Genomic DNA, 72,089 nt, shown 5'->3' on the forward strand with positions numbered 1-72,089 from the left:
CCATAACCAGAGATATCCCCACCAGCTGTGCCTCCGACGTTGCAGACTTTCTTTTGCATGACGTCATCTTGCTTCATGGTGCTCCTCGTCAACTGCTCACCGATCACGGTCGCTGCTTCCTTTCTAAAGTTCTTAATGACCTTCAGCGCTCATGCGCTACGCGCCACAACTTCACAACGGCCTACCATCCACAAACGAACGGTCTTACTGAGCGCCCTTATCGTACCCTGACCGATATGATGTCAATGTATGCTTCTAACCATCACCGTGACTGGGACATCTCTTTACCTTTCATAGCATTCGCTTATAACTCCTCACGACATGATACCGCCGGATACTCTCCCTTTTATCTACTCTTCGGCCGCGACCCTCTACTTCCCTTCGACACCTTACTGCCTCTTGACGATTCCTCCTGCAGTTACGCTTCTGATGCCATCGCCCGCGCTGATGCCGCCCGTCATATTGCTCGAGACCGACTTCGTGCGTCCCAGCGTTCTCAAAAGCACCGTTACGATCTCCAGCACCGTGACGCCTACTACCCTCCTGGCTCCCTCGTACTCCTCTGGCTCCCTGCTCGACTTGTAGGCATGTGCGAGAAACTTCTGCCCCGTTACGTGGGCCCTTACCAGGTCTTGTGGCAACTTACCGACGTGACGTACGAGATTATCCCTGTGAACCGCTACTCTCCGGCAAACCATCATCCAGAAGTCGTGCATGTCGCCCGTCTCAAACCTTATATCTCGCGTTCACCTGTGTAGTCTACGCACCGGCACTGTGCTTCTTCCGCGGGGGGGGTATTGTTACGGTACGCAGTGAAAGAGACGATGACGAAGTGCTGGGCTAGTAGAGAAAGACGACGCTGTTGCTACGTCTGGTTTTCCTGTGAGTGTGTCCCTGACGGTGAACTGTTGCTGCTGCGACGTGCCATCGCCTCCTAATATCTCGACGTGCCTCGTAACAATATAAGCAGACGTGTAAGAATTGGTGCTCATTTCGTAGGCACATTTTAGTTGATGATGTTAAACCTGGAAAGCGCATAAAAAACACTCGGACAACAGCAAGAGATAGACACACGAGCGCTTAGTGGTGCGTCGATTTTGCTGTCCAAGAAAAGAATTGCATATCTTTCATCTTTTACATATGCAGCCAGATAATATTTTTTGCTGTTTCAGTTTTTTCCTTCGCATGCGCATATGGTCTCGAGTGTACATATATTCTGCTTCTCGCATGAAATTAAAATCAGTGGGAAGTAAGCGCTCTTGTGTCTGTCTTTTGCTGTTGTCCGTGTGTTTTTTATGCGCTTTCCAGGTTTAACATGTCGAACCAACTCGCCCAAACGGAGCCATTAGTTGATGAATAGCAGAAATACATATTCAATGCATATTTTTACCGCGGCTGGCTTTATACATGGTGAAATATTCCTTCTCAGCCTAGTTTATTGCAGTGAACTACGATCTCTTGAACTTCTACTGTGCTTATTTTGGGTGGGGTATCATTGCGGTGGTGTGGATGCAGGTTTAATGCTATGGATTCTTTATTGAGGTAAACACTTTCCTGACTCTATTCTATTTTCCCACAGTTCGTAAGATTTCCAGTTTAACAAAAGTTGAGGAAAGTACCATGCTGGCACGAAGAGTTGATCTTGTCCACTGCGCTTGCTTCTGACCGGCACTTTCTTTTTCAGGCTGTGAGCATGTAACCAGCACAGATGCGGACACGTAGTAAGTGCAATGTCAGTGTATTCACACAATGTATTGGACGTGAGCAAGGGTTTCAGCTTTAAGATATTTCATTTGCAAATTGTACGAGGTTCCCGCGCCACCCGCGCGGAGGCTAGCTGAAATCTGTCGCAGCAAAAACGCTTCAAATTTAGACCATCGTGCAGTAAGCCCTATGATTTGTTTAGTATCCAAATGTTGAAACATGACTTTCTGAAAATACAGATGTTCAGACGGTTGACAGATAATTGCTCTCACCAAAAATTTTTGAGCATCAAATCTTTCAGCTACCTTGTCACAAGTAATCAAGAATGCCTATAATCTTCGGTACTTGACCAAGCATATCCGTTTATATTTTCAATGAAATACAGAAGTGTCCGTGTAATAAATTTCCTGAAGTTGTCTGGATTATGGCTAGGACATGGTTCACTGAAATGCTATGGGTCAAATGGCATGTTTAACTATTCTGTACATTGCAGTTGCATTTTTAGGGAGCTTGACTTCTCTGAAAAGTTAATTTTTTCAAAGGCAATGCTTGCTGCTGCATTTGAGTAATTTTAAGGCAACATGAAAATGTCCCAAAATATTTCACACTGTATAGTTGGGGCTTTTTGAAAGACTAAAATAATTACAAGGATGAAAGTTGCCAAGCTTATCAAATAACATTTTCACGAATTATGTATTCTGTCTTGGGCGAAGGTATAATCTTCATTGCTGTGTTTGGACAGGCAGACCATTTCACCACGTAAGAAACCAGTAACATTTCACAACTTCAGCTTCTTTAGGAATTACTGATCAGTTGTGTATAGTTCCCGGTTTCTAGTAAAGAGGGTTGCTAGCCAATAGTGCATCTCTTGCGTGGCTTGGTTTTGCTGTATTTCCCCTTAAAACTAGAGTATTGGACTTCTTGTAGCTGCCCTTAAAACTGCCAAGGAAGTACTCTAGCATTTGCAGTTGACTATGTGCTGTGCATTGCTTAGTAACAATGAGATTTTATCGCCTAAGTGCCCAGCTTGGGCTTGTTTAGGCCACTTGTTGTTGTGGCACCTTAAATAAATATATATCAGATATAAATATAATATCAAATATATACCTGATGGTAGAATGCAACAGCGAAGAAATATGATGGCAGCTTGATACAGAGTGTCCAACGAGTAATGGCAACGTATAGCCGGTCAGTCCAATAGCTTTTTTCCAATAAATATTATTGAAAGATTTTAATAGCAGTATATATGCACTAACCTTTTTCCTTTTCAGACCCGTTCACAGTGGTAGTGCTAAATGTTTTTGGCACAAAGTGTCTAGGAAATTCCTTTTTGTGTAGAATTTGAAAATGCTCATCGATTCGCAGCAGTGTTCACTTTGTCTGTATCAACCATGAGAACGTTTGGATGCAATGCTGGCTTGTGTCATTACAATTCGATTTTAGTAAGCATGAATTATCATATAAGAGGTCAAAAGCAACTTATTTATGTTTTCTTAGTTCTCGTTTTTTTTGTGTCTGTGGCATTTGGAGCCTTTAAATATAAATTAATCAGCTACCAAAGAGCTCAACAAGAGGTTCTTTTAAGCTATTGTTCATAGTGTGATAGGGCTTAGAGATGCCATGTTCGGTAAGCTCTCGTGTCTTGATTAAAAAGGGAACAGCATGCAAGTCATTACATGTTGTTACTTAACTGTACTAGCTGTTAGTGCTGAGGGTGATGAAGTGCAACAGACTCCCAGAAGACGACGACACTGAGGGTTGTGAAATTGGTGCTGTAATTAACGTTATTTGCGTGGACAGCTTTCGGACTGTAGATCTTCCCCGTAACATCGCTTGGTGGAGGTGAATCCATACGATCCCCTGTCATAAGCAGGATCATCGCAGCGGCCGCCAAGTCGGTATCATTACAATGACTACAGACGCCGCTACCTCTACAGCCGCCGCACCTGCTGTCGTCATGACCCAACCCCGTGACTCCGGACCCTTCTGCGGCATCAACGATGTTGATGTAGAAGACTGGCTAGCCCTGTACGAAAGCGTGAGCAAGCACAACAGGTGGGATCCCACACTCGTGCTCGCGAATGTAATCTTTTACTTGGCTCGGACCGCACTGGTGTGGTTTGAAACCCACGAAGAAGACCTAACATCTTGGGATATCTTCAAACAGAAGCTCCACGACCTCTTCGGAAAGCCTATTGGCCGCTAAATTACCGGCAAGAACGTGCTCGCCTCTCATACCCAAACTTCTACGGAGTCTTATCTCACTTACATCCAAGACGTCCTATCAGCAGCAGCAGCAGCAGCCTGATTATACCCACTGCAGGGCGAAGACCTCTCCCATATTTCTCCACTTAACCCGGTTCTGTGCAAGCTGCATCCACTTGACCCCTGCGAACTTCTTAATTTCATCCGCCCACCCAAATTTCTGCCGCCCCCTTCTACGCATTCCTTCCTTTGGAATCCAGTTTGTTACCCTCAGCGACCATCGGTTATCCTCTCTTGGCACTACATGTCCTGCCCATGTCCATTTCTTCTTCTTAATTTCTGCTAGAATGTCGGTAACTTGAGTTATTTCTCTGACCCACTCTGCACGCTTTCTATCTCTTAATGTTACACCTACCATTTTTCGTTCCATAGCCCTCTGGGTTGTCCTCAACTTAAGTAGAACTCTCTTGGTTAGCCTCCACGTTTCAGCCCCATAGGTGAGTACAGGCAAGATGTAACTGTTGTATACTTTCAGCGATACCGCTAAGCCGCTAGTCATAATCTGCGAGCGCTTGCCAAATGCGCTCCATCCCAATTGTATTCTTCTTGTTATTTCCTTTTCGTGGTCCGGATCTGCGGTTACTACCTGTCATAAGTAGACATATTCACCTACTACTTCCAGTATTTCGCTACCTAATTTAAACTGCTGTTCCTTCCCGAGGCGGTCGAACATTACCTTAGTCTTCTGCATATTGATTCTCAAGCCTACCTTTCTACTTTTTCTGTCTAGGTCATCAATCATTATTTGCAGTTCATCCCCCGAGTTGCTTAGCAAGGCAATGTCATCAGCAAATCGCAGATTACTGAGGTATTCTCCATCTAACCTTATCCCTAACTTCTCCCATTCCAAGTCTCTGAATACTTCCTCTAAACAAGCTGTGAATAGTACTGGGGAGATTGTGTCTCCTTGCCTAACACCTTTCTTTATGGGAATTTTGTTACTTTCTTTATGCAGAACTATGGTTGCTGTGAAGCCACTATATATATCTTCCAGCACTTTCACGTACGGCTCGTCTACCCCCTGATTTCGCAACCCCTGCATCACCGCCGAGGTTTCAACTGAGTCAAATGCTTTTTCGTAATTAATGAATGTTATGTATAAGGGCTGGTTATATTCCGAGCATTTTTCTATCACCTGATTGATGGTATGGATATGATCGATAGTAGAGTACCGTTTCCGAAACCCTGCTTGATCCTTTGCTTGATTGCAGTCTAAGGTTGTCGTGATTCTATTAGCGATTACCTTAGTAAATACCTTATACGTAACAGACAGTAAGTTGATTGGTCTGTAATTTTTAAGGTCCTTAGAGTCCCCTTTCTTGTGAATGAGGATAATGTTTGTATTCTTCCATGGTTCCGGTACCGTCGATGACACCAGGCACTGCGTATACCGGGTGGCCAGTTTTTCTAGCACTATATCCCCCCCGTCCTTCAGCAAATCTGTAGTTATCTGATCCTCTCCAGCTGATTTCTCTCTTTTCATAGTTTCTAGTGCTTTCTTGACCTTGTCCTTCGTCACTGGTGGAACGTCTGACTGTTTTTCCCTACCGCCAATCTCATTACGGTCCTGACTACTTTGGCTACTGTAGAGATCTGTATAGAACTCCTCGGCTACTTTGACTATCTTGTCCCTATTAGTGATGACGTTGCCCGCCTTGTCCCTTATCGCATACATCTGGTTTTTGCCTATGCCCAATTTCTTCTTTACCGCTTTAAGGCGTCCCCCGTTCTTTACAGCATGCTCAATTTTCTCCATGTTATACTTCCTATCTCTATGCCGTAAAGTAGACCAAGGCGTGCCTGAGCAGGTTAAACTCGGCCATATAGTAAAAGACATTGTCGACGGTGCCTTCAATCTCCTTGTTGTGCACGGATTGTTCCACCGTGGACTCTGTGCTGCAGGTGTGCCGACATTTCGAGCAGGCGAAACAGACGCGCATATCTCACCGTTTCGACCGGCTGCCGAACCCGGATGCTAGCTCCTCCTTTATCGATCTCCCGGCTCCTTGACCACCTGCAAACGACTGCACTTTCACACGCAATCTCCGCCAAGAGCTTGAGGCAATTACTCCCGCGGCCTCACTGTAGCATACGCCCGACAACACCCTTGCTGCTATATCACTTATTCAGGCTGTTGTTCGCCAAGAGGTTGCGAATATGGGCCTTCCTGCTGCCAGCACCACCGACACTGTGGATTCAGAACCTGCCCCTCCAGTGATTGCTGCTGCCTCATCCAACGCCAGTTTCTCGCCCCGATATAGGTGCCGCAAACCAAGTGAATGGCGTACCCATGACACTGGCGCCATCGGCTTTACTTCTCGCGTTGGTAACATTTCCCGTCACTGCCGTAGCCGCTGATATACGCCATCGCGTCAGTTCACCTAGGGTGACTGCCTCGGAGACTATGCCCCTCGCTTTTCCTCCCCTCGCCCCAACCAGACCCATTTTGACCCCGGTTCCACTGTTCGTGCTGCCAAACGTTGCCCATCCCCGCAAACCCGACGCTAGCGTTCTCTTCCTCGCCGCAGTTCGTCACCGTCCTATTCTGGCCACGTAACGAAAAACTAGCCATTGCAGCTCCCGGAGGTGACGCTGCATTTATGACCCGGACCGAAAAACTTCTGCTGACCCCTGCCCTGCAAAATACCCGTATTGACACGTTGGGGGTGACAAGGTCAAATACACAAATGAAGAGTCGGTGACTGCACTGAAGAAACTCTTTAATAGGCTGACCTGCGCCCGCAAAAGCACTAAGCAACTCGGCGGCGTCATAGCTACAAATGTGCTCGACGATCTTCGAGCAAAGGATGCCCGCCGCGCTCGTCAACGCTCAATTTAAAGGCTGCTCAGAACAACCTAGATAACGTCGCCAACTGCTACTAGCACAAACCGGAACATTGTAGAAACATATGTGAGTGATCTGAATCTTGGAGACAGACCTTGGCGCATCTTGCGCGACACCGAAATTGATGAAGGTGCGTCTCGAGACATCAAGCATTTAAAAAAATACAGAACTGATACGCGAGGCAGAATCAGTGATAAGGCCGCATGCCTCCGGGTGCCGAAAAACAACAAATGCACTTCTGTATGTTTCGCGGCATTCATCATCATCATCATTATCAGCCTGATTATACCCACTGCAGGGCGAAGGCCTTTCCCATATTTCTCCACTTAACCCGGTTCTGTGCTAGTTGCATCCACTTGACCCCTGCGAACTTCTTAATCTCATCCGCCCACCTAACTTTCTGCCGCCCCCTGCTACGCTTTCCTTCCCTTGGAATCCAGTTCGTTACCCTCAGCGACCATCGGTTATCCTCTCTTCGCACTACATGTCCTGCCCATGTCCATTTCTTCTGCTTAATTTCAACTAGAATGTCGGTAACTTGAGTTATTTCTCTGACCCACTCTGCACGCTTTCTATCTCTTAATGTTACCCCTACCATTTTTCGTTCCATAGCCCTCTGGGTTGTCCTCAACTTAAGTAGCATTCTCTTGGTTAGCCTCCACGTTTCACGGCATTGCTCCCCTCTTAAAAAACATCTCCTCGATGTTCAAAAACAAAGCCACTAAAAGTCACTACAAGGTTTAAACTCCACAGATTCTTTAACGCGCGTAATATGGCTTCAGTCGTACATGTAAAATGTCTGGGCGTTCGCGCCGCGGTTGTGATGCTGACATTCCGTCGGGAATGACTTCATAGTCCAGTGGCCCGACGCGGCGAATGATTTTTTACGGCGAATTGGTGTCTAAACAAACACTTGGTCTCCTGGATTGTACTCTGCGTGGCATCGTCGTACACTGTATCGTCGGCTGTCGGTGCGCTGTTTGTTTTTAATACGCGGCCGTACGAGTCGTCGGGCGTCTGCACGCTGCAGGTAGGCGGCTACGTCAAAGTTATCCTCGTTGGTTACGTGCGCCAGTATTGCGTCGTGCGTCGTTGTGGGCTCCCTGCCGTACACAAGCTTGAACGGGGTCACTCTGATCGTCTCCTGAACGTCCGTGTCATACGCGAAGATCACGTACGGCAAGATGGCAGTCCAGGTCTTGTGTTCAGCGTCGACGAACATGGTGATCACGTCCGCGATCGCTTTGTTAAGACGCTCCGTAAGTCCATTGGTTAGAGGATGGTACGCAGTAGTACTTCTATATCTTATATTACTGTATTCCAGCATGGCTTGCATCAACTCTGTCATAAACGCCGTTCCACGATGAGAAAATCTGGGGTGATATGTCGCAAGAAAATTTCGACAAAATATTTAATGACTTCTGCCGCGTTACCGTTGGGTAGGGCTTTTGCTTCGGCGTAACGGGTAAGGTAGTCAGTGGCCATGATGATCTATATTTTACCCATAGATGAAGTTGGGAAGGGCCAAGGAGATTCATCTCAATTTGTTTAAAAGGCAGGGTTGGGGGCGGAATCGGGTTCAGTATTCCCACTGGTCTGATAGGCGGCATCTTACGTCGTTGGCGCTCACGACATGTCTTCACGTAGTGGGCAACTTCGTCAGGCAGTCGGGGCCAGTGGTCTTTCTCCTGGATTTGACGCAACGTGCGTGCAAACCGGAGATGGCCTGCTGTGAGCTCAATGTGCAACGCCTCCAGGATTTTCTGCGCAGGCTTTTAGGCAGATCAAGGAGCTGCGCGATCCTGTTGGGTGCGAAGTTCTTCACGAAGAGGCCAATGTTTAACTCGAACGGTAATAAGTGACGCCTGCACACAGCAGGAGGGGACGCGGTCTTTCCTTCTAAGTAATCGACTAGCGCTTTCAGCTCAGGGTCTGATCGCTGTTGTTCTGCGAAACTGCTGCAACTTCCACTTCTTCTTCTGCTTTGATATTTGGCACACACCCACGAAGGGGCTATGGCCAGGGTTCAGTGTAGACTGCCAAATGTCCTACACAAACTGAATTAGTGCATTAAAGTTATTGTCAACTAAACAAAAGCATAAGATTTAAAATCACAAAATTGATTGAAAGGAAAATATACAAAGCAAATATTTGGAAGTTTGTAAATTTGGAATGCAATTAGCAAGGGAATCTCTCCGTAGCTGTGATGTAGTTACGTAAGTACTGACAAATTTGTGGCAACGCTAATTCTTTTGCACTCGCACAGAAGGAAAGTATAAGCGGGACCGACAACGTAAATCCGAAGCGTACAATTGGAGTTTCAAAATGAACCCTCCTCTGATGTGAAAACCTTCGACAAGCGAGAAGGAATTGATAAATATTTTCAATCTCACCGCAAGCCTCAAAAATGTTTGTGCGGCAGATCCCACATCTACATAAATAAAGATTTAGGCGAGGAATCCTGCATCTCATGAGAGTCATCGTTACCTCACACTGCCGTGATTTACATGAACGAACATTCCATGAGTATATACGATGCTGGTATTAGGCTGTAGATATCAAGGGATATTTGCATGAAGCGGCTAGGTATTGATAACGCTGGAAATGGGACATTCCAAAAATGGTGATATTAGGGATGGTACATGATACAGACGCACCAATAGCTGATTTGGCCAGGAAATCTGCCGCTTCGTTCTGGAAAATACCGCAGTAACCGGGACCCAGATGAAGCGTATTTCCTTCACCCACCTGGGTATAAAATACTAGCCTCATTCTGGCGCTGCGAGTTAGGGATTTTGTCAATCTAGCCTGAGGCTACAGTTTTTAAGTCCACTTTTCCCAGCTGCTATCTCCCAAAGCCTTAGAAAATAAACAATTTTAACAGAGATGAACGACAAAAGTTGAGATGACAGTCAAATTCTTTATTGTGTCGTAGTTCACGTAAAAACTTAACACTGTTGGAAGGAATGGCATCAATTCCTCACTTCATTACCATTTCATCTGTAAACCATACAGATTATATTCATGCTTTATGTTTCCTTTATGTTTCCCATGCTAAGGCAATAAATATTTGTCAGTTTTCTTCTTTTGCCACATTCTTTTAGTTAAAGAGCATAAATGCTTGAAGTCGTCTTCATATCCAAATAATAAGAATTTATCAAGGTCAAACTATCACTTTTGGGGCACTCCATATGCTGTAATATAGGCACAGTCTTAGTTGAACGCACCAGAACCAACTCACGCAACTGGCTAGGTCCGAGCAATTAGTTATTTTTCCCGCAAGGAACATTTGTAACGTCCACAAGACCTACAACCAACGTTTCAGACTCAGTAGGGCTGCAAGACAGTTAGAAAAATCAGATTTTGTAGCAGAACACCATTTTACATAAACTTAGAGTTGCCACCATGGTGGAGAAAGAGATTTTTTAGTTTTCTTTCCAGTCTGATGCTTGACAGTCTCCGCACACTGTTTACATAGACAGCAAGCAGTAATTGATGGCAATGGCTGTTGAGGCTCCATATACCTAAGACAAATATTAGGCTTACATGAAGTTTAGACTCAAAATGAATCTCCCACTGCGAGGTCACTGAAGTGTAGATGCTTGGACTTGTTGGTTCATAGAATAAAAGGAAAGAAGCATAGTACAAAAAGACATGGACACAGAGTAGAGACACACAATGCGAACTTCCAATGTTCATTTTAGTAAAGAAAGGTGTTTATACCTTCATATCACAGTGGACATCAGGCATGCAGTAGCAAAGACTCGAGCTCGAAAATGGCACCCTAAAGGAAACAGACTCGAGCTGGAAAATGACTACTGATGACCATAATGATTACAGCTACAACGTTTCCAATCTTAATAAAAAATATATGTTGACAATATCTTCCAATTCTTGAAACAAAATTATTTAAAAGTAATGGCACTGCAAACTCATACCATATTTTACTTTGTTTTGTCTCAAGAGAAGGTGCCCCTGCGGCTGAAGAAAGACAAAATCTTGTTATTGACTACCTTTCTCTGCGCAGTGAAAGCGACTATTGTGGCGAGGATGCCACGTAGATGTCTTTTTCGTGTTCAAAAGGGCAAAACCCAGCAGCAGGCTGCTCTCCTGTGATGTTGACTGGAGTCGTGTAACGCTTGGCACACGGATGTTTTCGCGCGTACATACATTCGCCTTCTAAAGTACAGAGCAAAGCTGGCTCAGGCTTTCAGCGAACATCGTCCCAGCAAAAAGCAAAGAGAGACAGAAAGTATTGTTATCAAACATCTTTCTCTGCGGACTGCAGGCGGCCATGGGAGACGAATGACAAGCTGGGGACCCATGGCCACACTGTTGCCCGCAGCGGCGAGCTATTAGATAGCTCACAACAGCAGCGCCGAAGGACGGCAGGTGTTCAGGCGGGCGCTAGGCCCCGCCGCTTGAGCAATTCGACCGTATTAGCGTCCGCAAGACGCGATCTTCCAGCCACATTTTTTACGCAAGCCACATACTCTGCCCTAGCGGCTAGGCTTCGTAAAGAGATAAAACGATCGTCAAACTGACGGAAGCTCTGCTGCCATCGAATCCTTTCAATGTCTGCAGTATCAAAACACTCAACAGATGCGCCGTGCCTTTTGATAGAAAGAAAACAGCACAGGAAAAAACGAACAGCCAGCGCTATCCTGTGCTTTAGTAGGCGAATGCACACGTTGATTTATGAGCCGCGTGACATCACTCCGCTCAACACCACAATATTTCAGCCTGCTGCTGGGTTTTGTGCTTTTGAACACGCGGGAGCCCTCTATGACTGTCTGTGACTGCTGCTCTCAATCACCGAGAACAACGTACCATTTAACTTATGCGCCAGTATCGCCCAACGTAAAGCCCATGCGCGCTTCAAAAATTACTTGCACAATGCGCCATGAGCACCGTGGCCGTGAGCCATCCGATTCGCACAATTATTCAGCAATCCCATCTCCACCGGAACTCCTCCAACACAGCCGGCGTGGCCGGGCTTGAAACCGCGAGTAATCCGGCTCGACACTTCGAGCTGTGGGCCTAGAACACAACTTTCGTTGCACACAGCTCAGCAGAACGAAGTAATAATTTTACAACAGCGAAAAAGAAGTAATTGAAACGCTCAGGAAGTTACCGGCAGCGCAAAGCACTCGATGCCACAGGCGCATCAGCAACAGACGCTCCACACTTTGAGGGGGGCAAAAGGCACAAGGGACTAGTGTACTGCACACTGCCAGTGACCACATTGATCAACAGCGGGTGGTAAATATTTCTCCGAGCGCTCCATACGTACGGCATCTCCCAAATCCCAAGTCGCTTTGTGGCACCAAGTCGCACAAGCCAAACCTGACAAACTTTGCACAAGCACACGTGGAAAATGCACGTTCGCTATACAAATAGCTCGAGCCTACAATTTTCCCTTAAAGAATGCTAGCGGACAACCTTCAGTCGTCATATGGAGCATGATAAGAGCGCACGCCGGCTACCTCAGATGCATATTTTGCTTAGGATCAGCGCACGCGCTAGTATCCTGCATCACAAGCTACGCAAAGTCTTCTTCAAGTAAATGAAAGAAAACACGAGTACACTTACCGTAATCAGGCGGACTTGGTCGGAGGCTGCAGCTTCGTGTGCGTAGGCTGGCTTCGAGCCTCGCCGTCCTTGTGCAAAGAGCAACACAAAATGGCGCGACACACACAAACGAACCCGGGAAGCCAACGAAAACGTTGCAGGAGACGTCAAAAGGGCCCTCCCACCGGTGACTTCGCACGCCGCAGCACGCCGGTCTCGCCTGACGCGGTGCAAAGCGCGAACTATAACGCGATAGGTCAAATGCGGATCACGGGTTTGTTTGACGTAACCAAATAAAATCGAATAACCACAACAAATCGCTGCGCACATTTTTTTTTTTGTTTTTTTTAAGACTCCTGCTCCATCCTCCTTCTTCCGCTACTTGACACCGAGACACCGTTTGTTCCGTTGGCTTAGCAGCTCCATCAAAATTGAGAGGATGATGGCCGTTGAAATGAATATTTTTAGTGTATGGTTTCCCAAATACAGTGCGCCTTAACCCGTGAACCTACTGATAGTTATTGAGAATCAGCTGTGCTAGTCTGAAGTATGTTTTTGTCGTTCTCTTTCGTTAATTACTATCAATGAAAAAAAATTTAACATTTTATCATTTTATCTATTTGCCTGAGGGAAAAATGTTCATTGAACGAATTGTAGACCGGCTCGAAAAACGGTTAGCTGAGTTGTTTTTGTTTTTCAGGCTATGATTCCTTTAGCTTTATTTATTGGCCGTCGAAGAAACTCCGCGAGGTGGAGGAGGAAAACTTTATTTAGCCCTATATTATTTGGCGGTTTTTGGACGTCTTCAGAGATGTCTGCTTGTTGTATCCACAAGAGTCTTCTCCGTCGACTTCGTCCACTTTTTCGCAATGGTCGGTTGCCCTCAGTCCAGGGCTCCGCTGGCTGCTGCCGCCCGTTGGGCTCCCTGTACCAGACCTTGCTGGTCTTCGCAGCGGTCGCTGGACAGCAGTCTCCCATTGCTCCGCACTCTGGTTTCGAATTTTGGGGACCACATCTATGTTTTGACATGCCCATGTGATGTGATATGGTGTTGGTTTTTCATCGCTCCACGGACATCTGTCAGCGTATATGGTAGGGTGCATTTTGTTTAGTATGTAGCTCCATCGAAATTGAGAGGATGATGGCCGTTGAAATGAATATTTTTTAGTGTATGGTTTCCCAAATACAGTGCGCCTTAACACGTGAACCTACTGATAGTTATTTCGAATCAGCTGTGCTAGTCTGAACTATGTTTTTGTCGTTCTCTTACGTTAATTGCTATCAATGAAAAAAATTTTACATTTTATCTATTCGCCTGAGGGCGAAATGTTCATTGAACAAATTGTCGACCGGGTCGAAAAACGGTTAGCTGCGTTGTTTTTGTTCTTCAGGCTATGATTCCTATAGCTTTATTTATTGGCCGTCGAAGAAACACCGCGAAACATAAAACGCGCACGAGATAGAATACAAAACTCAGCGCTCCCAGATGACCGATAAAGTTATGAAGTCATCTTTTGTCTCTATTCTTACCCCGAACATGATTTGGTATTTTGCACTGGTTCATGGTTTTTCGTGCACCTATTCTGCTTACAGCTTTTTGTTTGCTTGTATAGTAAATTATTTATAAATATTTGATGAATCCCCTTCCCCCTATATAATGCCCACAAGGGCACTTAGGCCCTTACGGTATTTTAGCGCACGTTAAAGATCCCCAGGTAGTCTAAATTACTCCGTAGCCCTCCACTACGGCTCTTCTTTCTCTCTTACCACTTTCACAACCACCTTCCTCCCTTCCCTTATGGCGCGGTTGAGGTGCCCACAGAAAACTGGTGAGACAGTTACCGAGCCTTTCCCTTCCTGTAAATCAATCAATTAATTATTATCATTATTATTATCATTAATATTATTAATATTATTATTAGGATATTTAAGTAAGTAAATAAATAAGGTGTCAAAATTGAGAAGAAGAACATGGCGATAGAATTTGTCCTCGCGATAAAAATGTTCTGGCAGTACAATTTACTGAATGCTCAGTTCCTTTTTTGTCAGTTTGAGCGTTCGAGCTTCATTTGACGATTTGAACACTTATCTCATAGGAATGAGGTGTTTATGCTAAGTCATATAAAAACTCGACGAGTCTTCATTGCCGCCGCTTGCGTGGTGTACCATTTTGACACTCATGCTAAGTGCTTTCGGTGTAAAGCAGCACTCGCTCTCTTTCTATTCTGGCGTACTTCCCAGAACGAAGCCATCACAAACCGTCAAACCCCATTCAGGAGAACGTTGTTTTTACTTAAGCGATTTCGTTACCTGATTGGTCGTCAGGTAGTGCTGAAATTTCTACCCTTTCACGTAGCGTTTTTCGTATTTCATGGACTTTTTTTTTTCTTTCGAGGGGCAATACAAAACCGCATAAATCGTAACTTTACAGAAACAACGTTTTTTGAGCCGATATGCAACTTTTACATTGACAGATTCTTCATCAAACCGACCAATAAAGAGTGAGAGTATTTGCTTTATAATAATCATCGTATGCGAACGAAAAAAAAAGCACTGCAGACCAGCACTGCTGACTTTTGCATATATCATAGCGTGCTATACCCTATTAGTACAATATGTGCTAGTGTATCGAATTCAAATATTTTAAAACCCATTTCCATGAGCCACAACTCCGCAAGGTTGCATTATCTGTTTAAATGGGTAGCTTCGCCCACGCTCAGATCACGTGGTACAGGAGCTGACACTGGGCCGCGATTTTTTTAAGTCGTCTGTAGCCAGCCTATTTTAATGGGAGCAAAAGCCATAACATTTATGCTCTTAAACAAGGAAATTTCACTTGCCACGGAATATCGGCAACCGCAATGCAGTGTGTGCGCACACACAGATACTTCCTCTTAAAAGGATTCTCATACATACGACTAAATGTGTTTCATGCTGAATGTATGCCTAAACGTAGATCGTTTGTTTCCTTAAGTGTTTAATTTTGTTCGTTGGTCAGTGCTTAAGAAACGAGTTCTTTGATTATTGATGATAGCGTAGTGAGCTGCTGGATTTGAAAACGTGTTCTCTTGAGCAGTGGCCGTAGTCGGATATGTGATTTAAAATGGCGCATCTCTAGATGGTTATAACAGCTTAATGTAATATATAGAGTGGATAAATGGCTGCAGACAATTTGTTCCAAGACTGAGAGATAAGTTGGAGAAAGGAAGACACGTTTTACGAAGCCCGCATGTTCTAAGAGTGCACACAAGTGGTTCTCAGTGTGAATAAGTAACTTGTAATGCTTTATTGAAGAGAACACCCGCATCGTAATGGATTTGCGCTATTCCTAATTTTGTTACTGTATGTGCCAAATCAGTGGAGCTTTCTTTATTTTTTCCTTCGTGACAATAAACATCATTCAACATAAGTTGTAGCCTTGTAGTAGCCATTCTTGCGTTACTGGTCACTTCTTATAGACGCAACATACTTTCGCCGTCTCTAGAAGTGCAACGTTGCATATCAAGCTTGTATTTGTTTTGCCTTTGCACTGGTCTTTCTTCACGCAGCTTCCGCCATGTGCACCGCACTCAAGTTTTCCAGCTGCGTTAAATGAAATAGCAGAATGAGCATCGAATTGGTTTTTAAAATGATAGAAATGTTATTTCGCCTGACTGCACGTTTATGTGGTATCCTATTTGCATCTGGTGCTTAAACTGACATTTCATGATTTAGTACATAAGAGGTTATGAAAGAGAGGGAATGCTTTGCGACGTTTTTCTTAGACAAATTGTAGTAAAAGCGCACGCTTGGGTATTTGATAAGACACACAACGGTACATAGACAAAATGTAAACCGCAATAGTGTGAGACGGTGAGTATTTCAGCACTGTGAGTTCACCCAAGCGAGGACGCGGGCGGTGCATCTGAAGAGTCAGCAAATGAGGTTAAGAAGAAAACTAGCCGGAGGGAGTGTTTCATCAACGATATAGATTTTTTTATCCACCTAGCCATAAAATCGCAGATTTGAGTTGTGATGTTCCGCTTTTATTGAAACTAAGCTTAACCGATAGCTACAGGGCAGTACTCCCTGTCCACAAGGGAGCCTAATTTCTGTGACTGACATAAAAGTTTCGCATTACTATGACGCAGATAGCCTGCTACCGTTGCCTAATATCAGTTAAGAGAGGGTAAGATGTGTTGTAGGACTTTTTACAGCTACGTTTAGGTGACACTAAACAGGTGACTAAGAGGACATTGAAAAAATATTCTTCCATTTCCCTACTCTTTAATGCAAAATCTGAAGGAAGCATGGCATGCTCGCCTTCAGCTCTGTGTGATAAAAACATGGGTCACTTGTGTGAATCGTACTGTTCTACAGTAAACAGTCTTCCATTTCAGAAGCTCCGCCTAGTTAACTATTCGATTATTTTAGGACGGCAATTATAGAGCAATTCCTTCGACTTCCAGATTACAGGCGGCGGCTAGCAATGCATTAGACAAAGTTGTGAAAGAGAATGAGCGGCAAATCAACGCGCTGGTTTCGGATGCATACGTTGCCCAAGCTATTATCCCTGCGTATTTTAACACAGGAAACTGTGGTTCTAATTTACTGCATGTACATTTTGTTTTTTGCGTTACTGCAGTGGATATACTCCGAGCCTGGAACCAAATGTGTGGCAAGAATAGAACTTTGTTCAAGGTTTGGATGCGAAAATGAAAAGGAATCTCTCATGGTCCCTACTCTGCCTTTCACCAAAATCATCGATGCAACAATTTTCCGTCCGCCATAAAATATTGCTCGACGCTGAGCAGAATCTTGTTCCTAGGTTTTTTCCTTCCACTGCAATTAGATGGCCACGCAAGGCGTTTATCCCATGGTCCGCCGTTAAGTGTAGGACGGGATTTATTAAAAAAAAAAAAAAAAACTCAAGATACCAACATTTTTTCACAGCGTTATTTCCGAGACGTCTGAGTTCCTATAGTTAGTTGCAGCAGACAAATAACAATGCTTATTCCCGTTTTTCCAGGTAGGCTGTAATGGTGCGGCTTCTTCTGCTATAAAAACCCTATAGGTACTTTCAGGTTTTCCCTATAATGCTTCTAAGAAGTTAATCATAAAGGAGCCGCTAGCTGCACTCTTGCTTTGCATACATTCATCACTTTCAACGCTGAGCAAGATTTCTTTACTGCAAGACATAATACACGAAGTTTCGGTCGGTACAAAGCTATTAGAAACTAGAGATCCTACACCTCTCTCCTGGCGTCAAGTGAGAGATACTTGCGGCATAGCGTTTAGATTTAAGGAAAAAAGTTCGAGAATCCCTGCCCTAGTAGTAATAGTGAAGTTGTCTTTCTCACTGCTAACCAGGATCTCAACGCCTCGATCAGATGAGCTCGCGGGCATACCCGTTTTTACAGTGCCAACAAATCTATGAATAATACGCTTGCGCCAACAACTTGCTGCCATGTGTCCTCTATGCGACAGCGCGTGTTTTCTAGATCGATTGCATCATCGTCATGTTGTGGCCAACGCATCTGGGAGACCTCCATATATTTTGATAGACCTTTATGATAAATATTTGTTCACAATTATTTTAGTGCATTGCCACACTATGAAAAATTTCTAATACATTTTGCTCAGATAGTGTGACAATATTCCATAAATCTAACATTAAACTGAATACATATGTATTAAAAATGATGCAACAAAACTACTGAAACATTGGGGGAAACATTGTAGCAGAATGAAACAAGACTGAAAATATCTATAATGAACTTACCGTTTATAATATATGCATATATTACGATCATATACATTCATAAACTTATCTCTATTTGCAATGCCACCATATTTCAAATAGAGCAGCCGCCCTCATCCAGCTTCAGAGAAGAATAACGAAAACAATACAAAAGCATATATTTTACGGGCAAAAAAGCTCTGCTTCTCATGGCCATATTTGTTGCGGAGAACAGAGATGGGTCCTATGGCTATAAGATGGTTTAGTGAAGCCCAGAGCCTAGCGAGAGCGCCCCTACCCGCTTCTTTCTCGTTGTTAACAATATTTCTTAAATATTTAATCCTGTTGATAAGTTTTATCATTTCAAATGTCTAGGTGTGACATTCATGGCCGATATATCCTGAGAAGCTGATGAGAACGTATTAACCAAAATTGCTCAAACCACCTATTCAATATCTTGTCTCAGATGCTTCCTGCTGAAACTTAAATAATTTTGTTTCTATCCATACGTTAAAGGAATTCAACCTGTTCATGGTAAATCCTCAATATCTAACATACACAACACACTTGCTATACGAAAATGCTGGTCATTGCATGTGTGCAGTGCTGGTTATACTGGAACCCCCGCAGACGTTTTTCGCAGTGCTCTTACTATCACACCTCACAAGCTGTTCTCCTTGCTTCTGAAAGTTAGATTTAGGGTTTAGTGAAAACTGTTTTACAAAGCCTCGCTTCAATGGCGCATGTAAAAGGGAACATTACCATTCTATTTGACATAGCAAAAAATTATAACCTTGCATTACTACGCTTTTTCAATTCTAGTATTGAGGGTTTTTGTTATTCTCTGCCGTCGCTTTTAAACCAGTCAATTAATTTTGCTGTTTTTAGTTATTTCGCACTTGTGCTTAGCCACATTTCCAGATTGACAAGGTGAACCGGAAATTCCGCCTCACGTCCGCGTCGTGAACGCTGCTCTACTGGCCACAATATAAAAGAGGTCGACGCATGGGGTGGCAGAAAAAAAATGTATTTGTGTGAAAAACCTTTTTTTGTCGGCAGAAAACGAGGTTGGTTGAAATCACAGGCAGCCCAGTCTGCGGAAACTGGCGACCTTTTGAACTGGTAACAAAACTAAAACGGAAAAGAAATCTCGGATGCCTACCAGAATTGTCAGATCTGACTCCTTGCTTCTGGTAAAAGCAAAATTCACCCAGCTTTGTACAACTGTCAGTGAGCTAGAAGATTCTATATTGCTGTTGTTAGCAAATTATGATGTACAAAAACTTAAAGGAGGCGATGGAGAGCATGGGCTCATAAGAAGCGATGAACGAAATGCAGGATAAGGTGGTTTCTCAGGAAGCTTTGATTAAATTATAGCAACCGGGGCTAAATGATACGGAGCAGCGTAGTATGAAGTTGAACATAGAAATTCATGGCATATCATTTACAAAGGAGAAATACCTTTTTAAAACTGTCGATGTCCTAGACGAGAAGCTAGAACTTCAGAAGCCTATTAAATAGGAAATAGTGACTGTCCAGCGTCTTTCGAGTAAACCGAAAGCGTCGCTGAAGTTGTTGGTGCGATTCTCCTCAGCAGTAATTCGAGAACCTTTGTTTACAACACGTGGCGAATTTCAAGAACTTTGCGAGCTTACATTGCGCCGGAGCTTCACTAGAATGAAAATTTGACTGAAATGAGCAGTAGGTGATTTTGGCTGGCAAGAACTGTAGGGAAGATAAACATCTATAGATTGGTTTGAGTCAGAGGCGGCAAAGCATGCATAAAGAAGGATGCAGCTTAACGTGCAGCCGCGTTACCTGTGAATCGGACATAAATAAGACAATATTAGTGGCCTTTCTACGCCCAGTCATCTGGAATTTCCTGACAAACCTCGAGCGGTACGATGACGACAAGTTAAACTAATTGCTGAGCTAGTTGTTGCACTACTAAAAGGAAAAATTCACAGCGCTAACCAGTAGACACTCACAAAAAGACCCACAAGACAGGCTCCTTTTATGAGTAGAGATGAAGAATTTATACTTATAAACATTAATGTCCGTAGCCTACGCAAATACTGAAATGTTGGCACCAATCAGAGATTGTAGTGCAATATACCAGATGTTTTGTCGACATCTTTCTTCTCAATAAGATAAACATGTAAAACCCTGTTTACACATGTTCTTTGTGAACGGTGACTGCCCCAACTTTGTTACGCACCGCCGAGGCCGGAAATTAGGGTTTACTAATTTAGTTAATGAAAAATACGTTGGTTCTCTTGTTCATGGAATTTTTGCACATGCCTTATGCTTCGCTTAATAAATAAAAGTGCTTCAGCCATCCTTCACTGGTGTTATAAGACCTCCTTCTGATTGCATTGCTCGTTTTTTAATTGGGCTCAAAAAAGCACTTATTTAGCACAACGAGATGAGTTGTTCTGCTTGGCAGGTGACCTTAACATCGATGTCGTATTTAGAAGCAAAATTTCGGTCGCTTATTACATGTCCTCTCTTTCCGCTAATGGAATTGAAATCCCGATTAAGGCTCCCACAATTGTAAAATTATTGAGTGGTCTACTGGTTAAGTCTTGTCTGGACTGAATTGCTATAGATGCACTCATGCACTCATGCACCCATTCACAACTTCACCCCTTGCATTATCACTCAGCGACTTGCTGACGACCATTATTTCTATGCTTGTCGTTTTTCTGCTCAACGAAGTTTATTGGAACTACAAAATCGAAATGCAACTATGCTAAGATGTCTTTAGTAGGTGAAAGCCCAATGGATAATTTAGTAGCAACCTTCAACTGGACATATGTAATGCAGAGCTAGCCAGATGAGAAAGTTTATGCGAAGATTGCCGACAAGTTATCTTAGTTAATGCATATTTCAACGAGGAGTGTAATTGTAATAACAGACATATGCACAAATGATTAAAGTCTCAAATTTTGCGAGCACTCGCGAACTGAGACTTACTTCGGAAAACTTTATATTTCTGCTCCCTTAATTGCACACCTTAACTCAGAAAACAGAGCTGCTACAGATTTGGTAGTAGTATTTTTTCTATCAGCCCGGCGCACGTATCTGCCGCAGCACTTCGAATACCTCCTCGGAAACCATGGAAATATGTTTTCTTTAGGTAAACAGTTCCCTTGAAACAAAAGCGTACTAGCCTTTCTGTAGCATCTAAAGGATGATTATGCTTCTAATATATTTCCAGTAAACATGCCAGGCTCGAGAATAAAAAGGCGGAAGCTCAACAAGATTTTAACTGCACACGAAAACAACCTTTATCTGCTTCTGCGTCTCTCCCAGTGCTATCAACGATGATCTGGAAAGTCTAATTTCAGCAACAGACAAAACAAGCCCGATGATTTAGATGAATTTTCGGCTATATTGTTACAGCGAAATTTCTCTGCATTTTTGAATAGCTTCCTTTCTTGTTGAACGGATTCAAGGGCGGTAATGCCGGATGGCCTGAAAACCGCTATTGTTACAGCGCTATTGAACGCAGTACACAGAGAGGCGCTTGAACAACTACCGCCTTACTTCTATACTGCCGATTCTGTCAGAAATTCTAGAAATATGTTTATCTGAATGCATAATATCTCTGTTGAATAAATTCTATTTTCTTTTGAATCGGCATTGCGGGTTTATTACATGACGGGGCGCTATGCTACGCTGTGCTCTATTTTTTGATGTTCGGAAAGTGTTTGATGCTGTGACCAATAACATTTTATACATAAGCGGCACCTGTCGGGCTTCCGCGGTTTCTTTTATGCTGTGCTTAAGATTATCTTGTGGTCACGCGCACAAGTTGTCAGAATAAACTGCCAAGAACATAACGGGGAGCTGCCACTGAGACCAGGACAGGTGTCACTTTTATTTCTTGTGCTGTTTAAATTATATACAAATGAGTTGAGTTCGATAGCATCCAAGGGCTTAATTTTCCAGTACACGAATGGCAGTTTTGCTTGCAAAGAATATTATTATGAAGCAGAAGTACATTTGGTACATAAAACCTTCAATTGTGTAATGTAAACATTTGCTGAGAATGAAATCTCAGATGATACGAAGAAAATGAAAATCATGTGATTAAGCAACCATTTAGCATACCACAGATAAACCAGTATTTTTATATCAGCTTGTTTCACTTGCATCTCATTGTCAACAGACAAAATATTTAAACTGAAAATATCTGGACGCGATCTTTCATGGCTGTATATATCATGGCATTAAGATTTTGCTTACGTATGTGCCAAGCTTCGAAAGGATTCATGGCTTCATATTATTGTGAAATCTTGGTCACCTCTTTCAGTGAAGTAAATTATTATGCACGTGTTCTACATAGTGTCCTATCACGGTGTATTCTTCATGTCCCTCACGTGTGAATATTACCTTGCACATTATGTTAAACGCCATTGTATTTAACCCCCACATGCCATTCGGCGTTACCAATTATTGCCTCAATTTCCCAAATTTTTTATTTTATTTGTTCAAGCTGTCGTTGGTTGCTATATTTTCAAAAGAAAGTTTTTGTTCTGTACGCTTCAAGTAGGCAATGGCGGAAATCTACCCGTTAATGTGAGTTGCTTAGTTCAACGCAGTATAGGTGGGCAAGATGCTGCGGTTATGGATCCTAGATCTTTAATGAATAGCCAGCTAGTTCATTCACCGTGACCTCTTTGCACAACCTGAAGACTCACTTAAAAGCTGCGTGTTGATTGCGGTGGTCCTTGTTTGTTTATCAAAAAGGCGCACATATTTTTTTTTAGGTATGTTTACCTTTAGCTTGTACTCTACTGAAGATAAAGCGCACGGGAAGACACACACAAGAGAAGAAGACACACGACACGCGCTGTGTGTCTTTTTCTCTTGTGTGTGTCTTCCCGTGCGCTTTATCTTCAGTCAAGTTACAATGCACCATTCTAGCCCAACTTCAAGTTTTGTTATACTCTAGCTCTGTTATCAATTTGTGAACTCTTTTTCATGAGGCTTTTCTTATTGAATAGCAATTATTGTTTTAATCTGATGATTTCCTGTTTGTCTCTTTTCCTTGGCTGACGGGCCCAGTACCTCAAGCCTCCTGGTGACTTTTGACGAACATCGACCTCTTTCGTACTGACTACAAAAAGGCGGTAAATATTATTTATTCTGGTGTTTGTTTTATCTAGCTATAATGTTCAATTTTTTTCAGCGCAGATCAAGTGTCTTGCTTTGGTAATTACATGTGTTTATTCTTCGATGCTCTGGCGACGCTGCCTTATTTATGAAACTTGAGACTCTTTAAGCGGTCTACTGGCAACTTTTTCCGTGGCCTTCCAATGGAGTGAATATGGTGGAAAACACATTTCTTTCAATATAATATTACGACATAATGGCTGAGGTACTTACTCGTTTGCCAAGGCGGGTATATCTCTGTTTGGAAAAGTAGCGAAGTAAATAAAGTGATCTGACATGCTCTACAAATTTGTAATGATAGATATACAGCAAAAGTCGGAGCTTTTGTCATCACTTAAACATTATCATGATCGCTCTCTGAACAAGCATGCAAAACTTTTCTGTTCTCTGAAGTCGCAAGATTTTTTCAAACATTTATGCCTATCTTTTCGTTTTAATATTGGTGTTAAAGCATGCTCATTCGAATAAGTGGAAGAAATGTCGAAAATCCCCTTTCTTCGCTCTTGTGATTTTATCAAGAAGTATGTCCGCCTAAGCTCGTGTTCTGGGGATTGCGAAGTGGCTGAAGCAGGGTATTTCTGCACCGTATTTGATACACATACATTCTATGTTAAGCTGCTGACCACCTTTTGTACCTTATATTATCCGCTTCAGACCACACAAGTGTGAGGTAATATTTTAATGCCAGAAGGTACCCCAATCAAATGTTGACTTTGATAAGTATTGGCCAAACAACAATGGCACGGATACGGTTGTATTGCTTCCACAAGACAGCACAATACGAGACTTTGCATGAAATAAACTGATGTAACGAACAAATTTATCATGATCAGAATTTTATAACGAGTACCACTTATTTTCACTAGTAAGTCCCCAATCGTTATACTAACCCAAGTAAAGAACTACTTTACTGGCGCACTCTAAAGCTATAAATTGCAATTATGACAATATTTTCTTCTTAGTATGCACACCGATGCTGCAGTTAGATATGAAGGGTGGGCAGGTTTGCAGAACCTGCGTAGTCACTGATAACAATTAGTTTCCTTTAATAGAGTCTTTGATCACCTACCGGTCCACAAGAGTAGGTTTACAAACTGGTTTAATTACGCCAGCCTAACGACGCTTTATGTACATAGGCAGATGTCACGGAGTGTTAACTAAGAGTTTAAACAATTTAGTGGCATATTGACATGGACGAGTTGTTTCTTTTACTGTTTTGCGTGCATATTTCTCATCAAGAATATTATACACTCCATAGATGTGATACGTTGGATCAATATCTATATAAATTTTCGAGTGTTTAAATTCGAAACCATTCTTAGATTGCAGGCAATTTAAGCAGTTTATTTAGCTTAGCGGAGTAAATGTAAGCGTGACATGCATTGCCAGAAATACTAGTATATTATTAGGTGGCTCACATATATACGCTCTCACTGTCATAATTCTCTCAATGACCTCGCCTTGAAGCTCCAAACAAAGTAGGTAGTACGCATGGACATCGTTGCTGCTACTGAAACTTGAGAAGCCGCTTTTGGGCTCGTTATCTTTAAATATAAAATTGAAATTCTCTACGGGGAATCCAGAAGTAAATATATATTAAACCAAAATATTATACGAACGATGGTAGCCATAGAAAAAACCGTTAAAGCACACAGCTTGTGGGGTTGGTGTGACTGTCATGAAAACGATCGTGTGGGAACGCGAAGCTTGCAAGATTGTGTGTACACTAAATGATAAGATTGAAAACTTTCTGATAAGTTCATTTCATTGATATTCTTCTGGTTTTCTAATATACGAAGATGAATGGGATATGACGGACTAATTGTAACACTGCTATGACGGCCCTAATTAAACATGCAAGCCGTTGTTCGCGAAGCGCACTGTTGAGGCAAAAAAGCAGCAAATGGTGCATACGTGAAACTAATGGAGGCATGTTTGATTCGCAAGAATGCAACTTGTGTTGCTTCGAACTTCGTCAGTGAAATTGCATTAGAAGCAAATTGGTTTCCAGTATTGGTATGCTATGAATCTATGATGTGTCTCTTCTGATTTCTCTGCTTTCTGGAGCCTTTTCCTGTACTTATGCTTCTGTGCTACAAGTAAAACACAGGAACAGTTACCGCTTCGTCTTGTGTCTCTCTCGTCCCTGCCTTTTTATGCCTAAGGCTTCGCCAAAATGAGCAAACATCAACCAGCCAAAGAAATAGCCTATAGTGATCGTCTTCTGAATTTTAGCAGTTTCAGGAGTGTAATGAGGTAAATGATTATGCTAATAACAATTGAGCCTAAGACTGTTTCATGCTTAAGAATGACACTTGGTATAGGCCACCGATTGTTTGCACTTCAATCATGTTTCTATCTTCACAGGCATTCACAGGCATGCGTGCACCAATATATTTTTTAGAACTTTAGGCTCAATTAGAGTGAAAGATTTGACGTGAATAACTAATATGTCATTTAAATAGGCGCTGCGGATGTTCTTCTGTGGCAAGGTTTATTGTCTTCTTTTTTAGACATTCCCCTCTTGACATTGCTATCTCCGATTTTGTAGTATATCATACTCACAGCGGGAAATAAAATAGTAAGAAAATGAAGCCTTATCATAGGAGGCACATAAATATGTGCCAGATTATTGTACAGTTACAACCCTAATACAGACATTATATCATGCAATGCCTGGTATTCACTCCAGATTGCTTCTACAGCAAGACTAAAGCATACATTTTATGCCAGGAGGCAAGAGAGGGAAATATAATACTTACTGCCTGCTCCATTTCTTGCGAGAATTCCTTGTGTTTAGAAGGAAAACGAAAGAAGTGATCATTCAAGACTGCTTGAAGAATTGGAATTGAGTATATAATAAATATCCCGAAAAGTTATTCAAACATTTGATACAACTTCATTGTTTTCCATTGTGTAGGATATTTAGCAGCAATACCAAGCAGTGTCCTAATTCGTAAGCAGTAATTAGATATCTCGACATTATCGAGTCACTACAACTGTTATCATGAGTATGTTCGAGTATATGATCTTACCCTACAGATAAGGATTTCGATTTTATTCCTGAGGCATATAGGACGAGTATCGACTTATCGATTGAGTTGAGGGGTATGATACTCTGTGTTGCCAGATACCAACGGTTGATAGAATACACGCCAATGTTCATTCCGTCTCCTGCTCAGCGTTGCTCGGGAACTGATCTGGTTTGATTTGTGGGGTTTACAGTCCCAAAGCTACTCAGACAGTCTATTATGGGCACACATGAGCATCCTCACGAGGGTGAACCCTCATGAGGGCGTCCTTACCCTCATCTCGAGAGGATTTAATTCTGTGAGGTGAGGGAGAGAGAGGATCGGCGCTGAAAAATTCGTGAGGACGAGGGTGAGGGAGGGAAAGGTACAGAATTTCAGTGGCGAGGGAAAACCTTCCACGAAAGGCGTAGTTTCTGTAGAAAGAAAAAGCACGCTGCAACACCAAATGCACGAGCGACCACACACTTTCTCCTCCACTGGGCATGTGTTGTGTAGAAAACAGATGTAATGAAACGGGGCAGAGGCGCTGCAGCAAAAAAAGCAGGAACGAAAACCACAAAATTGCTCCGACGCTCGTGGTTAATAAAAGTCTAAAAACGACACTAGAGAGCTGCAGGGAGTTACCGAGAGCGATGCCGCTGTTTCCAGCCAACGGAAAAAGACAGGAGCGGTGAAATACATAGGACGGCCGTTTCTAACTACTAAAGTTTCTTCGCCATTTAGGCAAATGCAGGTTCCGAAAAAAGCGCGTCAAAAGAGGTGGGACGCGCAGTAGAAGCGTTGCAGACAAAGCACCGAAGTGAGGTGATCTTATCTGCTGCGACCCTGCCATACGTCTTTTTGTTGTTTTTTTTATTTTCTTTTTACTCCTTCAGAGTATCTTGCATGAGCAGTCGACTCATGAGAAGTGTTTCGTTGACAATGTTTTGTGACTGTTTGGTGATCAAGATTTTAGATGAAACTTTCATAAAAAAGTGTAAATTACACATTGCACCAAAAATGATGGAAAAAAACAAACAGCAGTTAATTTGTGATGAGAAGAGCTCGAAGAAAATAAACAGCAGTTTAATATCCGATGCAATCTTTTTCATGTGTTAGCAGAAAAAAGCAGAATTTTCTTACTTCTGTTACCAATTTTTGCTTTCTTAGAATTAGCAGAACCATCATATCATGCGTTAATATGGACGGAACGTGATTATAAGGCATTGTTTTTTCTGTAATTTCTATAAAATTAAAATTTAGTTTATCTATCTTCTTATGATAGATTACTTCTGATGGGTTTTATAATCATTGGCGAAGTAATAGCGTGTGAGCATTGAGCACAATTTCATGAAATTGTTGTTTCATTTCCGGTATGCAAACAGTGTGTTCGCACTTCGCGTTAACTAGCTGTTGAAGCCCTGTACCGGAGTAAGGTTCTTTAATTTTTTATTTTATTTTAACATCCGTTCTGTAGTCAGAATAATTTTCATGCACCGTAATGCCTGACGATCGTAAGGCCGTATGTTGCTTCTAACTGGGCATCTATTGTCGCCACTGCCAAAGAACCAAGGCGTGCGCCTTGTTTCCGTGAAACAACAATCTCGAAGAACTTCAGTAGAATTAGTGGTTGGCTTGTTGGTATTCGAGATATAAGGACATAGAATTCTCAGCGCAAAGGCACGCGGCCAAAGGGAAGAAGAAGAAAGACTAGGGACAAACACACCGCTGACTTGCAACTGTTTGTTTTTTAACGCACACAAGAGTTATATACATCCAGACTAGCGCAGGCACATACCGTGCAAGGAAAAAGATAAAAAAAATGAGACTCATGACACCTTTTATCTCAAGCACTTAGAAAGGAAAATCTTTTCTTCGATGTACACAACAACTAAGGTATCGCTAACATAACCTGATCCAGCCCTCTGAATATTCTTTCACGGGTGGTTTTTATTTTGCTGTTGCTTAAAACCCCGACTCCAGAAAACAGCGGTGTACAATCCTTGCAAGTAGTGCAGTGCGCGACAAGTTTAGCATTTTCCCTATTCTTAGGTATCTTGCGTGCTCCCTGAGCCGGTCGTTGACGCAACGCTTTGTTTGCCCGATATACAATCTACAACACGTCAGGGGAATTACGTAAACTACGCCGGTGGCGCATTGCGCAAAACGGTTCCCATGCCTCTTCTTACACTCGGGCTTTTTATTATCCCTAGTGATGCGTCGGGCCAATTGGCCAAGCTTCCTAGGGGCTGAGAACACCAACGGCACGTTGTGCCGGTTTGCCACCTTCATGAGGCCATGGGATAATTTGTGCACGTAGGGCATCCCTCCAGGCCTTACTTTAGCCTGCGGAGAGATATTTGCCTCCTTGTCAGCTCCGGGCTTCAACTTTTTCAAGGGCGTTTCTCCAACAGAGAGAACAACCGACCAAGGGAAACCAGCGGCCTCAAGTCTTTCGAATTGACACCTGAAGTTATCTTGCATATTAGGTACACATCAGTTTCGGAGCGCAGACATTAAGCAGATTTTAGCGATCCCTCTCTTCAACCTTTTTGAATAGGATGACGTATATGGCAACAGCTCTTTTTATGCTCTTGGTGAGTACGCCCAGAAAACATGATCATTCATGAACCTAATTCTTAAATCCAAGACTTGCAGGCTGGCATCAGCTGGGAGTTCGTACATGAGAGTAAGCTCCCTGTCATGCTTTTGAAAATCATTGAGTACACTCAAAAGTGTATCCTCCTTGGGATTGATACTAGGTATGTTTAGAACAATGCAAAAGTCATCAACTTAACGAAATACTTTTCGAACACAGTTAGTGTTAGATTGTTTAAAACGATCGTGTAAATGGCGATCAATGCTGCCTAAAAATATATCACATAAAACCGAGGCAACCCATGACCCAAAGCAAATTCCCTTCTTTTGCAGATAAAACTCATTGTCAAAGGCGATAAAATTACTACAAAAACAATACTCTAAAAGTGCTAAAAAGTTCCCTACATTCCTCCCGGAAGCATTCTGAAACGGAACGGGTCTGTTAGCGTCAATACGTTCCCTAACGGCGTCAAACAATTCTTGATTTCGGAACGGAATAGAAAAGGTCGTCAGCGTCAGCCGAAAAGGCATATATTATACCTTGGTTGTCCTTTAGGAACTTTACGACATTCATTAAACTTCTCGCCATAAAAGAATCATTATTGCTGAGGTCATTCAGCACTCTTTGAAGCAATCTGGTGACATTAATCTCTGCCATGTGCCCCTTTCCCTTACAATCGTACAAAGCGGTGCATCTAGTTTATGGGACCAAACAATGAAAAACACTTGCAACCCACTACTTTAACTATTTGAGATTGCTTTAGCAAGCGGGAATAGCTCTAGACGCTTACTGAAATCCACGATTTGCCTTTAATCGGTGCGTCAAGTTACGTTTTTTTACTGCTGAGAATTTTTTCTTTATCGCTTATGCTTTCTCATTAAACATGGCTCTAGGCATGACCACAAAACCGGTGGCTTTATCTGCCTGCAAAAGACAAAGCTCATTATCTGTAAAAAAAAATGTTCACAATACCATCTAAACATTTCTTTGCCTTGTCTTGACTACTAATTTGCCTTGTCTTCACTACTAACGTGCCGTTGGTCTTTACAGCCCCTATGAGGCTTGGCCAATTTTCTCGACGCATCACCGGGGATAATAAAAAGCCCCGGTGTAAAAAGAGGCATGGAAACAGCATTGCAAAATGCGCCACCGGTGTAGTGTGAGAAATTCCCCTGAGTGTGGCAGATCGTACATCGGGCAAACAAAGCGTTGCATCAACGACCGGCTCAGGAAGCACGCAAGAGACCTAAAGAATAGGGAAGGTGCTAACCTTGTCGCTCAATGCACAACTTGCATGAATTGTACACCGCTGTTTTCTGGACTCAGGATTTTAGGCAAAACCAAATTAAAAACCACCCGTGAAAAAATAAAAGCATATTATATTCAGAGGGCAGGGTCACGTTGTGTTAGCGATACCTCAGTTATTTTGTACAACGCAGAAAATATTTTCAGTTCTTGATATAAAAGGTGTGATGCATTTCGTTTTGTTTATCCTTTTTTGGCACGGTATTCGCCTGCACTAGTCTGGATGTATATAACTCTTGTGTGCGTCGAAAAACAAACACTCGTAAGTCAGCGGTGTGTTCGTCCCTAGTCTTCCTTCTTCTTTCCTTTGGCCGCGTGCCTTTGTGCTGAGAACTATGTCCGTAAAGCTTGAAGAAGTTCGGCTACAAACTCAGCGCAAAACTATACGAAGCATACTGCATTCACATGGAATTCACCCCTTGTAATAGCAATTGGGGTCTCGGTGCCCTTATCCGATAACTGTAGGGGTTTAAATATCCCACACATGTCAACGTGCCATTGAGCTTACTTTGCTATTACATTGTCTAAGATGAGCTTCACTGTAGGGGTGAATTGCGTTTATGTAGGCTTTGAACGGCTGCTTATCCAAAGCATGGTTTCCTGTGCTTGGTACGTCACGATAGACAATGAAAAAGTGAATGCTGGTTCAATGCTGAAGAAATAACGGAACCGCCGAACTACAAATATTAACTGACACAAAGAAGAGTTTATATCGAGGAAGGCTACAAAGCATATCTTCACACTCGGTGATAGAGGTCCGTGCGGGCTGGGCCCGACCCGCCGTGGAGTGTTTTTTACCTATTGAGATTAGAAAGTGACATCGAAGTCAAGCCCTCCGGGACGTTTAGACATTGAGTATGACCCGCTGCCCCAATGCCACGCATGCACATTCTTGTGTTAGGTTAAAACTAACTGTAATTTTAGCTTACGACTTTATGAGATAAATTAATGAGTGTCCTTACATTTTCTTAACATAGGCAAGACCGGCTGAGATGAAGTACCTTTATGACAGAATCACACCAAAGAACGCCTCTCTTGCATATTGTTAAAACATCGGCCAGGTCTGAACAAGAGGGAGACTTTAGGGAAGAAAGCTTCCTTGGTTTGAGTGATACGTACTATTGAACGCGACCCTTCAGCGCCTCACTCTCAATCTAAGACTGACTCAATAAAACAGTCAGCTGCGCTTAAACTAAATCCAATTCCGCCAGTCATGGTATGTCCCTGGATCTCTAGCTGGCAGGTTGAAATTATGACAGCGCTGCTCTTTGTACACCTGATTCTGCTTAGCCATTTCTCTGGAGCGAAAGAGGCCTCTTCTCTTCCACGGATTCCCCGTGTTGTTGTGAAAGCAGGTATTCGCTACCAGTATGAGCGAGATGGTTGCTTTCAGATAGCGTCCTGTCCCTCTTCTTGCCTTGTGTCAAACACACGCATATACCATTTGTGTGTTGCTAAACAAAGTAAAAACGAAGCAACGAAAGCCACTACTCGTACTAGGCAAGAAAGATGTTTGATTCGGCGGGCTACAGTGTTCTAGAAGGCTGTAGGCAGAACGTTGTTAGCCGGCGCGCACCTCAGCCTGCGCACATACTAGAGCATTCGGAGGCGGCGCTTCGTTTTAAGACTAACTCGGCGCTTCATGGGAGGCGACAGATAAACCACAAGGCAAGCAAGTGTGCACAGGGTTTTGCGCTCCGTGGCGATGTGCTGACGACCGGCTAGATTCCCTTCAAAGCGGGGGCAGTTGACAGTAGGAAAGCTGCTTAAAAAAAACTCTTCTGCGCGGCGGGCAGACCACGCATGCTAGTCAACGGCCGGGCTCAAGCGGCGGATGGGGCTGGTATTATCAGATCTCCCTAAGGCACCTGGTGGAGACAGTGCATGTGGCCGCAGTGTTCTCAAAAGGGTGCACACGCGTTCATCACCGTTCGTTCCTTTCCCGCTCTCTCTGTCCAAAGAGTATTCCTTAAGTTCAGTCTCAAAAAAAAATTGGGAACGGCAATCGGCTGGATAAGCCCTTCATTTTTTGTTGCTGTGTGCTCTCTATTAGACCACTGAACTTGTTGATGCGTATGTTGAAAACTACACTTTAATTTGGTCATCATCATCATCATCAGCCTGACTATACCCACTGCAGGGCGAAGGCCTCTCCCGTATTTCTCCCCTTAACCCGGTTCTGTGCTAGCTACATCCCCTTGACCCCTGAGAACTTCTTAACCTCATCCGCCCACCTAACTTCCTGCCGCCCCCTGCTACGCTTTCCTTCCCTTGGAATCCAGTTTGTTACCCTAATCGACCATCGGTTATCCCCTCTTCGCACTATATGTCCTGCCCATGCCCATTTCTTTTCTTGATTTCCACTAAAATGTCAGTACCTTGATGTTATTTCTCTCACCCAATCTGCACGCTTCCTATCTCTTAATGCTACCCCTACCATTTTTCGTTCCATAGCCCTCTGCGTTGTTCTGAAGTTAAAACCCTCTCGGTTAGCCTCCACGTTCCAGCCCCATAGGTGAGTACAGGTAAGATGCAACTGTTGTATACTTTCCTCTTGAGGAATACCGGTAAGCTTCTCGTCAAAATCTGCGAGTGCTTGCCAAATGCGCTCCATCCAAATCTTATTCTTCTTGTTATTTCCTTTTCATAGTTATTTCCACTTTGGTGCGGTTTTGCAAATTATATACCTCTGTGTACAATGTGCACGAATAAGCTTCCATTGCAGCAGTGCCCTTGGATATTTTCGGCAAATGCGCGGTCCAAGTGCAAGGTGCATTCATACAGGCTGGAGGTCAGCTTCATTCTTTTGCGGCTCTTGCCTTCTGCGTGCAGGCTATCCGGCTTTCGGCTTTTGTATATGCGGGTACGTATTGTCCAGCATTAGGAAGATCAGCTAGGAGATGTGGACTTAGGCGAACTGATACAGAGTGCTGACTCCGGTAAGTTGGCGCGTATGTGTTGCTTTTCTGCCCCTTTCTAAGTGGTGCTTTTTTGTTGCAAGTATACCTAGATTTAAGCACACTATCCAGGAAGCATAATCAAACGTTATACACGAAATGCTGGCCTGTTCACTTTGCACGTCATAATGCTGTAGTTAGGCTGTGTCTCTTTCTATTATCGTATAACTTTAAAAGCAATTGAAAAAGACAACGATTTTGGGCACTACTGAGGCGGCGTTCGCGAAAATCAGAAGCATAACTGAGTTACGTGTTTCAGTTTGCTTTATCTGTTTTTTCCTGAAGGAAGTCGTGATTCGATCGGGGCACATCATCGGTGGCACCTGCGGCGCTGTGTCAACAACATTTGTACCCGTCGTCTCCCAAATGACACTACACGTACATGTCGATCTGAAACTGTCGCTCACGGCCCCAGGCTTGCATGCTATGTCCGCTCATCCCACACCCCTCGGTGAAGCGAACGAGAATCAGGACCCCCTGACCTCCTCAAAATTTATGCTTCTGTATGATAGCGTTCTCCTGTTACTTGAATAACATTATTCTGTTGCCAATATGTCGTATGTCCCTCATGCTTTCCGTTTGTGACTGGCTAGAAGTTCGAATTTTCTTCTTCCTTATGCGGCGTAGAGTATTTCGTTACTCCATCTCCTTCAAACATATGGAGTGTGATCCGGCGGGCAGGTTTGCCGGATAAACAATCGAAGTCGTTATTTTCCTTCCTCCTCGAAGTTTCGCCTTTGATTGGCATACCTACGGCACTGTCACAATTGTTCTCTGTGCTTTTCGCAGCCTCTGGTTTCCAAGCGCAGTGCATATCTCAATCTCAGCAACTGTAGGAACAAGTTCCAGATGGCTCTTGCCAGTGATTCGCTACAGAATGAACGCAGCCTCGTCCTTTATTTAAGTGCATTGTTAGTTCCAGAAATTTGGATTGCTAAATGATCAACGCGGCTTGACACCGCCGAAATAAGACGCAGATAATAGTTTGTACCGACTTCGGCTCAGTATAACGTTGCCGTAGGTAGAAAATAATGAAAAAGAGCTACAATATAAAACTGCTGAACATCAGGTTGAGGGCGAGGGAGGACCACAAAAATTTTGTAAATTGAAAATGAGAGTTAGGGAGGACCGCAGATTGGAAAGTGAGGGTGAGGGTGGAAAGGCCAAAATGAGGGCACTTGCCCACTTCTGAATATGGGAGACGCTGTAGGGAAATACCGGAAATTTTGACCATTTATTGTTGTTTAAAGTACACTGAAATCGCAGAACATACGGGCGCCTTGCTTTTGGCCTCCATCGATGAGCGGCAGCCGCGGCAGGGAATCTATCCCGCATCCTTGGCCACAGAAATTGAGCGCTCTAACCACCACAAAGCCTTGGTGGGGCACTGTGGAAAGTGTTTCTTTACCTACACTGTGTGAAGAAGCGACGGTCAAAACTTACTTTACCGTTCGCGCTAAATTTTATCAGTCCCCAATTCATTTATTCGCGCGATAGGATTACAATTTTAGCTCAACCAATTTTACGGTATGTGATTCCTGAAGCTAGCTACGTTTTGCAGTAGCGCCACTGGTGCGAAGTGTTATCGCCTCTGCCAGAATATTCCATGATTTCGCGTGGTAATATATTATAATTAGATTCAGGTGATGAGCTGCGCTATCGATACAAGGACGAAGAAGAGGCACGACGCACATATTTCTTCGTCTTTGTATCGATAACGTAGCTCTTGGCTATAATTATGAACCAACTAGCCTGAAAAGGTCCACACAAGCATATCTAATGGGAGCACTAGAAAGAGTAGCCATCGGAGGAAGGAAGTTTTAGACTGAATTGGCCTACTGGAACTTCTGAATCCCGCGTCAGTCTACTTATGGATTATCCAGGGAGGTAAGTACGGCTCTGTAAAGCACGGCTTTACATGAGGCTGTTGGGTCTGTCATGTATTATGGTAGATTCTAACTGTAATTGCGACACGAACTTAATTGCAAACTGAAGTGATTGCGCTCTTGGACCTTATTTGTGTTTTGTGTTTGGTCTAACCATGCTTGTATCCTGTTATTTTCTTCAACTGAGGAAGGGATCAGTATGGTGAAATGTCCCTTTTCTTAGCACTTTATCTTGTAAAAACTGAGCCTGAGCCTGAATAATATACTGCTCACTGGAAAACCGGCGGGCTTTCAGTGGCACAATAAAGTGCGGTTATGATCTCTTATATTCGAAGCAAATGGCATGCTTCACAGCCACCGATCTTGTGTTCTTACGTTGTTCCGCTGAATATAGGCCCTGTCAGTACAACAGACGAGTAAGGCATGTATGCTTCAGAACTATTCTCATGCAATAACATCCCATGCCGCGTTTTCCTGAAAATTCGATGCTGGCGTTATCAGCATTAGTGTAAGCGAAATATAACTTGCTTAGCTGCTGGAGATGGTAGCTGGAAACTGACATTACCTGGCACTGGCTAGCCCTTGGGTGATTCGGCGTTGTGCAGAGGTTAAAGGAAACGAAACCTTTATGGCAACATGCCTTCCTAGTCGGCCATACGTTTAGGAAACGCTGATACGTTCTAAGTAATCAGTTAGGCGGGTCTGTTTCTATTGCGGGTTGTCTCCCATATAGTTTGGTAGTTTTTGACTGTGTGTATAGATTTTTTGGCGGATAATAGAGGCAATTTAAATATTAGTAAATAAGCGAGCGGCAAACTTTATGAGCGTGAGTGACCTTAATTATGAATTATATAATAGCCTTCCAAAAGAAAATAGCAGCTATTCGGCACACAATCTTGCCCAGTTTTTACATCATGCCTATGAAGAATTCCATGAAGACGGGAGCCATTTTTATTCCGTGGGTACATTGATTTTTCCGTATTCTATATGCACCACTCCCATATGTGCCAATAAGATACTTGGTCTTCAATCTGAGATAGTATGTTAAATATGTCGTGGCCTTCATTTCGAGACTGAGATAAGTGCTAAAATGGCGAGAATATAGTTGGTGAATCATAGTGGTTAACCGCGCTAACGCCTAGAACGATAAGAAGCACACGCTCTGCGTTGTTGTGCTTCGTGTCGTTCTTGTGTTAGCGCGGTGAACCACAATGAGAAATATGCGATTTGAAATCTGAAATAACGTTTGTTATTGTTTACGGAGATGGTTCGGGTGATACTGTAGTCCTTACCTTCCATGAACTTCGTCTTATATTTGAATCGAATGACCGCGCACTTCAGTGGTTAACCAATGGTCTATCTGCCTGTAGGAGCGTATGCATGTGTGTGATTGTATGTGCATGCGCGTTTGAAACTCGCACCGCAAAATATCTAAGTGATAAAAGCAGGCAGAGTTGACCTACATGTACAGTTCTCAACTAAAGGGGCTAATCTTGAATATTAGTCAACGAAAGTCATATCTGGGATCTGTTCCTCCTATTGTAACTGCTGTTACTATATTTTACTGCAATATATTTTGTGAACACTCGCGTGAAGAAGGCAGAGATATGAAGATATGCAAGAAAGCTTCAGATCGCTTGAATTATTCACTAATCTGTGAATTCAGCAGATACCGAATAGAATTTAGAAGCACACCATTCAAACAGTGTACGGATGCTTAGATTAGTTGGAATTTAGTGTCACAGTTTTACATCAGCAGCTCTACGTAGTTTTTTTGCTCGCGTTGAGCAGTAAGCGTCGTCGTCTTCTTCGTCATGTCCAGGGACGAAAGGACTATGCCATCATTGCAGCCAATCAGGCTTCTGTAAATTTGCAAAGCACTCTCGTGCTTTGAAAACTGAACATATATTTATGAAATTCTATCTGCGCGCTCGTTCATCTTACCAAGGTAAATATACCCTGCACAAAGGTCATCGCGCAAATGACAGGGATCACAGCAGTGCCAGACATGTTGCGCTATGAGCAAATTATGTACCAACTCGTCCACATTTCCGCTTTACTCATATGTTGGGTGTTTTTTAGTAGTTTGGAGTTGACGCCATCAACCCCTGCTGAGAAAGAGACCTTTAAAGAATTAATTACCTTCGCAATTTCGTTGGCATGAAAACATATGGCAGGCATGACAGGTTGAGTGTATCGTAGAAAATAAGGAAGTTCTTCGCTAGATTCGTAAGGAAAATTAGTAAAGATACAGTACTCAGAACTTCCGGTACATTTTTATAAGGAATAGGATTGTTGTGGTCATCAAGCAGAGATAAGTGATGATAAGGCGATGGGTTAACAATTTTTCAAACATGTCCAGGGTTTGTTCGTATCATATTTAGCAACATGTTAGAATAAAAGGCTTGCTTGGTTCTGGCGGAAAGTGTCTGAAATGCTTTGTCAATGGTGTCATATTTTTCCCATATGATTGAGATGTTTAAGCGATTAGCTGCTCGATAGTACCGTTTCTTTTTGTTCTTCAGTCGTTTTAAGGTAACGTTAAACCACGGTGATGTGAGTCGCTCCGTTACGGCTATGGTGGGAACATATGTGGTAATAATGTTATGCACTTTATTCTTGAAAAGCGACCAGTTAGTTTTGACAGAGCGAGTAGTCAAGTCCGTTAAGTGCCACGTCGTAAACTGGGACAACTTGTCATTTGTACGTCCGTAATTACCATTATGATAGAGCCTTAGTTTTTTTAGCCTTTTTTGTGCGAGGTAACTGGCCTTGGAATGAAGCTTGTATTATTTTGTGATCGTTAATACCAGCTAAGTATGTAAGGGATGTGACATTTTCGGGGTAGGGAGCTGGAACGAATTAGAGTAAGTTCGAAGAGTGGTTATATTCCATGGTGGGGCCTCAAACGAACTGTGATAACTGAACGTGAGACATGCGTTTAAAAAGTAGCTTTCAGTGTTATTTTTGGCGATTGCTAATGCGACATCAGACCATGTGATGGCAGGAAACTTGAAATCACCCAAAAGAAGAACGGAAGAGCGTTAATGCTATTAATCCTAGATTCATATTTAGGAGCATGCAAGCGATATTCGTTACACAACTTGTTCCCTTTTGTTTCCAGACCCGGCATTTATATACAGGTGCTGAGGGAAGGCGTGTGTTGCTTACCAAGAAGGACGAACGCAAGTACGACGGCTAATGGAGAATTGTGCTTCATGGCAAGTGAACCTGCTTCGTTGGCAACTGCGTTTATTCTTCGTTGAAAGCCTGAAATGAAGACCTTATATAGCTCTTAGTGAAATGCGAAAGTTTATTATGTTTACTCCTCGCCACTTGGAGGGAATTCTAAAGGTTCTATTTTTTGCAACGATTACTTAGTGATGAATGACGCTGTTTCACTCTTTCCAGTTGAAGGACATGAATATGCGGCCCATGGCAGCATATTGTCAATAAAGGTTTGTGCACAGTTTTCAAACTCAGACGTAAGCGTGATGTGAGGTATCGTACTAAGCATTTGACGTCAGAAGCCAATGTGAAATGTGTGCTGGGAACACATTTTAAATTCTCCCTCGGATGCTTTCTTTTGCTATCACATTAGGTTCATTAGCAAATATCACGCTAAAATGAGTGCACATTGCTACCAAAGTATAGGCCGATGTAACATAAGAAGTTTTATGGCAGGTATAATACTGCGGAAACCAAAGTTTCGTAGAACTAATAATCTAATTTCTTGAAGGGCCAAAGCAAAATGGTACCCAACATGAAAACTAACCTGCATTTATGGTCTAGTCACTAGCTTTACAAAACAAACTAAAGGGCTCCCGAGCCAGACACGCTTTTTCTAGAAGACTAAACCTAAATAACATGACTCTTTATAGCGAGGCTCTGAATTTATATCTGATGTTTTCATATGGTGTGTTAGCTTGTTATTGAGTAGCAATGATTATATAAGGATAACCAGGGCACTAAGTCAGGATTCAGGAATGAAACGAAAAGCACTTATGAGCCGATTACTGTTCTGTCTACCAGCCCCACAGCACACACCAGCACCTGCCGAGCCCACGTGGACGTGGCTGGTGCTACTCCACCTCCCACCAAGCAGGCCATGCGGACCTTCAGATCAGCCTGCTACAAGTCACCCCTTCACGTAGGCAAGCCCTACTAAAATGTATCCATGTGGTCTTCAGGGACGTCCTGCGCACATGACGACGCAACGCACGCAACAACCAAAGATGCTCTGAACCGTCAACTTCACAGAGGCAAAGGAACTCCTTTAAAGGCTAAAAAAAAGTTAAAACCTATAATCACGCGGCCAAAGGCAACTAGTTCGTTTTTCGTAAACAAATAGGGCAAGATGTCATTAAAAGAAATTGTCGTGGCAGGGGACTGCTAAATAACTTACGGGTATGAAATATATATTAGCTGAACATTGCCCTGTTGCTTTATGTTTACAAGAAAGTTAATTGGATCCGCATTAAAATATTGTTTTTAAATTATAACCTTCCATTGCCACAGAGAGCATACAGACTCTGTGGTGGCGTTGCCATCATTGGTGAAAGCAGCTGGTGAACACAGGTTGACAGGTTTTAAGCAGTGGTCGTCACTTTTAACATACAAAACAAATACAAGAGTCACTGCCTATCTCCAGCCCCACCTTAAAGCACCTTTTAATGAATTTGAAGACATTTTTAACCAACTGCCAAGATCTTGTTTGCCGATCAGTGATTTTAACACCCACGCTTCTTTTTGAGGCAGTGAAAAATCTGACATGCAAGACCAGATAATATAGAATTTTGTTTTATGTAACAATATTTGCTTGCTAAACACCGTTAAGCCTTCTCACTGTTCCACAAGCCCGGCGAAAATGAGTTGCATAGATATCTTTTGCCTCCCCGATGATTTTCGGTCGACGAGATTTACTTCTGCTCTTTGAATCTGATGTCACATGGTCCCCTATAATGCGCTTAAGCCAATCTTCTGTATAGTGGAGAATAAACTCTATGACAGCAGACCAGTGCGCAAACAAACAGGGATGTCTTACGAATATGGAAATATAGATTGCCATCATATGTTGTGTTGCAAAATAACAAAAGTGGCATACGAGAATAATATAAATGTAAGCAGCTAGAGTGTGTCAATATATTAAAACCTTAACGGCTTTGGTGTTTCCAATGCTTCTAATTAAATCGAGCACTATATGAGTTTACAATAAAACTCAAAATCTGATACAGGTATATAATGAGTGATTTATTTGACTCTCTCTCATGTGTGTGTGTGTGTGTGTGTGTGTGTGTGTGTGTGTGTGTGTGTGTGTGTGTTAGTGCGTGTGTTTAGAACCGTATTATCAAAAAGAGCAATGAACATGAGTAGAGGGGGAAGCCTCAGTTCACAGGTGGGGCCAGCATTTCGGCTAGCGCACTTGTCTTAGTCTTGGCTGCCCTGATATTTTTATATTTGCGTAATTTCATATGCTAAAACATTGGCAAAGGATTTTTCTGTGTACTCGGTTATAGTGCGAAAGGATGGGAAGCTGAGGCTTAAATGTACATCTTAAATGCTCTTCGGGTGCAACGTCATAGGGCGGACTTTGAACCGCAGCCTCCGCGATCAGTTTCGGCTCAATGGTGATATTTACCCGCAAAAGTCTACTACATCACAACTATAGGTGTATTTACTTCCCAAAATAAGATGCGTCTGAACTCGCCAAGCGATATACCCAAGATGACAAGAACCGCCCCTGGAACTTGCCAAGTCATCATTACCCCTGTCTATTGACCCACATCTGAAATCAAGACGACCACTCAGGCATCCACATCATCTTGAAACGATTTCTCATCGTTTTCGTCTCAATGCTGCCTTTATGAAGAGTCTACGATACCAGTTCAAACTAGCAGACAGTCCATTTCGTGATAACTGAGGCTCAGTTGAGACTGTACTCTATATTCTCCGTGAATGCCTAACGTACGCCGAACATGCGCACTATGAGCAACGCATGCAGCCTGTCACCCAAGTGCCGCTCACAGTGGACTCTATATTTGGTCCTTTAGGCTGCTACAGGCAGCAGCGCCATGCAATGACATTTTTATTCGCCTATTTAGAAGCTATTGGTATGGTAAAAACTATAAATTGCCCACTAATGTGATCATTTAGCTAACAAGCAAACTGCTAAACTTCAAAAAAGCCATCCATCCGACTTCAAAGACCGCACTCTTTCCTAGCCCTTCTTCCATCTTTATTCCCTAATAACCCTACCCCATGCAGAGTAGCATGTCAGCGAGCATTAACGCCGGCTAAAATGTCTGTTTTCATTAAAGAGCCTTCTCTCTCTATTTTTTTTTGATACCAGAGCTTGCGAATTTAAACATAGTTGTGGCGGCGTCTGGAAGGTCCCCGACAAATGGCGAATTTATATGTTGAGAAATCGTTTCGAGATGATGTGGATGCCTGAGTGGTCGTCTTGATTTCAGATTTGGGTCAATGGAATGGAGACAGGGGTAATGATGACTTAGCAAGTTCCAGAGGCGGTTCTTGTCATCTTGGGTATAGCGCTTGGCGATTTGAGACGCATCTTTTTTCCCGCGTACAACTCGGGGAAAAAGCGTTATTGAATGCGTTTTCTGTCGGCTAATATGACTATACTTTCTCTGAAATTAGTTGTGCAATAGTGAAGGTTGTAACGGAGATGCAGTAACAGAGGTAGATTTTGTAGATTGAGGAGGTAATTACGGCTTACAACAAATATATCTAAAATCCCCGAATTGTAGATTTCGTTTTGTACATTTTGTCAAACAAGGCACAATGCGTTCTGCAGGATCTGCCATCTCTCAGGTGAGAGAATGAACAACTCTTCGTTTTCCTTCCAAATTTTATGTTCCTTGGAATTCATAGGTAGCGGCACCTCTCTCCTTGACAAAGAATACATTTGCTGCCAAACTCTAAAAGCAAAAGCTTTGTTATAATTTCGTTCGACTTCATCAGTTGCTATTCTTTTTTTCCCACATAGGGCTACAGTGCGTGTAGCCTTCTCTGCTATCGTGTCCTCATTTCGTGATGGTGGTTGGGTCATAGAAACTTGAAGTGCAGACATGACGTTCTTTTCCCTTCCATGAAGTGCTGACGTTATGAGCCGTTTGTTAGCACAGCGGCATTTTATCGAAGGTATTCGCTGGGCATTCCTATTGAGCTTTTTTTGTCAGTGATATTTTGTCGACTGTCAGCACTATTTTCCTTCGTTTTGGAAGCCTTGAGAAGAGCAACAAGCAGAAAGACGTTCTTTTTTTGAAGAAAACAATACAAACGCGTATTGCGTACATCTGGCAGCCAGCTAGATTACACGTGTTATTCCTACAGCTTGAAACATTAGTTTTTCTTTGCCACCCCTCACTCATGGTATGAAAATAGTATATTCAGTATACCTTATATTAACCACTAGTTTTCATTCAGCTACAAAGACAGCAAACGTTGACCATAGCGATGGTTCTATAAGCGAGGTTTCATACGTTTATGATAGCATTATAAACCATGCCAATCAATGCTCTTTCTGATACTTAACGCCGTGTTTATTAAAAGTTAGCTATTCTGATCTATTCTGGCCTTTCAGGTATAACCTGGATCAAGTTCCATTAGAATATGCTGTGGAAGTGAGGAATCGATTTCAAGAATTAGATCTAGAAGACAAAGAGCCCGAAGGGATGTGGACTGATGTTCGCGATATAATACAAGAAGTTGCTACTAAGGTAGTTCCAAAGCAAAAGAAGTGCAAGAAAGCAATCTGGTTATCTGAAGAGGCTTTGCAAATAGCTGAGGAAAGGAGAATGGCAAAAGTTATGGGGGAAAGAGAAAGATACAAGGTTCTCAATGCGGATTTTCAGAAAATAGCAAGGAGAGATAAGAATGCCTTCCTGAACATACAGTACCAAGCAGTTGAGGACGACAGCCAATTAAGGAACACAAGAGCTCTGTATAAGACAATCAAAGATATCAAAGGAAGCTTCTGTGCTAAGGCGGGCATGATAAAGGACAAACAAGGCAAGGACCTCACTGAAGCCGCAGAGATAAAGAAGAGGTGGCAGGAATACACAGAAGAACTGTACAAGAAGACCCGAATGTGCAAACCCAACATAAGACGGTTGTGATCACTGATCTCGAGCCGGGCATCCTGAAGAGTGAAGTTGAATGGGCCTTAGCCAGCCTTGCTAAGAACAAAGCTAGCGGAATCGATGGCATTCCAGCTGAGTTGCTTCAAAACCTCAACCATGACGCTGTTAACATTCTGCATACATTATGTCAGAAGATTTGGACAACCCTTCAGTGGCCACAGGATTGGAGGAGGTCAGTTTACATCCCCATTCCAAAGAAAGGCAGTGCCAAAGATTGTTCCAACTACCGCACGATCGCGCTTATTTCGCATGCTAGCAAGGTGATGTTGAAAATTCTCCAAGGTAGGCTGCAGCAGTATGTGGATCGGGAGCTTCCGGACGTGCAAGCTGGGTTTCGCAAGGGCAGAGCAACTAGAGACCAAGTTGCCAACCTTCGCTGGATCATGGAAAAAGCAAGAGAGTTGCAGAAACCCATCTACTTCTGCTTTATTGATTATGCGAAAGCGTTTGACTGAGTAGATCACAGCAGATTGTGGCAAGCTTACCAAGAGATGGGAGTTCCAATTCACCTCATCTGTCTCCTCAGGAACCTGTATGAAGGGCAAGAGGCCACAGTCAGAACTGGGCATGGTCTTACTGATTGCTTTCCGATTGACAAAGGAGTGAGGCAAGGCTGCATACTGTCGCCCTGCCTATTTAACCTATATGCAGAGTGCATCATGAGGAAAGCCGGTCTGGACGAGTCTTCAGCTGGAGTGAAGATTGCTGGAAAATGTATCAACAACCTTAGATATGCGGATGATACCACTTTAATGGCAGAAAGTGAAGCGGAACTCAAGAGACTTCTGATGCGCGTACAAGCAGAGAGTGAGAAGTTTGGGCTTAAACTGAACATTAAAAAGACAAAGATCATGGCGTCTTGCCCTATCAAGTCCTGGAGCATCAAGGGACAAGAAGTGGAAGCTGTGACAGATTTTCTTTTCTTGGGCTCCAAGATTATCTCGGAAGGAGACTGCAGCCATGAAATTAGGAGACGCCTGCTTCTGGGAAAGAGAGCAATGGTTAGCCTTGACCGCCTAGTAAAGAGCAGAGACATTAGTCTGCCAACCAAGATCCGTATAACTCGTGCTATGGTCCTTCCAGTTGTGATGTATGGATGCGAGAGTTGGACTGTGAAAAAGGCTGACCGCCGAAGAATTGACGCGTTTGAATTGTGGTGCTGGCGAAGACTCTTGAGAGTTCCTTGGACTGCCAGAAGATCAAATCAGTCAATATTGTCGACCATAAACCCTGACTGCTCATTGGAGGGTCAAATTCTAAAGTTAAAGCTCAGCTACTTTGGTCATCTGATGAGAAGAGAGGAGTCGCTGGAGAAAGATTTGATGTTGGGAAAGGTTGAGGGTCGCCAGAGAAGGGGTAGGCAGCGAACGCGATGGTTAGATGGCATCCTCGAGGCACTGCAGATGAAGTTATGTGATGTTAGGAAGATAGTGAGAGACCGGAAAGCGTGGCGTGACATGGTCAATAGGGTCACGAAGAGTCGGACACGACTGAACGACTGAACTGACTGATTCTGATCTATATGCAGGTTGATTTGAAAACCATTTAAAATTAGCCAAAGTCTACGTTTAAAAAAAATCGTATGTCACCCCTCGTATCGGCAACTATCTCTCAATATTACTCTTTCCGCTGTTCTCCAAGACAGCAGAAAACCGCATTGTTCTGAGACTAACAAAACATTTCCCTTTTCATCGGCAGCTCTCTTCAAGCATGTAGTTTTCCGAAGGGTGAATCATGACACTGCTCTGTTATGGAATAAAGAGAAAAAGCACATGATACAAATTCAGTTCAAGATTACATCATCTTCGTAAAGTTCTAACAAGTAAATGCTACATGACCTACTTTTGAACGCAAAAACGAATACGAAATATGCGATGAAGCACTTGAGACAACTTTCAGGTAATCGTTGAACTATTTAATGTTTGTCATTGTAAATTGCACTTCATCTGAATTTAAATTCACGTATAGAGTATTCCTCTGGCTCATATACGTAATGCCCTTTCTTATTCCCTGTTATTGTAACCGATGCTACACAGAAGCGCAGAACGCACACAGGGAACTACTGGTGTGGCTAAGCGAGGGCATGCAGAAAAAAACTTCACTTCTGCCTCCTCAACTCCTAAATCACATGTTATTTCTTGCGCTACCCCTAAAACACGTGTTATTGCTTCCTCCTCGGCCGTATCGCCCCGATGCAGTGTTTCAGCAAGGTTCAAGGCTGTTGAGAAAGAGCACAGAACAGTTAGAACAATAGCTAAACTTTACATATACAGCCTCGACTAGATTTATCGTCAGTCGAGTGGTAGCTGCTGGTGAGGTGTCTTCCGCACAACGTGCACAGTGTCGCTAAAATCGATGCTTTGAGATTTGGGGGCGGGTGGCTAGAGAACTTTTATAAATAGCGTCACTCCGGTGGTGGAAAAATAAGGTAATGGCCGAAGCAGCGGCGTAGTAATTTTTGAGGCAGGCCACGATGCCCAAGTAACGTTTAGACTCACTCATCGTCCCTGGAAGTCAAGGTAACGGAACGCCATCCCAGGTTATGGCGGTCGGCGTCAATCTGCTGCTGATGGTGCATTCTTTGTCGCGAAAGTTTCCCCGGTTCTTCAGCGTGCTGGAAAGAAGTGACAATGTCGAGGTAAAGTTTACTCTCACTGTCGAATTCAAAAACAATATAGCGTCCCAGCCAAGTGCTAACTAGGTGATAAAATACTACATTAAAAGAAGTGAGCCACGTCGTCTACTCCAGAGCCACATTATAATTTAATTTTGCGTATACAAGGATTGATCCCACGTACTATTTTTCGCTCCAACATGCATGAAAAACATTTCGACCAAGGTCCTGTTTAGGTGCTCCAACATTCCTTTTATTGGGAGTGGCAGGCCATCGTATATCTATAGTTGCGCAACCATTCAGTAGGCTTGAGTAAAGCGGTCCGGTAATGCGACTCCGCAGTAAGCATAATTGCAGGAGCGCCATGTCGCAGGGTCCTATTTTCTACAAATCATTTCACGACTTCAGCAGTAGGTGAAGTTGAAGTTCAAAAAATAATTAAACAATCCATGCAAAGTTATAAGCGTATACGGCGAGAGGTTCAATGGCACAAGACCGTGGTTGGGACCTGTCATGAAAATAAGTTTCAATAAGCAACAAAATGTCAAATACGCAAGGTGTTATTAAGCGACACAGAAAATAGAACAGAGTTAAATAGCGTATATGAGCTGCCGAAATATTTAAACACAAACAATATAATGCAGCAGGATGTACAATAAAACACTCACAGATGCCGTGATACATAGAATAAATAACAAACAAAAATCATACATTAAGAAGGTCAAGCTTTAATTAGAGCTTGAACAAAGAAAGTGGAATAATTTGTTTCATGTCCAAGTTCAAAGAATTATAAAATGACATGGATGAAAAATGAAGTCATTGTTTCCCGTAGTCAGTTCTGACCTTAGGTATTAAAACGTTATTACGCAGTTCAAAAGGCGTAAAGATGCTGCTTATGACCGCGCCAGGAGAAAATATGCTTAGCGGGAGCAGATGATGAAGAATCCTCAAGATAGAATACAAATACTGTAAAAATGAAAGGCCGAGATAGGTAGAACGTTTAAATCTATGATGAAAATGCTTAATATGACATTCGAGGCATGTTGGTTACGATGCGCATCTCTTGCTTTTGCAGTTTTATTATTAAAGGCAAGAGATGAATATGATAAGTGTTACCCCAAGATGAGATACCGCAGTTTAAACGGCTGTAGATGAATGCCTAGTAAAGGGAATATAAGGTTTGCTTTGGGAAATGGCTACGGAATTTATATTAGTTCGCGATAACTATAGCAAATTTTTGGCGTGTTTCAGCTGCATGACGGAATTTTAAGTGAGGGTCAATGCTAACACCCCCCAAAAAAAACTCTAGTTTGCGCCAATATATTCACAGAGTTGAGGTATATTAGTGGAGTAATGGTCAATGGCTGCTGAGAGGGTTTAAAAATCTGAAAACAAGTTTTAGTGACTTTCACGGAGAGGGGGTTAATGCGGCACCAGCGCTTGCGAGCATAAGGTAATTTTGTAGTTTATGTAGGAGCTGAATAATGTCCTGGTGCGATGATTGGTAGAGTCATCTGCGTGTAGTATACTCTAGCAATGCTTTAAACAGAACGGTAAATCATTGTAGAGTAAACAATTATAGGGCTTAGCCCTGCTGCGCCTGGATATATGCAGCGAAAAGCAGTGACTACATCGGTATCAGAAGAACCTAATTTCTTCAGTCTTCTGCGCTGTTCGCCAGCAGCTAAACTCTCGTTGGCTTCCTTGTTGAGTGCGTCTAAGTTCACCGGCGTCCTATAATTCGTTCATAGGAAAGGAAAGGCGCTGCATCTGTCACTCGTGGAAGGCAAGAATCACCGCCCGGCGGTGTTGGAACACTCGTTCCCACTTGATCCTCATAGCTGCGGCAGATGTGTGACGCGGCGGACGTTCCACGTCCGCCGCTATGGTTGAGGGTGGCGCTGGTGAATACTCTCAAGGTTCGTATACAGTCAACATATGTATGTATGTATAACTTTATTAGGGAGCCGGCAAACGACGGGTTAACGCGTCGTGACGCTGGCCAAGCGTCTACCCGGGGTTAAGCCCTGTAAATACCCAAGCAAGTAGCAGGGGGGACAGCGGCCGATGTAGCTCAGTTGGAAGAGCACCGGACGCGATATTCGGAGGTCGTGGGCTCGGTTCCCACCATCGACACTGTCACGAAATCGGCGCACATTTTCATCAAGTCGGCACGGCGCGAGACCCGCGCGGCGTCGCGTGGAAAGCATGTAGAGAAAAGCCCCCTTCCCCGCGCGGGAGAGCGCGTAGCTTTGTACGCGTTGCTGTCACCCTCTTTCCCATTGCCCGGGGAGGACGGTGGTTCATCGGACTGGAATCAGCCAGAAAATTCCAGCATCTTCTATGGGACCTAGCCAATGACGACGCGCGGCTCGACGGGAGGAGAAGAGGGAGCTATAACCAGCGAAGTTATGTGTGTGTGCGCGCTAGCTTTGGCGCATGTTAACAAACAGACGCGGCGCGCCCTATTTAAAGCGACCGCGCCGCTTGTTGAGTCAGTCGGTCAGTTCGTCAGTGTTTTGCGACGTGCTCGCCTGTGCTTCGGCTGGACTCCCGGGTATCACCCGCTGCTGGCAAGCCCACGGACTTTCAAGGGAGCGGCGCTCGTCTCGTATGGCGGCCACATCGTGACTCTTGAGGCGTCGGACTGCAACAGTGCCCGGTGAACAATTTGGTGTTTGTTTATGTAACTCTCTCGTGTTTGATCTGTTGTAAAGCTTGTGTTATTCAATCATTCTGTAGTTGCATGCTTAGCGTTTGTATTCTGTGAACCTCTCGTCTGTTGTAGTTCAAGTGATCTTGTGTATTCCTTTGTATCGTCTCTTGCTGTGCATAAATTGTGTTTTGTTTGTTACTTCTGACTCCGATCCTTACTCTGGTTTGAACCGGCGACCGCTGGGCACCAAACGACTACCCCCTTCTGTCACTACAAGATAGTTGAATTCCGGCAGAGCTTGCCACGCAGGTCGAGGGCATCTCCTTTGCGACCGGAACAGCTACCCCCACTCACTCAAAGGGTGTGTGGGAGTGTGCGCACCGTTAAGGGCGCATCGTTAAAAATAATCCCCCTTAATTATTAACGGGTGACAATTATTCTGGCGTCCGCGACAGGACGTTTGGTGCACTCAAGCTCAGAGGACGGAGAAAGAGTTGGAAGAGTTTACGAAGAGGTCGTAAACAGTGTAGCAGCAGAGCGGTAGCGAGAGGTAGGGCCGCGCGGAAGCGTTTAGGCGAAGTTCGCTAAGCAGTGTTTAGGCTACACCCAGACGGTTCGCGCTTCAGATATGAATCTGAAAGAGTTGGTTGAGGCTGGCACCCAGCTGGGGTTGTCCGGTGCCGAACTGTGCAAATGGGTTAGCCAGAGAGAAAAAGAGGAAAGAGATAGGGAAAAAGAAGGAAGAGAGAGAGAAGAAAAAGAACGAGAGAGGACTCGAAAGGAAGCCGAGGAAGAAAGAGAGAAGGCTCGAAAGGAGCGGGAAGAGGAATTTCAGCGAGAAAAGGAATTACTTACTATGAAACTTCAGCTCCAAAACTCGGGGAACAACAGCGGTTTAGCTGAAGTGCATAGCTGCAGTGAAGGACATAGCAGCTTGCGGATAGACGCAAGTAAATTGATTCCGAAATACGACGAGAGAACAGACTATCTCGACGCGTTCCTCTTGCGTTTCGAAAGGATCGCCATAAATGTAAATTGGACAGACAGTGAATGTGCTACCATCTTGAGCACTTGCCTCCGCGGCGAAGCATTAAGTGTGTTTGGAAGACTTCCTCCTGAGGATGCAGGCAGCTATAACAAAGTGAAAGCTGCATTACTTAAAAGGTTTAGATTTACAACGTATGGGTTTCGTGAGAAGTTCAGGACTGGAAAACCTATGGACGGTGAAACGGCAACACAGTATGTTGCGCGACTGAGTCATTATTTCGACCGCTGGACTGAACTCTCAAAAATTAAACTAGAGTGTGGCGCACTTCGCGAACTCCTAATTAAGGAGCGATTCCTGGGCAGCTGTCACCCTGGTCTGTCGCTTTATTTAAAAGAAAGAAAAGCGGATAACCTTGAAGAAATGATGGAACTTGCAGACCAGTATTTGGAAGCCCAGGGAGGCGAAAATTTGAGCAAAATTGTAAATTCTGAAACCCCTCGAAAGCCAGAATTTCGGCAGACACAACTTAGCGTGAAGTCAACCCCGAGGTGTTATCTCTGCGGACAACTAGGCCAGATTGCACCTAACTGCCGCAAACTCGCAACCAACAATCCATCCTCGTGTTGGAAATGCGGACAGAAGGGCCACAAAGCAATGTCGTGTCCCGACGCTGACAAGGCAGCACCGCAGGCGGCATGCGCGAGAACTCCGTCAGAATCGGAATATCGCCTGGAGGAAGAAGATGCCGATAGCTTTGTTGAGCTTAAGAACGGCAAGAAAGTCCGCGTGGTGCACGGCCAAGAGGAGGAGGAAGCAGAGAGAGGGGTTAATCGGAAGGAAAAGAAAATCCGGGTGGTGAACGCTGTAGTACACGCGCAACCTGGAGCTGCGGTGAATCGTATGCCGGTTTCGAGGGGAAAGATGGGAAGAAAGTCAGTTTCTGTGCTACGAGATACAGGTAGCAGTGCCGCAATCGTGAAACGAAGTTTGATTCATGAGAATGATCTGACTGGCGAGAAATGCCCTGTGAGGCTAATTGACGGCTCAATTCAATTACTCCCTGAGGCAAAATTGGAAGTGCAGACGCCATACTATTCTAGAAAACTGACAGCCCTGTGCATGGAACAACCTATCTACGATTTGGTGTTGGGAAATATCAAGGGCGCAACATTTCCCGAGGATCCTGATCAAATTCCCGCGCCTGTGCGCTGCAAAGAATCTAAAAAGAAAAAGGCAAGGCAAGGAAAGCAAGGCCATGAGAAGCCGGAAGGAAAGCCTCGAGACATGAATTAACAAAAAAAAGCCTCCCAGGAGGAAACTGAAAAGAAAGGGACGGCTCAGAAAATCAAGTCAGGAATGCCTAGGCCGTCGTTGATGCAGGTAGCCCAAGTGTTTGTCCTACTTATTGTGGCGTTACTTGGGATATTTCACCTTCAGCGGAAGGAATACCGGTGCCTAGGAAAGAACACTGCTAGAGTGATTCTTTTTGTTGGTCTGTGCGCGTTGGCACAGGTTCCCCTGTATCCGTCGGCGCTACTAGCTGTAGGGGCAATTATCGGCACTCATTGGTTGTGTGATTTGCAAGAGGATAAGTCATGCCTCTGGGAATTTTCAGTGCCCCCCCGGGCGGGGAGCATAGAAGCGTCTCAAATGCGAGAGCCTAGAGCGAAGGCAGAATCCCTGGCGGACAGAAGCGTGTCACGCACTCATCGCGGGTTGTAATTACGCTCGGAATTAGGTTTGTGCGCTTCGCATTTGAAGAGCTGTGTGTTGTTGATTCTTATGTGTATCTGACGACAGTGTATCTGAGGCAGCGGGTTCGAGCAGGCAACATCGCCACCACTGTCACACCAGGGAGAGGGACATCATTTAGTGACCCATCATCGACAGATCACGCCACGACAGAAGATTAGACGAGCTTAGCGGAGCCCTTGGAATTCGACGCAAAGGTGCCCAGCCACGCCGTGAGGAGAAGAGGGACGCCCGCGCGACTGTCATTACCGCTGCGAAGCGTCCGCGTGCCGAGACCAAGACCGACGACGACACGGTCGCAGAGCACAGTACCGAAGAACCACCGGCGAAGGCACCTCAAGCACGACGTTGCAGTGTGCGCTCGCGCACCAATACTCAGATAGATAAGCAATTTATCCACAAGCCACACCATAACCAGAGGCAGGCGCCGGGTTATACCGGCGGCGAGGTCAACGTCTAGCGACATACTAGACGTGGGAGGTAAGCATTGGGCATTTATTCTCTTCTTCGTATGAAAAAATGGCTTCTGCCTCTCCGTTTAAAGTGGCCACCCTAAACGTTAAAGGTTTAGCAAGTAGGAGGAAACAAAGCCAGCTTTACAGGCTTTTAATGGGGTACGATAAAGATATGTTGGCTGTACAAGAAACGAATGTAGACGGTGTAGAAGAGACCGAGAGTATGATGCGACGTTTCACGTCTAATGTTTTTTGCTGTAGTTAGTCACGCTGTTGGCACATCGGCTGGTTGCGTTCGTTTTGTAAAAACGTTGCCCGGGCTAGAGGTGCCAGCGCATCATTCGTGCATAACGGGACGATGTGGTTACCTGGATGTTTCGCTGAAAGGCATTGAGTGGCAAATTGTTTGTTTGTACGCGCCCAACGTAGTTTATGATCGTGCAGTGCCCTTTGAAAATATCGAAGAGCGCCTTCGGACGGAGAGACAGCTTATAGTTATAGGAGACACCAACAGTGTTGTAAACGTGCGTGTCAATACAAGCGCCCGCGCATTCCGTGACAGGAGCACTGAAATGCTGTTAAGAATAATTGCCATCTATAACCTGTAGGACGTTGCAGAGTGTCTGGAAGGAGAACGCCCAGTAAAGTACACGCGATATCAGGGCTCAGGTTGTCGTTTTCAGACCATTGTTTGGTAAAATGCTGCATAGGCATTTTTGAGGGAAATGTAGAATTTAACAACAAGCTACTTGAGGATGAATTGTACAGTCGAGCAGTAAGAGAAGAAATAGCAGAAATAGACCCACGGAAAAACATGAAGGTTTTCCAGCAGTGGCAGCTCTGTAAATAGGCCTTAAATTAAAAGAAATTGAAAGATCTGCTATTATAGGTCACGAAGAAAAATAAAATGAAGTGCGGTTAAGGACACCGCTTCATAAAATAATAAAAAAGGAAAGCCGAGCACCGGGTTAAAGGATGGAGGAATTAAAAAAAAGCAAACAAAAGCTAGAACTAATTGAGGAAGAACGTTACCGCGGAGCGCTGGTTAGGTCATGGGCTGAAGACACAGCAGCAGGCGAAGCGCCAACGAGAAGAGCACTCGGTTTAGAAAAAGCCCGTGCCGAAAGGAATCACTTTGAAGAAATTGAACGGGGAGGGGTATTATTGACAGATATCAATCATGTCAAAACACCGTTTTTCGAGCATTAGCTGAGGCCGCCGATCATTTTCTTGAGGCTCAGTGACAGAATAACCCCACGGCTTTGAAAGATAGAGCTGAGCAGAATTCAGCGAAAACGGAGGACGCAGCCCGAGACCCAAAGACTCGAATTCGATGCTTCATCTGCGAGAAGGTCGGACATAGACCGGCGAATTGCCGTACAGAACCGAAGTCCCCATATTGCACGTTATGTCACAGATCAGGGCATGAAACTCAGTTCGGTCGAAGCAGAAGTTCAAGTGACCGGGAGACATCTGCTTGCTGCATGTCACCTCGAGATTCCTGCCCTGGTCGTCAGCAGGGAAGAACATGCCGAGATGTCCGAGGGGTAGATTCGGCTCATAGTCCAACTCAGTGAATACCAGCATGCCGGTGAACGTGGAGAAGGGTTCGGACAAGCAGTGTCGGTGCGGAGCGATACTGGATCTAATGGCATCGTGGTGCGTCAGGCTCTGGTGCCCGAGGCTGCGTACACTGGTGAACGAGCATCTTTACGTTTAGCGGATGGTTCTGACATCGAAGCGCCTGAGGCGGAGGTCAATATCAAGTCGCCATACTTCACGGGAAAAGCTACTGCTAGGTGCCTGCCGACGCCTTTGTATGACGTAATTATTGGCAGCGTTCCCGGTGCAAGCGCCCCATTCGCTGGCGTTCCAACAGTCTTGACGGGCCAGAGAAGCATACCTGTCAGTGATGATGGGTCCAGTGCTTATTTCCAGGTTCTGGCGGCGAAAGTTTCAGAGACTGGTTTAGATGCTACTCAAATCGCGCTGCAATTATCTCGGCCTGTTTTTCGCAAGAAACAAGAAGATGACGCCAGCTTAGACGTGTGTCTTCGGACGCTGAAGACAACCTTTCACAGAAAAGGGCAGGCGGCCTACACCTTCCATCTAGTTGACGGCATTTTGTACCGAACCTTTCAACTGTGTCTAGGAAAAATAATCGAACAAGCGGTCGTTCCGAATGTTTTGCGCTGTCAGGTCCTCGTGCAGGCACATGAGAGTGCACTTGCCGGCCACCAGGGTGTTAGGACAACTACTGCAAGAGTGCTGGATGACTTCTACTGGCCAGGGTTGCAAGCTGACATCAAGAGGTTTCTGACGTCGTGCGATGCATTCCAGAGCACTGTCCCGAAAGGAAAGATGAAGAACGCTTCCGTAGGACGCATGCCTATTAGCACAAAACGCTACGAAGAGCGCCAGCCGGTGAATGCACTACAAGCTTCGTCTTTCGTAGTGGGTGATAAAGTCGAGTCTAAAACTCCGTTGCCAACGTTCAGTCCCGATCCTTGGTCACGGAATGGACTGGGAGACGGAAGATTGCACTGGTGAATCAAGAACGATACGGGAAGCGAGATAAATGTGATTCCTGTGCCTCCCAGCAGTCAGAGCGGTGCTGTCACGCTCTTTTCAGGCCGACTCCCGCACTTGTTGGCGGTCAACTCCCTGGTTGCAATTTGGACGGGTAAATCTAGACTGAGCGCGGGAGACAATGTTAATCTCTGTGCTGTCCTCCAACGCCCTGGGAGCTTTAACGTCGCCGAGCACATCTCAGACTAAGCTCATGATGGTTTTGTCATGCTGTTCATAGTATGTTTCTAGGAGTTTATTTCTTCTGACAAGTCTTGAGTGTTAATGTATACTTACTTTTAATAGTACAAAGATTATATTTTTTGTGTGTGTGCGCGAGTGACTCAGACTCTCAGCGGACAAGAGCAATGGTGTGGTCGCTCTATGATGTGTGCAGTGATGTGTGCAGCAGTATTGTGATGTGCGGTCTCACAAAAGAGTGCATCAGTATCGTTTCCTCCAAGTTTTTTTTTCCGGGAAAAAAAAGCTCCTCAAAGGGGGGGGGGGGGGGGCATAATTGTGAAGAACATGTGTGTGAGTGGGGAAATACCAACCGTCGTTTCTCTGAGAAAAGACGAGGAAGGAAAACACGTTCGGAGGAAGAAGAAAGAAGAGAAAAACCTGGAGGTTGGCTCGAGAAGCACGAGGCATCATGAGGAGGGGAGAACAGGCGAGCAGCGGAGCCGATCGGCTCTCCAAGGAGCTCGGAGCGGTGCGTCTTCCGCCAGGCCTGACCCGGGGATCCAGACCTGGGGCCTGCCGGCCGTATCCTGTCCTGTTCCTCCTGTTGTCCGGGAGTACCACAACTTCTACTCATTGTCGCTGCTGCAACGAAAGTCCATCATCGGCACGAGCGTTCGGCGCCGTGCTGGACCTACGCACATCGGGCAGACCGGACTCATCGGCCGTGGTACGGCAACCCGTGGCCTCGTGCTTCCACTGGGCCCCGTCCGGTGGTCTAGCCTTTCTCTGAGGCCCTAAGTCAACAACACTACAAAGCTTGACCAACCGGAGCGTCAAACATTTAAGCGCAACAGAGACGACGACGACACACAGACAAGATAGGACAGGACTTGCGCTACTTGCAACACTTTATTGGAGTGAACGAACAGCAGTAAATATAGCACTGGGAGGGGAGAGGGAATGAACAATATTACTGCTTATGCGCGAGATCTCGGAAGTAGCATAAAGAGGTACACAGGTGATTCGGCTGAAACTAAAACATATCTAAAAAATTACATTCTTTTTGTAACCTCATGACCGAAGGGTTGCTAACACATACACTCTCATTCTTAATTATATGGTGGGAGTGATGTTTAGCTCGTTCGTTGCCAATCTTCGGAGGGGCTGAAGCCTCTCCAAACGTGGCCATTCGGCAGTGAAGAAGCAGAAGACGATGATCTGATGATGGTCAGGAGGAGATATATATTTACAGAAGCAAAATAGTATACATATGCAAAGTTACAGCAACAAGTCACACAGACAACTGTAACTTAAAAGAAAATGAAGACTCTCACACAGAGAAGTCACTTTACAGGCCCTTACTTTACAACCGAGAGAGAGAGAGATATATATATATTTTAATGGCAACAGGAGATGTCTGCCTGGTGGTAAGCCTAGCATGCTACTCCTGATGAGGGTTGAGGGATGAGGGTGACAGATTGTGGGAGGGTAAGGGGGAATAAATGAGAAAAAAAAGAGAATCGGTGTCGCACACTTTCACACGCACATAAGCACACACAGATGAGTTTTAAAGGGTATTGATCAACCCTGTGTCCTTAAGAAAAGTTAACTTTCATACGCACATAATCACACACAGATGGATTTTAGAGGGTATTAATCAACCCTGTGTCCTTCAGAAAAGTTAGTAAGGCCTTGGTAGCTCGCGCAGCAGACGATCCGTCGCACCAAGGACCCAGGACATGTTCAAGGCGCAAGGTTGTTTCTTTAGGTAAGCTTAAATTATTGCGCAGTGTCCTGCGATGTGCAGTAAACCGTTGACAGGAGGTTACCAAATGTTCAAAAGTTTCACACACATCACATGTAGAGCACAGAGGCCTGCTCGCTATGCCTATTTTATGTAGGAAGTAGTTTGTGTATGACACATTTAAGCGGATTCTGTGTAGACAGTTTCGATGCCACCTGTTAAAATTGTGAGGAATTCGAAAGACGCAAGTGGGATCTATTCGGTGTAGAGGTCGATATTGATGGTTCGGGTCACACCACAGAGAGCGTTGCAATCGCCACGATTCAGTTGCTACAAGTCTTGCTGCATCTCTTCGTGAGAATGGTATTGAAATTGTCATTGAGGAATCTTTTAGTTCTTTTGCAGCGGCGTCTGCGAGGTCGTTGCCCGCGATGCCGCAGTGAGCAGGTAACCAATGTAGCACAATGCTGTGACTCAGGTCATAGGCCTCTGTGTGTAGCTTATTTATGTCAATGACGAGCTCTTCCTGAATTCTTGATGATTTAAGCAATTGTAGTGCAGCGCGACAATCGCTGAAGATAACCCATGCTGCAGGGCGTTGTTGTAGAATATATATAATTGCTTCTCTCAGAGCTGTTAACTCAGTAGCCACAGCTGAAGTGCGATGACTGAGTGTTGCCGAGATTGTGGTGTGCATTGATGGTATCCACAAGCCGATGGATGAAGAAATAGCTGTGACAGAGCCATCAGTATAGATGTGGCAATGATGACTGTAGCGTGCACAGATGTGCTCAAGGGCGAAGTATTTAAGTGCGGGTCCTGGGGTGTGGGCTTTTCTTTTGATGCCAGGTATAGTTGTCGAAATTTGCCATGAAGCAAACCTCCATGGTGGGAAAGATGACGGTACTGCACGTTGATATTGCGCAGACAGTAGATTGGAGAGTGATGTCATGCTTTGCTCTGAAAACGGGTGGGTAGGTTCACGTGCAAAGCGCAGCTGGGCGCGAAGCAGCTCCTGCGGTATCAGCACGGTTACAGATAGACGTCTGCTCTCCGCCAGAGTGCCCACTGTGGAAGTGTTTTTTGGAAGACCAAGGCACACTCTCAAAGCTTTGGCCTGCATGGCTTCAAGTAGTTTAATGCTTGACTGCGAGAGGCCTTGAAGAACAGGGAGGCTATAACGCAGAAGACCTTCACAAAGTGCTCCATAAAGCCGTAATAAGGAATCGGTAGAGCAGCCTCTTCTGGTCGTTGAGAGCATACGGAATATAGATACGTATGAAGAAAGTTTGGTCTTAAGTTGTTGAACGTGTGGTGACCATGAAAGAGACCTATCAAAGGTCACACCTAGAATTTTTGATGGTTGACATACGGTATAGGAGTGCCAGCAGCTTTCAGTACATAACGGGAGAGATCACGTCGTGAAAATGAAATTGCTGCGCACTTTTCTGGAGATATAACAAGACCTCGCTTGTTTAAAAATAATGCAATGCCAACTATTGCTTTTTGTAGCCGAGCATGCACAATGCGCCTGTTTCTTCCGGAGCACCATATGCAGATGTCATCTGCGTAGAGGGAGATTTGAACAGTAGGTGGCAAGGACCTGTCCAAACCAAGAAGAGATATATTGAAGAGGGTTGGACTTAAAATCCCTCCCTGAGGAACGCCACGAGACACATGATGTAAGGACGTGTCACCTTGATCCGTTGACATGTAAATGGTCCTATCCCGAAGATAGTCAGAAAGCCAGTTGTACATTCGTCCAGCAATGCCAATTGAACGCAAGGCTAAATGAATCGCCTCGTGTGTGACATTATCAAATGCTCCTTTAACGTCAAGAAAAACAGCAATAATTAGAGACCGCACAGCTTTGCTGCGCCTGACACAGTTGGCAAGAGCAATAACATTATCAATACTGCTTCGGCCTTTTCGGAAGCCAGACATTGATGGAGGGTAAATTCCCCTATTCGTCAAGTCCCAGGTAAGGCGTGAATGAACCATTTTTTCCATCAATTTCCCAACACAGCTTAGCAGTGCAATAGGACGATAAGCGTTTAGATCAATTGATGGCTTACCAGGTTTAAGAACGGGTATTAAGCGCGCAGTCTTCCAGCTCTCTACAAGGCTGCCAGCTATCCAAGAGTTGTTATAGATGGTAAGCAGCTGAGTTTTGGCTTTTCTTCCAAGACGCGACAGCGAAGTGTAGCTAACATGGTCAGGCCCTGGGCAAGATCTTTTGTTGGTAACTGCTAGCGCAGCTTGAAGTTCTTTCATAGTGAACAGTTCGTCTAGGAAAGAAGTGTTGGGCGACGGGACAAAGGTGGGGAACACATTTTGCAGTGAAGGAGCTGCTAATGGAGCAATCATCTTTGAACAGAAAGTCTCTGCTACATGAAGACAAGTAGTATTGGCATTTAGAGCCACGCACTCGAAGGGATGTAGTTGTGAAGGCTGACTTCTTAAGCTTCGTACAATACTCCACACTTTAGATAGGGGCTTTCTAGGATCTAATTTTGCACAAAAAGATGTCCATTTCCTTCTTTCTAGCTTGTCCAAATGGCGCTGAACGTGTTTTTGTGCTCGCCTAGAAGTCCGTGCGTTTCGACCGGACCGGACCGACAAGCGAGCGTTTCGGTTAAAGCCTAGGGCGTGTAAATACGTGCTAAGCACGGAGCCTCAATCTTGACTGTCGAACATGGTCCGAGGACCACTTTGTGATATCAGACATCAACAAAGACCCAAGGGTGGTCACCTCAGGTGATCCGCCCCGAAAATGAAGCAGCCAATCAAATTATTTAAAACATGCCACAACCCCAGGGGGCTGGGAATAATCTCGAACCCAGGTCCTTAATTACGTCAAATAAAAATACAACATTCTAAACGCACACTCTTTCCACTCGCTGGTCCCCAAACACTCTCACACGGCGCCTGTCTTTGCCTCCCCTCCTCAGCGTGTTTGAGACGCGACCTTGCAGCTGGCGCCTTTGTGAAAGAAACGCCGCGGGGGATCTGGAGACTAGGCCACCCAGCCGTCCCGTTCGAGGAAGAGGGGGGGGGGGGCACTGTCCCAGAGCAGTGTACAGTCGCCGTTGCTGGGACCCAATGTCTCGCGACACAGCGGGAGGCCGCTGGGCTGATGGCCTACTTGGGAGGGCCAAGGGTCGCGCCTATTGTCGCCTTCTGCAGGACACTTAGTGAGCGCTTGTGGCAGTGCAAAAAGCTTCATTAACGGCGTCTCCCTGCACCCATGCTTGGCGCCACGGCAGGACATCGCTGGACGAGCTGGCCGTAAAGTGGTTCGCAGAAGCGTACTGCTGTTGTTCCCCGCCGATAAGGATGCGTCTGCCGTTCGCTTCTTGGCGACGCCTCGGGGCGAAGGGGCGAAACAAACCAAGCCTCCCGCGCGCCCGCGCGCCCACGCCCAAGAAAAGGGGACAAAAGGAGAAAACAACAGCGCTCGCTCCTTGGCCTCGGCGCGTGGGGGGTTCGACCGCCAGCTCGACTCCACGTGCGAGGCGCTTTTCACTGCGGCCTTACACGTCCTTCCTAAGAGGGTAAATGAGCTTGGAATCCTGTCATTTCAGCCTAATACAACAAAGGCCGGAACAACCCGCGAAGAAAACAAAACATGTAAGACACTTCGCACGTGAATGGAACACCAAATGAATCTTGCGACACAAGATGGGTATAACAAAACAAATCACACATTCGCATCGGCGGACAGGACAGTGTTCGTGAAAGTCCCACGCGCGAGCATTTGGATGTCCTCACGCCAAGTTCACGCGCACTCCACCGTTCACATCACACATTGCACCGGGTACGCGGGAACATTCACGCGTCGCCGAAAGGCCATGGCTCAAGCGTGTGCTTGCTCTACGCCCCAAGTCACGTTGGGGACACGGGTTAACGCGTCGGCGTTACCATTGCTTGACCCTTTCCTGTGGGTCACCGTCACATTGTAGCGCTGTAGCGCCAGCGCCCATCGCGCGAGTTTTGCCCCATGAGGCGTACTAGTAGTGAGATAAGAGAGGGGGTTGTGGTCAGACACCATGTTAATTTCTGCTCCGTACACCCAATGATCAAATTTCTTTAGTGCCCAGATAATTCCCGCTTGATCGTAGACCAGCGGGTCTGCGTTGGCGTGAATCGGTGGCTGGTAAACGCTATCGGCCTTTTCCGTCCCTCGTCTCCCATCTGCGCCAAACAAGCCCCCGCTGCAACGTCGGACGTGCCGGTGAACAGCCAATATGGCCTTTTAATGTCGGGGGTGTTCAGCGATGCAGCTTCGCACAGAGCTGACTTGAGCCTGTCGAGCGCGTTTTGCGCTTCCTGGCTCCACGGAATCGTGTTAGGTACACCTCGCCTCGTCAAAGACGTGAGTGGTGCGGCCACCTCGGCGTATTCTTCAACGTAATCGCGGTAGTAACCACATAAGCCTAGCAGACTCCATAGCTGTCTCTGTTGCGGGGGGCACGAGCCCACGAATGGCCGATATCTTTTCTGGGTCGGGCCCATGGGTTCCGCCTCCCACTATGTGTGCTAGGTACTTAATGTGGGCCTGTGCGACCTGACACTTTTCCCGGCTCACTTTAAGCTTGGCGTAACGCAACAAATCAAAAATTATTTCTAAGTGCCGCAAGTGTTCAGTCCACGAGGAAGAGAAAATGGCGATGTCATCGAGGTATGCGGCCGCATAAGCCTGATGTTTCTTGATGAGGGTGTTCATTATCCGCTGAAAGGTGGCCGCGGCGTTCTTAAGCCCGAACGGCATGACGCGCCAAGCATCTTGTCCCTCGTGAGTTACGAAGGCTGTCAGATGTTGGCTCTCCGGAGCTACCGGCACCTGCCAGTATCCGCGTCGCAAGTCGATAAGAGTGATATACCTAGCGCGGCCCACCCTTATGATGAGCTCTTTAGGGGGCGACATTGGAAAGGCATCCGTGCGCGTCGCTGCGTTTAAAGCGCGATAGTGAACACACATGCGCACCGATCCATCCTTCTTACCCACGCATACAACGGGATGGGCGCACTCGCTTTCCACCGGATACACCAGCCCGAGGTCTAGCAACTCGTTTACCTGGCGGCTCACCTCACTCCTTAATAACTCCGGCACGCGATATGGGAAAGTGCATTCGAGCTGGTGGCCTTCGTGCTGCTCTATCTTATGTGCCCCAACTCGTGCGACTCCCGGCGTTTCGCTGAACAAGTCAGCGTAAGTGGCAAACACCTCCGAGATCTCGAGGCGGTCCAGAGTAGGTAGGTGTGCGAGTTTCTCCGCATCTATCAGACAACCACCACATCTCTCAGGCACAGACCGAGGGGTGTACTCGATTTCACCAAACTCCTCGTCTTCCTCGAAAACTACTCCGACATGGCTGACACATGCATAGTAGGGTCGCAGCCTGTTCGTATGCACTATCGCTTTAGCCTTTTTTCCCTTGTCGATTCTGTACGAGTTCTGCCTCTCTTGCGCGGTTACGAGGAATGGACCGAGCCATTTGGGGCCATTTTACTGCCAGGGTCTGTGTCAAAGAGCAATACCTGGTCTCCGACGACAAACGTCTTGCTCCGTGCGCGCCTGTTATACGCCTGCGCGTAACTTCCCTGACGTGCGCTCGACGTCAAACCCACTACTTCTGCTGCTACTTCTAGCTGCTCGCGTAGCTGTCGCAAATACTTCGCGGGTTCTTCCCTGAGTGTGTTCGGGAGGGGTTGCTGGCCTGCCCATGTTTGCTGCAGAATTGCCAACGGTCCGATAGGGTTTCTACCCAATAAGAGCCGGAACGGCGCCACGCCTGTAGTGTCATGGGGGACTTCCCTGTACGCCCAGAGAACGAATGGGACCAGTCTATCCCAGTTCTTGGGATCTTTCTCAATAACATGGAACAACAGATTCTTCAAAACGCGGTTCCACCTTTCCACTGTCCCGTTGCTCTCCAGATGCTCAGGAGTCGAAAAACGCGGTGCGCATCAAAGTCTTGCTAACATCTCATCCTGTCGGCTGCTCCAGTGATGTTTAGCTCGTTCGTTGCCAATCTTCGGAGGGGCTGAAGCCTCTCCGAACGTGGTCATTCGGCAGTGAATAGCAGAAGACGATGATCTAATGATGGTCAGGAGGAGATATATATTTACAGAAGCAAAATAGTATGCATAGGCAAAGTTACTGCAACAAGCCACACAGACAACTGTAACTTAAAAGAAAATGAAGACTCTCACACAAAAGTCACTTTACAGGCCCTTACTTTCCAACCGAGCGTTTCGGTTAAAGCCTAGGGGGTGTAAATACGTGCTAAGCACGGAGCCTCAATCTTGACTGTCGAACATGGTCCGAGGACCGCTTTTTGATACCAGACATCAACAAAGGCCCAAAGGCGGTCATATTAGGTGATCCGCCCCGAAAATGAAGCAGCCAATCAAATTATTTAAAAACATGCCAAAGCCCCAGTGCGTTGGGAACAATCTCGGACCCAGGTCCTTAATTACGTCAAATAAAAATACAACATTCAAAACATACACTCTTTTCACTCGCTGGTCCCCAAACCCTCTCACACGGCGCCTGTCTTTGCCTCCCCTCCTCAGCGTGTTTGCGACGCGGCCTTGCAGCTGGCGCCTTTGTGAAAGAAACGCCGCGGGGGATCTGGAGACTAGGCCACCCAGCAGTCCGGTTCGAGGAAAAGGGGGGGGGGGGGGCACTGTCCCAGAGCAGTGTACAGTCGCCGTTGCTCGGACCCAACGTCTCGCTACACAGCGGGAGGCCGCTGGGCTGATTGCCTACTTGGGAGGGCCAAGGGTCGCGCCTATTGTCGCCTTGTGCAGGACATTTAGTGAGCGCTTGTGGCAGTGCAAAAAGCTTCATTAACGGCGTCTCCCTGCACCCATGCTTGGCGCCACGGCAGGACATCGCTGGACGAGCTGGCCGTAAAGTGGTTCGCAGAAGCGTGCTGCTGTTGTTCCCGGCCGATAAGGATGCGTATGCCGTTCGCTTCTTGGAAACGCCTCGGGGCGAAGGGGCGAAACAAACCAAGCCTCCCGCGCGCCCGCGCCCAAGAAAAGGGGAGAAAAGGAGAAAAAAAAAACAACAGCGCTCGCTCCTTGGCCTCGGCGCGTGGGGGGTTCGACCGCAAGCTCGACTCCACGTGCGAGTCGCTGTTCATTGCGGCCTTACAGTGGGCTTCTATCAGTTCACGAGCGATAGTGTCGTTACTTTTACAGACTATTCTGGTGTCCTGAAGCCTTGCCTTACAAGCCTTCTTTTCTCTCCCGCAATCCTTGCAGTGGAGCGGCAGATTCGAACCTGTACCATTCGTCATTGAGAATTTGTGTTCTCTTAAACGATCGTTAATGCACCGGCCCGTTTGTCCGATATAAACTATTCCACATGTCTGTGGGATGCTATACACCACCCCAACCGCACAATTCACAAATTGTTCGTTCACTCCAATAAAGTGTTGCAAATAGCGCAAGTCCTATCATGTCTTGTCTGTGTGTCGTCTCTGTTGCGCCTAAATTTTTGACAGCTATGCACCAACCTGCCCCGCTAAGTGTTTTATTAACCGGAGCGTCTACACCGACTTCCCTTCCTACCCAACGAATTGGTGACTCTTATCAATTTTTGTGTTTAGTCTTCGTTCTACCCTCATCCCGTCCATGTGCGCAGATAAAATTGTTCGTTGCCAAATTGGTCGGTCTGGTCGTATATTTCGATTCGTACCCTTGTATAAGCCACGGAACAAGGCGGCCCGTAGACTCTAAAGAAAGAACCTCACGCCAGGCACTCTTCGCATGACACCCGTTAGATGTTATTACATTTATGGATAAGCTTCTGCTATAGCTACCACGTCTCGACGACGAAACAATACACAAATTAGAACTGGAGATAACTGAATCAGAGGGGGAGCACGCAAATGATAAATGAAACTCCAGTTAATCGCCTGGACCGGACACGTTCAGTGCTACATTTTATAAAGTACTTAAGCAAGAAATAGCCCCTGTCCTAACTGTAATCTTTAACGAAGGGTTCAAAGAAACGACTCTGCCTCCGTCATATGGGTCGCCTCACAGTGCGCTCAATCCGAAAACAAATGAAATAAGTAAGTTAAGACTGGTTACTGCATACCGGCCAATAGCACTCACAAACGTTGAGTACAAACTTTCTATTAAGGTTCTAGGGCAAAGCTTGCAGACCGTGATTAGAGACATAGTTGGGCCTCATCAAACGTGTGATAATAAAGGGCTCTCTAGTTTCACCAATATCCATAACGCGCGCAGTGTACTAGAATACTGTGATGCCGGTGATGGTCGGGTGACCTCTCTCCAGATTGACTTAGCAAAGGCATTTGACTATGTCGCTCACGAACTGTTGTTTGCCATTTCAGACCATGTGAATGTCGGTTCTGTTTTCCGTCAGGGCAGGGCCTTGGCGTACCGGAGCTGCACGACGACATTTATTGTAACAAATGTTTTGGGGCCCCCATCAGAGTACAGCGTTCCGTACGCCAGGGCGGTCCCCTCAGCCTGTTTTATTTTGTATCTGTATAGAGACCCTTTGTTTGAAAATTATCAAAGAATAATAGCATTCAGGGATTCAAGGTACAAGCAGCCGATGTAAAGCTCTTAACGTATGCAAACGACAACGCTGTTTTTACCGATGACGAGGGGGGAATATGCCATGCTGAGAAATATGTGCGCAAATTCAATCACGTCACCGGTAGTGGTGTTAACTGGTCGCAATGCGTCAGACTTTAGCATGGAAGGTTGCCATCCAGGCCTGAATGGTTTACCAATGTGCCTAGGGCGACGACACCAGATAGGTACTGGGAGTTCCACTTATGGCTTACCGTGACAGTCAACAGTATTGGAGAAAGCAGGCTAAAGAGATAAAGAACAACGCTGAAAAGTGGCGAGGGACCAACCTATCTATATTTACCAGAGCCACAGTTTAAAAAATTTTCTTTATCACCAAGCTCTGGTATGTTATGCAGGTGTTGCACTGTTCACGGTTAAACATTCAGAAGCTGCACAAGTATTCCGCCGTATTTGTCTGAATGGGAGCGCTGCAGCCGGGCCAACTTGTTCAGACGAGTAAACGATGGTGGGCTAGGATTGGGCCACCTGTTTTTGCAGCAGCTGGTCAGTCGTTTTTTATTTTAGAGGCACGACTGACCAGCTGCTGCAAAAACAGGTGGCCCAATTCTAGCCCACCATCGTTTACTCGTCTGAACAAGTTGGCCCTTAGAGACACGACTGACCTTTTCTTATTACCGTATGCCACGTCAGACTGAAGCGGTCGCTACAGGAGTATGTTGTTTCAACTGAAGGTTTTTTCGTAGAGATTAAGGTCTTTTATTGAGAAGTTCTCTCAAGTGTGCGATTACTTTCAGCGAGGTTTCCAAGTGATTATTTGTCAACATTAAAACGAAAGAAATTCTACCATGCATTGTGTGACATTGTGTTATCTGTGCCTTTGTAGAAGGCCTTGTACAATGAGGATGCTGAAAGTGTTAAAAATAAAATGTTAAAAAGGGTAAAACGAATGCAGATGACGCCATTAGCAAAAACGTTTTCTAATTTGCACACCGAAACCATGCCGGTAAAACCGCTTTTGGAGAAAAAGGGATTGTGTATAACACGGGGATGACACTGTTTAATATGCAGGAAGCAAGAAACTATAGACCATGTTTTTTTACACTGTTGGGAAGGAGTATACTTTTGAGATATATTGCAAAGAACGCTAATGAAAGATTTTCCGCTAGACCCGCATGGCATCCGGTAGTTGAGCGTAGAAAGTGAGAATGGGGTATCATTTGATTTAATTATGCTCATGGGCCTCCACTGTATATGGCACTCAAGAATGGTGGGTTACTATTGTGATAAAGATGCACGGCCTGCCAGAATATATTTTCGAGAAACAGTGGACAGGTTTTTGGCAATCCAGAAAGCTGCTGCAGAACCTCCCGAGTGGCTCTCAAGTCTGGAGCCTTTGTTGTGTATGTGTGATTTTTAGTTCATTATATATAAATAGCGTATGTAAATGGCATTTGTATAATTTTTGTTGATTTTGTTCATGTGAAATGCAATATGTGAAGACAAGGCCATAAAGGAAAAAAACGTTTCACGCCCCTGGGCGTCACACATCGGTAGAGCGCTCGGCTGGGGATTCAAGGAATGGAGTTTCGATTCCCGGATGGAAACTATTTTTTTTTTTTTGGCGAGGAGGAATTGCACACATCATAAGCGTTGCTAGGCAACGCTGGCAGTGCTTTGCGAGGAGGCTGTGCAGCTGGCCTTGGTTGTGACGTCACGGTATACTGCAACGGCATACAACATACGACATACCCGAAGCTCGGCTCCGGCCCTCGTAGTGAAGCTTTTTGCTTCAAAACAATACAGGGCCTATAATAGAAACTTGTGAAACACCCTTGTTAATTAAGGCTATGTTAGATGTGAGGTCACAGAAAAAGCTCTTTAAGAGCACTAGCGGAGGTCCAGTGATACCGTATGATTCTAGATTGTGAAACAAGACGGAGTGATCGATGGAATCAAATGCTTTGGTAAAATTTATGTATACTGCTCCTGAGGACATTCTTCATCAATAGCCAGCCTAACGTAATCTCTGAGAGACGCTATTGCAGTAGCTGTAGGTAGTCGGCACAGAAAGCCGTGTTTACTATCGGTCAATATGTTAAATTTTTTAGTATAACTTGACATCCTTATTTCAATTATTTTTTGAAACATTCAGTCCAAAAAGGGAAGAATTGCGATCGGTCAATATTTATTTGGCAGAGCTGAATCCCCTTTTGTGAAGACCGGTACTATTTTCGCTATCTTGGGCTGCTTGGGAAACCTGCCACAACTAAAAACGAGATTAGAGATGTGTCTGAGGACTGGTACAGGCAATGATTGGATACTTATTACATGCTTTCCGTGAGCATTGTGACCGCCGGGGCAGGCAGTCTTTAAAACAGCATTTACAGACAGAACTTCGTCTGGACACGAGGGGGTAAAAAAAAGGACAGAGGGCAGCGCTCAAGAGAAGATGTGCACAAGGAAGAGAAAAGATAATTATATAAATTGAAAAATATTTTGCTAAACGTATTGGCCATTGCCTCAGGATTAGATAAAATAACGCCACTATGAAAATTAGGATTAACAACATTAGGTGACCCTACGAATTATCCGAAATTCGTCCAGCAGCTGCCATTTTTGTTTAGAATTGTTGGTATGTCTGGATAACTGATTTTCATAATAACATCACTTAGCTGTCTTTAGAAGCGATGTTAGTATACTGGAATACCTTTTGCAATTCAATTTAAGACGTAGGTTGACGGCTGGCAGTTAGGTTGCATATAAATGTTTTCGTTTTTGTCAGACAGTTTAACAGAACAATAGTTATCCATGAGGAAATGAGACTATCATATTTTATCATGAATTATTGGAGCGATGTGGTTTTATTGATTGCTGGTGTAATAATTTTCTACGGCTCATTTACAGCCACTTATGGGTTTGAGAGCCGAAAATGTATGAAAGATCAATTAAGACATGGTTTAAAAAATATTTTCGCTATCAAAAACTGACTGCCTTGTAGACTTGTAGTTATTACAACGACATAACAGTCCGTAAAGAAATATTGAAAAATGTTCAGTGACATCCCACTCTATCATACCGACCGGAGTAGCAATGGGAAAATTGGAGAAAATTTGATCAAGTAATGAATACGAGCCCTCGTCAGTACAAAGCATAAGGTGCTAATGAATTAGCATAACCACAGCTTAGAGACAGGCCGTGTAGTTGACATATATTTGATTAGTCATGTTTAGCATAATAATAATAAAATCGTCCATAATGAAGACGTTCTTAATTTTCAGCGATAGTTTAGGAGGGCTAGTTCAAAAACGCCCGGCAGAATTCAGACGGATCATTTAAAAAGGACCTCTAAATAGCGTCGCATAAAACCTTCAGTGTGTTATCAGTAGATGGGCAATCGATTTTTGTCCAAACAGATTCGCGTTTATTCACATTCAAACAAAATCAATGTGTCTTTTGTAGGTAAATACACAAATATTTATCTAAGGATGATAGTGAAGTTTCAGAAAATCAGGTTGTGGAACATGAATGCTGATGTAAGGTAAGCTAAGTGGTTATGCTCTCCTAATTCTTCAGTAGGGTTCTTCGAATAATGGGAAGATTGTCTACATTGTTTATCCGAAAGGCTCTGCTGTTATGCTCCTTCCTAGCCAGAATGACACAGTTCGATGTTCAAAAGAAGGCCCATTTGTTTTCCTCGTTGAACTTGTGCTCCTTCGAAAAAAGGTCATTGTTATCGCGTGAACGATGCTCAAGGACATAAACAGGAGCATCTTCTGTTTGAGAGAAACCCAGACATGTCATAGTAGGATGAGTTTTCCGAGCTTTCGCAAGGAATTCTGCCTTCTTGTTTCGCGAGACGAAACGAACAATTGTGTTCTTTTCATTCTTGTTGTCAGTTGAAACCCTGCGCACGGTATCTAGATCTTCTTATTTTACGGGGCACTCGATTTCGCTGCTGAGATCCTAAACAATCTTGGTGCAATTTTCATCCTCAGTTGCAGGGACGCCACTGATTTCAAGATTGTTCAGACGCGAATATTAATCCAGGTGGCCAACCCTGAAAACGACTGCCTCATTGCTCTCCTGTAGTTTCTAGTTCTTAGCAGCAAGATTGACTTTCCAATTCTTCACGATTTAAAACTCGTTGCTTTTGAACTGGAAATGTTTTCAGCTCATCAACCTCAATTTGATGTTCCTTGACAGTATCATCACTGCGCAAGGCAATGGACTTTTTCACGGTGTCAAGTACATGAGTGAAATATTGCTGTTTTGTTTCCAATGACAATTTAAGTTCCTCCACTTCCTTTACAACAACACCAACAGTGTGAGCCATAAACCAAGGAGCAAACTGATATTAGTGGCCTAAAATCGGTATTTGCTGAAAGGCAGGTAAAAAGATAAGCCTGCACTTGTAAAAAAAGATGGGTTACTGGTTAGCTCGGGAAGGTAGACGGACCATAGGCACTGATCGCTCCACAGTAAATTACCCGCGGCGTCGATAGCAGCCAGATTAATAGAAGCCTGACAGTGCTCAAGGTGGCGCTCCGTGGCAGCGGTGGACTTGCTCGTGTTGACGCTAGCAGTCGTCGGCAGCACAGTTTGGCCTCTCACATTCGACTAATTAGGGAGAGAGGAACGAGATTCATGCGCGCTTGCTAGAAACATTTTTGGTGGTGAGATGGACTGCCGAAAAACGGCTGGTTTCAGATATGGACTCTTCGGCGTTGGTCACCTCGGCAAGTCGATACGTAAACGCGCAAAGGTTGTTGTAATCTGGTCCACTAAAACTTCATCTTAATAATTGTCAGTGTATAAATGAGCCCCAGCTGTCCGGGCATCGGTTCATCATGAAATGCCCCGAGGATTTTTGACCATAGCTAGGATGGTAACAAAAGTACAAAGGTCTCATTATTGCTGTTAAATTTGCGCTTGTCCAGAATTTCGCATAACAAAGGACTGCAGTTCACTACTTAACACCCTAAAAAAAAAGGTATGAAAGCATTCCAGCTATTGAGTGAGTGATACCAAATCAGAGTCGATTATTTGATGCTGCGCTATATAGATTGCGTTAACAGCACAAAAAAGATTAGCTTGAGGGATGAAGAGAGAAGCTGGGTCCACGGCCGTTCATGATAAACGGTTTTCACTTGGGGTGCATGCCCGCCTTGTTGGCCAGCGCTACGTCATGGTCTTGCAACCAGACTGTTTACTTTGCCAAACGGCCAGAACGGTATTTAATGCTAGTTAGCAAGCATAACGAAGGATCATGGATGAAAACACAAAACGGTCGTCCTTAGATGCACTGTGCGCATGTGTTGATATTCAAGATAATAGAGAAATGTTCTTTTTTGAGAAAGTGTACGGCTCGATAAGACGATTACTCGTTCTGCGGTGGTATGAAGCTGCATAATGATCGCTCCAATGTCGATGTCACTGGCATCAATATACACAATTTTTTTTCTGTTCCGTCGAAATGGGGTAGTATGTGGAACTCTAGAACTGCATGAAAGCTTCGTCTTGGGTACTATACTGGAAGCTTGTCATCTCGGGTCAACATGGTTATAGCTTCAGGTATCAGCGAGGCATCTTTAACAAAGCATCCCTAATACCAGCAGAGGCCTACGAAAATTCTAAGGGCCTTCTTGTTGTAGGGAGTGCGAAATTCAAGACGGCGGTGGTCTTGTGCGTGTCTCGAGAAAAGGTTTGTGTGATGACGGGTCTAAAGTAGCCGTACTCTTTAAAAGCGAAATGACACTTTCCATTATGCGTGAGATAGTCACCACCGTGTAGCAAATTCCGAACGGGACTACCTAAAATTCATGCAGACCATTGGGTGTCACGAATGCCGTTTCATCACGGTCTCATTCGTCCACCTCTATCTGCAAATATCCGCTTTTTGAGATCTAAGGTAGAAACTGGCGTCACGTACGGGGCTGGCCAAGCGTGTCATACACCTTTGGGGGTAGGTACTCGTCGTTCCTGGTAACTTTATTCAAAATAACAGGCTTATTACCCGGCCATTAAATAAAAGATATCTACTAAGATAATCGCTAAAAGAATAGGGAAGCCTCGCACTTCAAAAACCCAAAGGATCAATCAGGTTTCGGAACACATACTCTACCGTCGATCGTATTCATACTATGAATCGAGTGATAGAAACATACTAGGAATATAACCAGAAACTATATATATACATTCAGTGATTGCGGTTAAGAAGCAAGTCGAAACCTCAGCAGTAACCCAGGGATTGCGAAATTGGAGTGTTGATGAGCCATAAATAAATCAGTCTGTAGGCTGATGATATTGTCTTGATAAGTATCTCAGGAGAAGGCATGCAAATGATTAATGACATAGAAACTAAAACTTAGAAAGCTAGTCCTAATATTGCATGAAAATTAAAGCTAATGTTCAACAGTCTCGAAAAAGAAGTGCGGTTATTCCAGCGCACGAAAAAATACACGAACGAGGATAAAAGAGACACCGCGAATGCCAGGACTTCAATTGAGGTTTATTCTGCAAACAGTCATTTATATCTGTTTGTATATTCTGCGGCTAGACAACAATATCGGAAACATACATATTGTGCACGAGTACCATGCCATTCACCTTTTTTTTTCACATCTTTGCACCTTATATCGCCTACCTGGCTCATTCGAAACACCTACCTAGAGGTAGTCTATTTCTTTTTCGCGTAGCGTCACAGAAGCGCTGGTGACGTAGTTCTCTCCTTCCGTTATCGTGGTGAAAGCTTCAAAAACTGATGGGCTCCTTTGTCTCATCAACATGCACTGTAGGCGTGTCCTATTCATAAGCGCCTATTATGCAGGCTTGAGTGAGCAACGGCGCATGTGGTCAGCTAGGGGACATCCGCCAGTTAGCGAATTAGCTGTCCAGTGATGTTCGAGAAATCGTTCATTAATGCAACGTCCCGTCTGTCTGGTGTACCGTCTGCCACAGGCGAGAAAAATGCAGTGCACCTCTGTGTACCTTCGTCCGCGTGTTTTTCCGTGCGCTGGAATAATGTCTCGCAATGGTGCTAGAAACCAACTAACTCATCTTTTCGCGTTTAATGTTTACAATGCATGACGAAGAACTTAAAGTGGTAGGCGAATACGTCCACTTAGGACAGGTAGTAACTGCACATTAAAATCATAAAAAGGAAGTAGCTAGGAGAATAGGATTAGGATGGATTGTATAGGATAAGTACTCGTCGATTATCACTATAGCAACCTACTGATATCGAGTGGCATCCTGCTCTACTCACCAATGGAGCTGAAATGAGGAAAGGGTTGTACTTAGGGCAATGCAGATATCTTTTCAGCGGGAATTGGTAAGTGC

The 72,089-nt window shown here is 44.6% G+C and overlaps 1 long non-coding RNA gene across 1 annotated transcript; it reads right to left on the reverse strand.

The window, feature by feature from the left end:
• Positions 1–23,498: 23,498 nt before the first annotated feature.
• LOC146193328 (uncharacterized) lies at positions 23,499–38,311 on the reverse strand. The gene is made up of 3 exons (XR_014706442.1): positions 38,215–38,311; positions 26,048–26,074; positions 23,499–23,522 (listed from the first exon to the last, which is right to left on the reverse strand). It is a non-coding gene; the product is annotated as an uncharacterized LOC146193328 (long non-coding RNA).
• Between the last annotated feature and the right edge of the window lie 33,778 nt (positions 38,312–72,089).

Source organism: Amblyomma maculatum, chromosome 4 (genome assembly GCF_055883805.1).
Source record: "Amblyomma maculatum isolate TAMU_Amacu chromosome 4, ASM5588380v1, whole genome shotgun sequence".
NCBI lineage: Eukaryota > Metazoa > Arthropoda > Arachnida > Ixodida > Ixodidae > Amblyomma > Amblyomma maculatum.